Source organism: Brienomyrus brachyistius, chromosome 18, assembly GCF_023856365.1.
Source record: "Brienomyrus brachyistius isolate T26 chromosome 18, BBRACH_0.4, whole genome shotgun sequence".
NCBI classification, from domain to species: Eukaryota; Metazoa; Chordata; class Actinopteri; order Osteoglossiformes; family Mormyridae; genus Brienomyrus; species Brienomyrus brachyistius.
Genome location: NC_064550.1, coordinates 111,631 through 182,454, shown reverse-complemented (window position 1 = coordinate 182,454; position 70,824 = coordinate 111,631). Strand labels below are relative to the sequence as shown.

At 39.3% G+C, this 70,824-nt stretch overlaps 1 protein-coding gene and 1 long non-coding RNA gene across 51 annotated transcripts; one reads left to right on the top strand and one right to left on the bottom strand.

Moving 5' to 3' along the window:
- Positions 1–10,534: 10,534 nt before the first annotated feature.
- Positions 10,535–13,632, bottom strand: LOC125713014 (zona pellucida sperm-binding protein 3-like). 46 transcript variants are annotated; one of them, XM_048983718.1, is made up of 12 exons: positions 13,412–13,632; positions 13,244–13,327; positions 13,049–13,174; positions 12,917–12,979; positions 12,248–12,664; positions 12,059–12,177; positions 11,633–11,736; positions 11,379–11,556; positions 11,195–11,312; positions 11,016–11,107; positions 10,874–10,947; positions 10,535–10,793 (listed from the first exon to the last, which is right to left on the bottom strand). In XM_048983718.1, exons 1-12 carry the CDS (start codon positions 13,607–13,609, stop codon positions 10,699–10,701), a joined length of 1,668 nt encoding a protein of 555 aa, XP_048839675.1. In that variant the 5' UTR covers positions 13,610–13,632; the 3' UTR covers positions 10,535–10,698. The 46 variants fall into 46 exon arrangements, with proteins under 46 accessions (XP_048839675.1, XP_048839679.1, XP_048839682.1 ...); XM_048983722.1 differs by having other exon boundaries at positions 13,286–13,327; XM_048983725.1 differs by having other exon boundaries at positions 13,049–13,153; positions 13,223–13,327; positions 13,454–13,632.
- A 15,997-nt stretch (positions 13,633–29,629) lies between these two features.
- LOC125713458 (uncharacterized) lies at positions 29,630–65,414 on the top strand. 5 transcript variants are annotated; one of them, XR_007383597.1, is made up of 5 exons: positions 29,630–30,636; positions 40,550–43,741; positions 46,744–46,823; positions 59,563–60,183; positions 64,122–65,414. It is a non-coding gene; the product is annotated as an uncharacterized LOC125713458 (long non-coding RNA). The 5 variants fall into 5 exon arrangements; XR_007383600.1 differs by lacking the exon at positions 29,630–30,636 and having other exon boundaries at positions 39,196–42,369; positions 43,501–43,741; XR_007383596.1 differs by lacking the exon at positions 29,630–30,636 and having other exon boundaries at positions 39,196–43,741.
- The last annotated feature ends 5,410 nt before the right edge of the window (positions 65,415–70,824 follow it).

Here is a 70,824-nt window from a genome sequence, read left to right as displayed (position 1 = left end):
AGGACCTCGGTGACGGAACAGAGACCACAATATACAGGTGAGAGATACGGCACCTAAGTGAGTAGGTGGCCAAGGCATGCGTATGGTTAAGTTTAGCCGAAATTAAACGGGAGAGAAAGTAGTCGTATGGTTAAGTTTAGCTGAAATTAAACGGGAGAGAAAGTAGTTGTATGGTTAAGTTTAGCCGAAATTAAACGGGAGAGAAAGTAGGCGTTGTGGGACAGAGCGTACGGCGTTCTATGTGGATGTGTTTTTATAGGTTTTAGATTAACCTACACGATCCACCCTAAAAGCAACAATGTTAGGTTGAAGAAACTGTTAGTAATCATTTGTTATCATTTCTGTATAATCAGCAATGAGTGTAAATATGTATATACATTATTTTGTTTTCCTTTACCTTCATAATTTAGATTATATTAGTTTACACGTATCCTGAGCACGTGTTTAAATACACTGAACAAAAATATAAACGCAACACTCTTGTTTCTGCTCCCATTTTTCATGAGATGGACTTAAAGATCTACAATTCATTCCAGATACACAATATTACCATTTCTCTCAAACATTTCTCACAAATCAGTCTAAATGTGTGATAGTGAGCACTTCTGCTTTGCTGAGATAATCCATCCCACCTCACAGGTGTGCCACATCAAGATGCTGATCTGACATCATGGGTAGTGCACAGGTGTACCTTATACTATATATAGTGTTGCGTTTATATTTTTGTTCAGTGTAGTTGTCCACCTGAGTAAAACCAGAACTTCTTCTTACTCTCACAGTCCTTTCTTTGTTCTCACTCCAAGATCCCTGCCCCCCATTGACTATAAATAAAGGTGCCAAGGGGAACCACCCTTTGTAACACATTCCTTTGTAGCCTAGCATGCAGAGAGTGTGGTTACCCTTGCGCAAGTAAAACTTTAAGTGTGTTGTCTCGTAATTAATGGTGTGTACAGAGTTGGAGTGGAAAGCCTGTCGCTTTCTCCAACATATACTGTACCGTAGTTTGGTCCTGTGTGCAGAGTTGGAGTGGAAAGCCTGTCGCTTTCTCCAACATATACTGTACCGTAGTTTGGTCCTGTGTGCAGAGTTGAAGTGGAAAGCCTGTCGCTTTCTCCAACATATACTGTACTGTAGTTTGGTCCTGTGTGCAGAGTTGAAGTGGAAAGCCTGTCGCTTTCTCCAACATATACTGTACTGTAGTTTGGTCCTGTGTGCAGAGTTGGAGTGGAAAGCCTGACGCTTTCTCCAACATATACTGTACCGTAGTTTGGTCCTGTGTGCAGAGTTGGAGTGGAAAGCCTGACGCTTTCTCCAACATATAATTTGGACCTTCGAGCCGGATCCGAGGACACCTGACGACATCGCCAGCACGCCGAGAGGAGCAACACTGAAGCCTGCCGGCAGCCACTCGGAGACGGGTGCAAGAAAGACCTGAGACGTGAATTCGTCATCAGGCCGGTGGTTAGAACTGCGCTCGACGTCTGGTGATGTCTGACGGACCTCGGTGATGGAAAACAGGCACACGGGACAGGTGAGACAACAAGGTTATTCAGCGAAATAACCGGGTCAATTGACGTGGGTTAGGCTTAGCCGTAATTAAGCAGAAAAGGGGTTAGGCTTAGCCGTAATTAAGCAGAAAAGGGGTTAGGCTTAGCCGTAATTAAGCGAAGTATGAACATGCATGTATTGTGTGAATGACTGGTCCTCTCATATATCTCGTACCAGTGAAATTCCACCCAGGACCTGTGTAATGCGCAGAAGGTAATAAAAAAAAAATGGGAAAGAATCAGAGTAAGAGGATTGAACTTGAGGGAGATGAGAAGTTTTTGGAAGGATATAAACCAGGTTCAGGACAAATAAGTAATTGGAGGTGGAGAAAAAAAACATGGATTTGAAGGGAAACTCCACACTCCAGATATCTTAAAATTACAAGGAAATTTAAAACTAGAAATGTTACAAACCTTGAAGAAAGGAAAATTGGAGAAAAGGAAGAAAGAATATAAGTATTCAGATAATTGGTTGGAACAAAGTAAGTTAAGAGATGTATGTAGAAAGCATAAAAAGGATGATAGAAAGGATAAATTAACTGCAGCCGCTCTAGTCACTTTAGATGATGAGACGGTAGCCAAAACAAAAAGTAGAGAAAATAGACCACCAACACCACCACTATTGCCTGCCCCTGTGCAACCCGTAGATAGAAGGGAAATTAAACAACCATCAGCTATGGGCACAATACCAAAGAAGCCATCAGCTCCTCCTTCTTCCCCCATTATAACTAGGAGTAGAGATCCTACGTTATACCCGGTGCGCGATCTAGCTACTTCTAAGATTCGATGGCATCCGCGAAATGAAGGCATTGATATTGATAGTGAAGAGGAAGAAATAGAATTACAATGCCCCCTAGTGGAGGTGGCAAACTCTAATAGAGAGCCAGATGGAGGACCTGAAACAATGTTAGTCTATAGACCATGGACAGCTGAAGATAGAACGGCAGCATTAAAGGGAATACCTCCTGTTGATGAAGGGGTACCAGAATTTTGGACAGCAATATTGGAACTACAGAGCAGTTTCCACCTGAATGGTAGAGAAATGTTCCAATGTTTAAGACAGCTGTTCAACCATAAGTGGGGAAGAGTAGCAGGAGACTTTACTGGTCATGGACCAGACAATCAACCACTTGCACATAATTCACAAGCTCTACAACAGAGTATGCAGCAATTACATGGAAGGATAGAAACAGTGTTTGCGAGACGAGCAGATTATGGCAGAATTGCACAATGCAAGCAAAAAGATGGAGAAGAGCCAGAGGATTTTATGGATAGGATGCGAGTGGTGTTTAGAGGGAATTCAGGAATTCCTCATAATGAGGAAAATGGAGGAGTTTATCAGCAACAGTTAAAACGTGCGTTCATCACAGGGCGAAAACCTGAACTGAAGAGATACATAGATAAACATTGGGTACATCAGAATACTGGTTCAGTACAGCAAGCCCTAGAATATGCCCAACACGCCCATACAGCAAAAAAACAGAAATCAGACGCAGTGTTTGCTGCTAATGATACTGTTGCAATAATACATATGAATCCTCCGGGGAGGGGAGGGTTCAGAGGAAGGTCACGAGGTCGAGGAAGGGGGAGAGGTGCTTTTAGGAGCAATCAGCAAAATATATTACAGCAAGATAACACTTGCTGGACATGCGGAAAACTTGGGCACTTAGCTAGGCAATGTAGAACCAAGTTTATAAACAACCCAAATTCCACAGAGAATCAATGACAATTAGCCTGTGAACTATCAAAGGAGCCAGATAAGCTGCAAAAACAGGATGAGACAGAAGAGATAGATTTGCAAGCAGTTTGCCAACTGCTAGCACTAAAACAACTTGAAGAACTACCAAAACGAAGGCTTATTATAAATGGGAAAATATATGAGTGCCTATTTGATACTGGAGCCTGTAGAACAGTGTTAACCACTAGCCCTCCAAGGGTCACCTTTTCCTCGTCCTCCATAAATATCCGAACTGCAGGAGGCCAAGCTGAGAGTCATCAATTGACAAATCCAGTTAGCATAAAAGATGAGGAAACAGAGTTAGAATGTCACGCCCAAGTGTTAATAAGCCCTTCATGTCCAGTCAATCTGTTAGGAAGGGATCTTATGATACAAATGGGTATTAGTGTGACTGCAACACCCACTGGCATGAAGGCCATAGTAGAAAAACAAACTTTCGTGATACATGGCATGTCAGCTCCACAGTATTATTGGTCCCTAGATCTGGGGGGGGACAGCACAGACACGTGAAATATTGAGAAAAACTAGAGAAAAGCAGTCCCCTAAACAAACCCAGTTCATGCCTGGCGATGCCTTACACGTCACTATGTGGTACAAAGGCACCCCAGGACCAGATTATGCCTATGACAAAACGTTTCATGCCCTCCAAGACACTTGTATCACCTTACAACATATATATGTTAACTCCACTACTGGCTTTTCTGCTGCCTCAGTCATCTTATCTAATAAACAACAGGCTGTGTTCAGAGGGGGAACACCACACGTATCTCTATCAAAACCACCTTAGATGCAGTGGAGGGATGCAGAGATGTTCTTACGAGATTCCATGCACAGTCACAATGACTACCAACCCGTACCTGGCTCCTGTTGGAGCTATGACAAAAAACACAATGTGTGGCGGTTTCCTTTGGGATGGAGAGTTCAAACCACTCTCACCACACACTTGCAGGACCCAACCTGACAAATTTTTCCAACCCTGGAGGAGGGATCATGTCCAGATCTAGATCGCCTCCCGGAAGGGTTGTGGTCGTCCTCCCCCACTGATGTAGGACTGGTAAAGGGGTTCCCACCTTACAAAGTAATTGTGAAATCAGAACACCGCCCGGTAGTTAGACAATACCCGTTAAAACCTGAGGCAGAGAAAGGTATAGCCCCTGTAGTGCAGGATATGTTGGCATCAGGAATATTGCGAGAGGCTCCTGAGGCCACTTGCAATACTCCTATCTTCCCCGTCCAGAAGGGACATACAGGGAAATGGCGCATGGTGCAGGATTTAAGACCAGTAAATGAAATAGTACAACATGCTGCACCAGATGTGCCTAATCCACACCTTTTGTTAAATTCCTTGTCCCCGGACAAGAAGTATTTTTCAGTAGTGGATCTGAGTAATGCTTTTTTCTCAGTACCACTACATCCTGATTCACAACACTTATTTGGTTTCACTTATAAAGGACATAAATACAAATACACTAGACTCTCTCAAGGGTTTTCAGAAAGTCCACATGTATATACAATGGCACTACGGTATTCAATGAGTTCCTGTAAAGTACCGTCCCATAGTCAAGTGCTATTATATGTAGATGATATATTAATTGCTTCAGATACAAAACAGCATTGCAAGGAAGCCACACTGTTAGTGTTACAGCATTTGTATGATACAGGACATAAAGCATCAAAACAAAAATTACAGTATTGCAGAGAGGAAGTTATATATCTTGGACATAAACTATCCCAACAAAGTTGATCGTTATTAGAAACTAGAAAACAGGCAATACAAGAGGCACCAAAGCCAAAGACTAAACAGCAAATGATGTCCTTCTTAGGACTTTGCAATTATTGCAGGGAATGGTTACCTGATTATGCTGCACAAAAACAACCTGCCTTAAATGTTACAGATGTCTTGTTGATAGATAGTGATGTACTATGTGATGCACAGACTCATGCACCTAAAACAGAAATACAGAGCTGGATTAAGAGAGGAGCAATACAACAAGGGAAAACTTATTATATGAATGACAAGCCCATCCTACCAAAAAATGTATACAAGACAGCTGCCTTAGTGAGCCATGGAAACACCCATGTCTCAACAGGAGGGATGGTACATATTATTCAACAATACTTTTATACTATATATTTTTCTGATTATGCAAAACAATTTTGTCGAGCGTGCTTAATTTGCTGTAAACACAATGCACAAGGCAACATAAGGCCAAAACGTGGCCAGTTTCCCGCAGCTGAGTATCCATTTCAAATTGTACATATGGATTTCATTGAATTATCTTGGTCACAAGGGAAGAAGTGTTGTCTAGTCATTATAGACACCTTTTCTAAGTGGGTAGAAATATACCCTGTAAAACACTGTGATGCAATGACCGTTGCAAAATGTTTGGTAGGCCATTATTTCCCTACCTATGGCATACCTCATATTATAAGATCGGACAATGGGACTCATTTTGTAAATCAGACCATGTCCCTCTGCTCACAAGCACTAGGGTTTACGATAAAAAATCATTGTGCTTATCACCCCCAGAGCGCAGGCTTGGTAGAAAGAACTAATGGCACCATTAAAACAAGGCTCAGAAAGACAGTGGAAGAGACAAAAAGGCCGTGGCCAGAATGTTTGTCTCTAGTAAAATTATGGATGAGAATAACTCCCACTCCTGCAGGATTGACACCATTTGAAATAGTGTATGGTAGACCGTTTCCCTTAGCAACCGAAATGAGTGATATAGGAAAAGCAGACAGAGAAAATACGTTAGCCGATTGGATGCGTAAACTACTAACATCACAACAAAAACATAGCCCCAGTAGTCTGCCGGTAAATTCTGTTTCTGTTCAACAGGATAATCTGCAGCCAGGAGATTGGATCCTGGTCAAGGTCCTGTTGTGAAAGGATTGGAGCACACCTCGGTGGGACGGACCTTATCAAGTCCTCCTCACAAGACCAACAGCGGTGAAAATAGCAGAGCGACCTTCCTGGATACATAAGAGTCACTGTAAGCCCATCGAGCCCGTATCAGAGACCTCTGTACCTTCGGAGTAGCAGTGGAAGTCCGCTACAAAGGCGCAGTAATCTATAGGATACTGACGTCTCAACCCGGTGAAGAAAACAGCTGATCTGCACTCCATTTAGAATGGCTCTGATTGGGTGGGGATGCGGTAAGGTGACTCTCGGTGTAATTCTCTTTATGGGAATTGTTGGTCTGCTTCTGCACTCACCAGAGCAGGTGTTTTATCCACCTAGATGGACACATGACGGCTCCCACCTGAGGCCTATCTCCACAAATGAGACCCATCCTTTCCTACAAAACTACTGGTATCGTTATGTTTATGATATAGCAAAGAAAGACAATTTAACTAACTGTTATGTCTGTACACATATGTCCCTGGATCCCCATGCCAGTCCCTCATGGTTGGACTGGTTTCTCACTGGGTCCTGGTGGCAGTTACTGCTAAAATTCTCACTCCCCATTCTTGTTACATTATCATTTGTATGTTGTTGTTTCATTTGTATTATACCCTGCCTCCATTCCATGATACAACAAACTTTTAGTTCTGTTTTTCTGCTATACGCTGCAGAAGAACGGTTGGACTTATTAAACTTGTCTAGCCCTCTTAATAATGATGATGATGTGATCTGAATGACGATTGTGCTGAAAGTGCTTTTGCAACTTGTATAATACTGATGCTTCTGATTATACTGTCATGATAAACAGGAGGGATTGTTAGGTTGAAGAAACTGTTATTAATTATTTGTTGTCATTTCTGTATAATCAGCAATGAGTGTAAATATGTATAAACGTTATTTTGTTTTCCTTTATCTTCATACTTTAGATTATATTAGTTTACACGTATCCTGAGCACGTGTTTAAATAGTTGTCCACCTGAGGAAAACCAGAACTTCTTCTTACTCTTACAGTCCTTTCTTTGTTCTCACTCCAAGACCCCTGCCCCCCATTGACTATAAAAAAAGGTGCCAAGGGGAACCACCTTTTGTAACACATTCCTTTGTAGCCTAGCATGCAGAGAGTGTGGTTACCCTTGCGCAAGTAAAACTTTAAGTGTGTTGTCTCGTAATTAATGGTGTGTGCAGAGTTGGAGTGGAAAGCCTGACGCTTTCTCCAACATATACTGTACTGTAGTTTGGTCCTGTGTGCAGAGTTGGAGTGGAAAGCCTGACGCTTTCTCCAACAACAGTGAAAGTCTGTACTCAACTCAAAAGCCTGGACTGCCACCTGACCGGACATTTCTCTGTGAGCTTTCATATGATGTTTCGTATTTTGTCACATAAACTGTGCTGTTTGTTTTTTGTATCCTGTGATATACCTTTCAGTAAAATACCTGAAATATTTACATAATGGTTACATTTGCCTTTTATTGTCTCATATACATATATGAAATGTCTCATTTCATATACATGAAAGTTAATTCATACTTGGATGAGCATCAAACATTTTTTATACAAAGAATGAGGTACAGCTGTCATAGACCTGAACACCCAAATAGCCAAAGGTGCCTTGTAGGTTTGTAATGACAACCATGCACATAAACATTAAACTATATGCAAACCAGTGCTGGGCAGTAATGCGTAACTTAGTAAGGCATTACTGTAATTTGAATCTTTTTTAGTAACGTAGTAACTTAATGCATTATAATTTTAAAATTAATAACTGCATTACAGTTACACTTTCAAGTAACTTTACGTTACCGCTACGTTACCAATAAAATCAAGTGCTTTAACATCTATATTGTAAAAACAGAAATAATAATTGACAGTAACCTGACAGTGGCAGGCAGATGTCTGTTTGACAGTCGCACATGCGACGTCATTTACAGGAGACCTACATGCATGCGAAACCAGCTCAAACAAAAACAAAGTGAACATGGCGAGTGAGAAGTACGTGTTCAGTAGCTGGAATTCATCTCGGCTAAAGGCAAGAACATTTTTGTGAGTTGTACGTTATGTGGGGGTAAGAAATCATTGTCAGCCTCAAAAAATTCAACATCTGAAAGGGCAGCACTGCGCAGTGAAATTAGTGGAGAAAATACCAGGTGAAGCGACTGATGAGCCCAATGCCAGTACATGTCCCACTCCTGCCAAGCAGCAGGCTGGATTTCTCCTGTCAAACACCAACTATAAGTGGAGAAGACCTAAACAAACTTGTGGCTGGGTATATTGTGGACAGAATGCTACTTATTTCCACTGTGGATTCTCCTTCCTTTTGTCACATAATTGAGAAATTACCTATTCTACACGTTTGCCTACCGCGTAGAAAAACATTTGCTGCCTACCTGGATAGAGAATATGCAACGATGGAAGCTAATTCAAAATCAAAATACTAGTTTGAGTAGATCACAACAATACTTATTATACTGTATATTGTTCATCCCATAAAAGGCAGATTATTGTACTATAGTAAATAGCCTGCACTGTAGCCTAAATAGTAAAATAACAAAATAAACATGTCTAATTGTACAGCTACAATACATTTTTTGTTCTCTTCAGGCTATCCAGACTCGTTTTGCATATGTGCACTTCTTGCTGCTGTCAGTTGTCCAGAATTCGAACTCCGATGGTTAAGGGATGAGTGTAGGAAACAGGAACTGAAGGAGCTTCTGATAGCAGAGTGTGACACAGTTGCTCCTGTAGCAGAAGAAACTGCCAATGGGCACACAAAGTCAGCCATACCTGGTGATGGGATGGACTTTTTTGGTTTTGAACTCGAGTGTGAGGAGAGCTACTCTGCAGAAAAAGAAGTTATGGTGATGAGTATGTGCTTCCTCACCATGGACTGGGTGTCTGCAGGAATCCAAAGCGCTGCTGGACATTAACTCAAAGGCAGGACAGAACATTCCACACCCCACCGCAACGCTAGTCTCAGTTCCAGTACAGAAGCCACTCTTGTTCATGTTTTAATCCAGCCCTGTAATCGTGTCCATATTTTTGTGTTCATCAAATTGTTTTCACAAAAATAAAGTGTGCCTTTTAATAAGGTTGTGCCCTTTTCTAAATGACCAGGCCAGATGGCAAAAGCTGAAAAAAGCATTTTACTATTTTCCAGTTTTCTTTAGTTTCAAAGAACAAAAACCGAAGTTAGTATAGGCTGGGAGAAGACGCCCAAGTGGCTGCCTAGCGCCCCCTGGCGTGCTGACCTCAAATCATTCAAAAAGGGGCAGAGAGTGAAGAGCAGGTTGAAGATTAAGATGCTGAGGGTACCGGGTAGTTTTGGGTTCAGATCTAATCTGTTTCTAAGGAAATAAGGCTAATTGTTTATGAATCTAATCATTTACGAATGACTATTACCTGCTCTGCTACAGTTTGATGAAGTCTGCGGCGTCGGATGGGGGGGGACTGAATTTTCCCCGGCTGGGGGTGAGGATTGCGTTGTATATCGTAACATTGCTCGGCACGAATGCAATAATCACATCATGAAAGGATGCGACATAGGAGAGATTTCAAATTAATATATTTTTCATCAGTTAAAATAAGAGCAACAGTGGTTATGGTACAGTCTCACAACTTAACTAGTTAAAAGAACTCCATAATCCACAGGATAAAATGATCCTCATACAATGCAACATTCAACATGGGGTAGTAAAGTGATATGTGGCAGAGTGAAGTATGATGTGGAGCAGTGGTGAGAATGCAGAGAACGCTGCAGCAGTATTAACAAATGAATAAGATGCTCATTTTTATCAGACCACATGTTGTTCTTTAACCAGCACTTGCAGAAATCAGTATTAAGGTTTAATACCATCATCTGTTAGTGTGAATCAGTTGCTGACACTGGATTGGAATTCTGCATTTCAGTAGCAATACATGAGCCCCCTAGTGCCTGCCATTGTTAAAAATCAATGGTACACCCTTGCAAGTGCCCCAGGATGACCAAGTACTTCCATGATATGAAGGTGATGGCAAACCAGGCTGCAATGCTTCCAACCACCACAGAGGCTGTCAGCCACTCCCCCAAAGAGAGGGAATGAGGGTAGGAATCACTCCCGACTACACTAGTCTGTTGGCACCAAGCCCTGATCCACATACAGGGAGTACCTTCCCTGAAACTGATTCCTTACTGAAAGGAACACCTTGTGTACAACCCCACCAACACATTCCATCTAAGGCAAGGTTTCCCCACAGGGTGCCATTCCAGTCATAAAATCCACAGGCAGCAAGCAGTGTGATGTGGCTGTATAATTTCTAGGCAATCCAGAAGTGTACCTGGGAGCCAAGGAATAAGCGACGACTGCACCATTTCAAATACTAGTGCTTTATTCAGTCACAAGACAGTGCCCTTGGTCTCCTGCACAACTGCAGTCACCTCATTAGGGGGAAGCAACAGCATGACAAGCAGTGCAGAATATGCCAGGCAAGTTAGGTGGCTCCTTCCATCCTGGGACCATGCAGCTTGGTCCCTATCCCTTCAGAATATACAGCTGTCCAGGCTGACTAGCCGTGGGAGGACCCTGTTGGATAGCAATGGGGCCCAGAACACCTGTGCCTTGAGCACCTGCAAGGGCAAGGAGGGAGGGTGCCTCAGTCACAGCAACACAATCCACCAGAGCATCTTTTGGTGGAGGCCAAACATACCTGCTACACCTGCAAGCCCACAGCTGGCGTCACAGCAGCCACACACCTGGTCATTCCCATCCACAGACACCCACCTGCAATAGGGAATAACAATTGCTTAGCAGCTCAACTGATCCAGCATCATAATGCTGCAGCTACTGACCTGTTAGCGGCAAGAGAGAAGGAACAAGCCTTGTGTTGGGAATCCACAGGCACAGAAGCCACTGTTGCCCTCAGGCTGCAAGTAATGTACAGCTAGGGGGACACCAAAAGCTGGTCAGCAGCCGCCATCACAGCCAGTTCATTTAAGCACAGAAATCCTGCACAAGTGCCTGTACTCACTGAGCTCCTGCCATCCTGAGAGAACCTGAAAGCATCCAGCTGAAGCTGCAGCTTGTCATCCTGCTTTCTGGGCAGGAACTGGGAGCGGGATCCTGTCACCTTGGCATCAGTCAGGCACCTGAAGGGCAGGCATGTCAAGCAGCATTGCCCAAGCGGCCTCACACAGCCATACAATGTTACTCACCCAGAGTTCTGCACAAAGGCATAGCTAGGGAGAGAGGTCACATCAGGGACCAAGGTGGCCACACAGCTGTCCACAAAGACACGCAGGGGCTGACTGTTGCCCACAAGGACAGAGGCTTCAATGTTCAGGACACTTCCCAGGAAGTACACATTGGAGGCCCTCTCATTCTGCCATGCATCTGCACAAAGGGCACATGCACTTGAGGACAAACCCACTGAGTAAAGCCAGATATGCTGCATGAACCCCTTGCCTACCATCCATCAGCCTCAGTGAGAAATTCAGTTGTGCCTCAGCCGCCATTGTAGCATAGTAGGGGATCCAGGTTGGCACCAGGGCATTGCTGCTCACATTCTGCTTCCTAAGGAGCAGGCATCATTTAGAATTAAGGTTTCGTGGTATGTCAATGACCACAACAGTGCACAATGAAATGTGTCCTCTGCATTTATATTATGTGACATCATGACACATCAGGGGGAGCTAATTCAGCACCAGGGGAGCAGTGCTTTGGGCGGTACCTTCAGTGTACCCCAGTGTTGCCTTGCTGGTCAGGGACTTGAACCAGCAATCTTTGGTACAAGTGTGCTTCCCTAACCATGAAGCCACCACTGCCCATTTGGGTCAGTCACTGGATGAACAGCTCCTAGGGCTAAGGAACAGCAAAGCTGATGGGGCATCCTCACCTCAAATAGTGACACTCAATGCCAACCACAGCACCATTGGTCCTCACAATGGGGCTGCCATTAATACCACTGGGGGTGTAGATCAATGCAAAGCTATAGACCAGGGCATCAGCAGTCATCTGGAGAAGAGCAACGTGATTAGGACTAGCATAGCCAACATAGCAACCAATCAGAAGGAAGCCCTCATACCATCAGTGTACTTCCACAGGCCTGCAGCACAGACTGAAACCTCACTGTGCCAGAAGCATCCTGCCCAGTGGGTGCACAACCACCAAGGGTGATGTCTGAAGCATTGATCAGCTGGCCAATAGCTAGAAGGTCCTGTAGCACATCCACCATAACCGAATCCTCCCCACATACAACCCTCACACTATCAGGGTTCACTTGCATTCCAGTCACAGATTTAACCAGAGCAGGAGCAACTTGCTTGCTCAGATAGCCGGCCGCCCCCACCTTGGTAGCCCCTACGCCAACCTGATAGCCGGTCCCCCCCACGCCAACCTGGAAGCCAGTCGAAGCCACCTGGGGAGCCCCTACACCAACCTGATAGCCAGTCGAAGACACCTGGGGAGCCCCTACGCCAACCTGATAGCCGGTCGAAGCCACCTGGGGAGCCCCTACACCAACCTGATAGCCAGTCGAAGACACCTGGGGAGCCCCTACACCAACCTGATAGCCAGTCGAAGACACCTGGGGAGCCCCTACACCAACCTGATAGCCAGTCGAAGACACCTGGGGAGCCCCTACGCCAACCTGATAGCCAGTCGAAGACACCTGGGGAGCCCCTACACCAACCTGATAGCCAGTCGAAGACACCTGGGGAGCCCCTACACCAACCTGATAGCCAGTCGAAGACACCTGGGGAGCCCCTACGCCAACCTGATAGCCGGTCGAAGCCACCTGGGGAGCCCCTACGCCAACCTGATAGCCGGTCGAAGACACCTGGGGAGCCCCTGCGCCAACCTGATAGCCGGTCCCCCCCACGCCAACCTGGAAGCCGGTCGAAGCCAACTGGGGAGCCCCTACGCCAACCTGATAGCCGGTCGAAGCCACCTGGGGAGCCCCTACGCCAACCTGATAGCCGGTCGAAGCCACCTGGGGAGCCCCTGCGCCAACCTGATAGCCGGTCCCCCCCACGCCAACCTGGAAGCCGGTCGCCCCCACCTGGGGAGCCCCTACGCCAACCTGGAAGCCGGTCGCCCCCACCTTGGTAGCCCCTACGCCAACCTGATAGCCGGTCGAAGCCACCTGGGGAGCCCCTACGCCAACCTGATAGCCGGTCGAAGACACCTGGGGAGCCCCTACGCCAACCTGATAGCCGGTCGAAGACACCTGGGGAGCCCCTACGCCAACCTGATAGCCAGCTGCCACCACCTGGGGAGCCCCTACGCCAACCTGATAGCCAGCTGCCACCACCTGGGGAGCACCTAATCCATTTTGATAAACTGCAGCCACTTGAGGGGTCTTCACAAGAAACCCAGACTTCAGTTGAGCTTCACAGCTGCAACCTAAAAGAAGAAGCAGCACTATAACCCCCTCATGCACTGCCATTGTCCCAGAGCTGCTAGTAAAGCACACTGTTAGGTCTGGTTTGCTTGCAGACTATTTTATAGTTGCTGAAATCATCTGCACCCGCCAGGCCTGTTCTGATTTGTCAGTATGGAATCCTCACCATTCAGCGTTAATCAGTCACTGCTTGGGCTCTAACGGCTGAAATACATTTTTCTACCAACAGTTACTTTTTTATCAACAGTTACCAGTTTGGTGCGCTCATGCTATAATTGCCCACAGCAGACATACACTGAGATTTTAGTGGTGTTTTTTGGGGGGGGTTTTAACAATTTTGACTTTTTGACATGACTGCAAATGGTCAACAGTTATATCTAACATATATTGTATTGCGGGTATATCTACAGCCTACCCGCCGCTTTTATTATTATTTTCCTTAATTTTATTTCTTTCTGACTGCTCAGCAGGGTCGTTGTTAATTGTTAATTCGAGCTCAAGGAGTCTCTCGTCACTTTAGAGGGAGCGCTGAGGTATGAGTCCGCCTGCTTAGTCACGAGGATCCTCTAGGGGCGCTACTGATTACACGTAACTACCAGACCTCACAAGGGAAATGTTCCCTGTGTAGTCAGTGCGTCGACAATGAAGGAGGCGGTGATTCGGTGAGGGTTATAGCGCCGAGTGTTGGATAAATGGCAGCGCCTGTTAGTCGTCTTGCGAACAAATCATAACTGCTACGAACAGGTGCTGTGATTAAACTTAGATGTAATACAATTTCGCGTAGATGATTTAGTGACTACGTACATTTCCGAATGTTGCGCTATGGCGAAGCACCATGGGAGCGGGTGAAACACTTGTGTTGGAGCAGCTGTTACGGTTGCTAAGCTAACGGCAGTTATTGGTGTTTTATGTGTATAAATATGAAATATGAAATATTTACGTTCATATTTCAGTGCTTTATATCATGGTCATGGTACTATACAAACGTTTATTGGCGCCCACAATTTGGTAAGCATGTAAGTTGTAGGTATAAGGTATCGATGAGCGGCATGTTGTGACGCCAAAAAGTTGCAATGTGTATAAATCCGGAGTACCCTTAATGTCACTAAACGTGTCGAACTTTAAACTTCAGAAAGTACCGCACACCGCTAGTGTCTTTTTTTCTTTTATCCACAATATCTCCTCTTTCGAAAGATGTTGCGGCTGTTGAGCTGTCCATTCCTTCACCGCCACTTCGGTGCTTATAAAACTCTTCCCTGATTTACAGAAACAGCCGCATGTGGTGTGCTCCACTAAGCACATTTACTCAACGTAATGATATATTTATAGAAAATTTGAACAGTCATCATTATAATGCTGCTAGTAAAATCAATCTTTAAATTTGTTTATTGTGTTATGAGGTTACCTTCCAATAAACCCATAATAATGCGGAAATATCGTAAGGAGAAAATTCATTTTGATTCAGTACACCTACCCTAACAAGCATTATGGACTAGCCTAGCCTACCTTAACATGCTTTGAACACTTACATTAGCAAAATAATTAGCACAAATCCTATTTTATAGTAAAATGTAGAATATCTCATTTACCAGAGTTGGGAACAAGTCCAGACATGCAAGTCCCGAGTCGAGTCCGAAGTCCTAAACTTTGATCCCTTGACCAAATATGGTATTTTATTACTGGGTAATAAGTATTTTTCCGAAATTATAAATGCTTCTTAAGAGGTGTATTTATTTGTCAGCAGCAAGTGCAACTAAACTTAATCAGAGGGAAAAAAGGAGTGCTGATGTTGAATTTCATAGTAAATATTAACCCAGTACAGCAGCATTATTTTTGTTGCTGTCCTTTTTTGTTATACTCAAGCTCATCTCATACTGAACCATCCATCCATTTTCCAAACCGTGCATCCTACTGGGTCGCGGAGTGTCCGGAGACAATCCCGGAAGCAATGGGCACGAGGCAGGGACCAACCCAGGATGGGGGGCCAGCCCATCGCAGGGCACACTCACACACCATTCACTGACGCATGCACTCCTATGGGCAACTTAGCAACTCCAATTAGCCTCAGCATGTTTTTCGACTGGGGGGGGAAACCGGAGTACCCGCAGGAAACCCCACGACGACATGGGGAGAACATGCAAACTCCGCACACATGTGACCCAGGCAGAGACAACAGTGCTAACCATTGCACCACCATGCCGCCATTGCGCCACCATTTAATACTTATTAAATAAAACATTAAAATACTGTTAATTTAAAGTGACACTATATGTAGCTGCACGTTTTATGTGTAAGTTAAATAAAAATGTTAAAAAAATTGATGCTTTCTAGAATATAGTTATCGTAAGGAGAAAATCCATTTTAACACAGTACACCTACCCTAACAAGCATTATGGACTAGCCTAGCCTACCTTAAAAACATGCTTTGAAAGGTTACATTAGCCTACAATTGTGCAAAATTAATGCCAATCCTATTTTATAACAAAATGTCAAATGTCCCATTTAAGTTATTGAACAACATGCTGAAAATCAAAAACATTCCCCATCGCAAGGTCAAAACAGACCATCGTAACCTGGGAAGCATATGTAGTGCTGATCCAAATGCTAGAAATGGACGACCAGATTGAAAATGTAAAATTGCACAGATTCTTTTGATCAGAGGAATCATTAGCACCATTTCTTGCTGTGACCACTGTAGTTTGTTGTAAATGTACACAGTATTTTTTACTGTAAGACAGGATATTGCACGTTTCCCTGATTGATTTGAAAGGGAAACATTGCATGACAAGCACAAAGTTCTTAGCCACTAAAATCAAGGTGGACTGTCACACATCTAGGATGTGCCTTTGCTTGATGCAGCAAGTGTTGACAGAAAATACTGCAGGTATGTTTGATTCATAGCGAATTGTGTGCACGAGTCGTTGTGCTCCACCTCCTCATACTCAGTTGGTCTCTGCTTCAAGCGCCAGCAACAGTTTAATGTTTTGTCCAAAATGTTCCTACAGTTGCACTGCACCATTTCAAAATGTGTAAACTATTTCACGGTATCTTTTCTTTATATTCTACATTTATGCATCCGAAAATTTTTCTATAAATTTTTGTGCAAATGTTTCATGGTTCTTTTGCTCACATACAGTCTTTATAAATGAGGCCCCTAGTTCCTGGTTCCAGGTTCCAGGGCGGTCTCAATGTAACATTACCTGTTCAACGCAAAATCACACCTGCTAAAATGGGTATTTATGATTTCTCCACAGGACACAAAACATATCCATTTGTCATACAAAACTGCAACAAATGAAGTTCTGTTAGTACTAGGCCCGTAAGTCCCAGTTCTTTGGGTGCTACAACAGCTAACTACCCTTCACAACCAGCTTGCTCTGACCTACAGAGTGGTAGAGGTGTAAAGCAATTCACCCACAGGGATCAATAACACATCATTTATTAATATTTACTTAGTGTTCATTATTATTGAATGGTACTTAATTTCTTATAAAGTTCAATTATGAAATAAAACTGCAAAAGTGTAAAAAACTCAATTTTACTATATATATATACACACCAGAGTACCTGGAGAAAACCCCACGACGACATGGGGAGAACATGCAAACTCCGCACACATGTGACCCAGGCAGAGACTCGAACCTGGGTCCTAGAGGTGCGAGGCAACAGTGCTAACCACTGCACCACCATGCCGCCCCACACACTTTTGCAGTTTTATTTCATAATTGAACTTTATAAGAAATTAAGTACCATTCAATAATAATGAACACTAAGTAAATATTAATAAATGATGTGTATTTACACTTGCTCTGGATATTGTTCATTGTATCCTTACACACTGCTGTTTTGTTTTTTGTTTTCTTTTTACACTACTTGAGAGACAACATCTACCGGAATCAAATTCCTTGTATGTGCTTGCACATACTTGGCCAATAAACACGATTCTGATTCTGATTCTGATTCTGATATATGTCATGACCCGGCTCGTCGGCTCCTCGTGTGCCACACCCCCTGATTACCCACGTGTGCTTCCCTGATCGTCTCCATCTGGGTCTGCTTATTTTGATTAGTCACATCCTATTTAAGTCCTGGTCTTACCTGTTCCTCTTGTCCGTCATTGTGGATCTCTTGTGGTTATGGTGTGGTTTCGTGTTGTTCTATGGTCCCAGTTCCCTAATTAAACCCGTAGTTTGCCCGATTTTGTCCGTCTCACCTAGTCTTTGCACGCCTGCCCGCACGATCACCGCTGCTCTGCTCGCCCCAGATCGTGACTTTATATATATATATATATACACACACACACACAGTGAATTCAGTCAGGTCAGTGAATTCAAGCATGGTACTGCGATAGGATGCCACCTGTGCAATAAGTCCATCTGTGAGATTTCCTAGCTACTAAATATTCCACACTGAACTGTTAGTTGTATTTTACCAAAGTGGAAAAATTGGGAACAACAGCAAATCAGCCATGAAGTGGTAGGCCACATAAAATCACATCACAGTTCGGGCTTGTTTGAGGAGCTGTCTGTATGCTGGGTAAAGGAATGGAGACCGTCCAAAGTGGGGACCAGGTACAACCTTGTACGCCTCCTTCACATTGCTATACATGTATGTTTTTTTCCCATGTAGGAAATGTAAGGTGTTGTTGGTATGCTGGTATCACAGTCCCTAAGTTACAATGATTAAAATCACCAGTTACTGTAAACACTGTATCATTATGTTTGTTTTCTTGTGCGCTTATAGCCTCATTCAATGTGCCCAATGCTGCCGTGCAGTTTGCATGTGGAGGAATGTAAACAGGCAGAATGAAAGCAGCGTTAAACTTCCTAGGCCAATAAAATTGTCCGCATTTCAGCATTCAGTGCTCCACATCAATTGAACAGTGTTTACATCACTTGAAAAGTGACAGTCTGAGTACCACTGGTTGTTGATGTAAATGCAGATTCCCCCCCCCTACTGAGTTTGCCAGATACTACTGTGCAGTCCCTGTGATGAATGGAGTGAGTCTGTAGCCGGACAGCTGCTTCTACAATATTGTCCTACAGCTATGTTTCAGTGAAAATCAGTTTTTAATTCTTAATCCTAGTCCCAAGTTCATCCATATTATTTTCGAGAGATCGAATATTAGCAAGCAGAAGGCTAGGGAGAGCTGGTCTGATACATACCTCTAGTCTTAGTTTAACATGTAGCCCTACCTCTCAGCTCTGCTGCAAGTGGGCTCTGCCTGCAAGATTTCTGACAGAGGGGATAATCCAAATCTGGCAGATTAAGAATAATATTGTGAAGTTGTATACCAATCTCTACCTCAGTGTCCTCTCTAAGATGCCAAATAGTCTACCTGCTGGGGAAACCTCTGAATGCTTAGGTTCACCCATTCCTACTGCAGGCACAAGCAGACTGATGGGATGTGCCAGAGATGTGGTCAGAGCATGGCTGCATAGTAATGATACTGTCACTGCCACTGGGGATGTGGATGCAGTCCTTAGTATCCTGAAGCAGTATTCTTATTTGACTGTGCATTCTGGGATGCCTCCAGCAGATTTTTGTTCAACCAAGTCAGATGCTAGGGAGGATCCTCTGGACTATTGGATTAGGCTGAATGAGGCAGCAGATGATGCCAAGGGGTTTATTACATGAGAGGTTAGGGCACTGCCATGTCTATTAGAAATTGCTCTGTAGGAATATCTTATTAATGCTTTTACATTTATCTGATGCTTTGATCCAAAGCAGCTTACATCCATCCATCCATCCATTTTCCAAACCGCTTATCCTACTGGGTCGCGGGGATCCGGAGCCTATCCCGGAAGCAATGGGCACGAGGCAGGGAACAACCCAGGATGGGGGGCCAGCCCATCGCAGGGCACACTCACACACCATTCACTCACACAGGCACACCTACGGGCAATTTAGTAACTCCAATTAACCTCAGCATGTTTTTGGATTGTGGGGGGAAACCGGAGTACACGGAGGAAACCCCACGACGACATGGGGAGGACATGCAAACTCCACACACATGTGACCCAGGCTTGAACCCGGGTCCCAGAGGTGTGAGGCAACAGTGCTAACCACTGCACCACCATGCCGCCCCTAAGCAGCTTACAGTAGATGAGTATTTATGTCTGCTCCCTGGGACTCAAAGCCCTTTAGTGCCCCGGTGTCTCAGCATATGGTCGCTGCTGATCCTGGTGGGAGGGGACTTGTCATTGGTGATGTAACCACTACTGTCCAGCTCCTCTACCATTTGCTTCCCATTGTAATTTCTCATGTCAAGGTGCACCCTGGGGCGGCATGGTGGTGCAGTGGTTAGCACTGTTGCCTCACACCTCTGGGACCCGGGTTCGAGTCTCCGCCTGGGTCACAGGTGTGTGGAGTTTGCATGTTCTCCCCATGTCGTCGTGGGGTTTCCTCCGGGTACTCCGGTTTCCTGCCACAGTCCAAAAACATGCTGAGGCTAATTGGACTTGCTAAATTGCCCGTAGGTGTGCGTATATGAGTGACTGGTGTGTGAGTATGCCCTGCGATGGGCTGGCCCCCCATCCTGGGTTGTTCCCTGCCTCGTGCCCATTGCTTCCGGGATAGGCTCCGGACCCCCGTGACCCAGTAGGATAAGCGGTTTGGAAAATGGATGGATGGAAGGATGTGTGGGTGTGAGTATCTGTATATAATTAATAAATCATTCATATTAATCAGATATTAATCATGATTAGATAAAAGGTAGAACACTAACCTGAAGACAGGTTATGTTCAGGGAGAAATGTACACACACTGAAATAAATTTGCAACATCAACCTGTCCAATGCTAGGATATTACCTTCATCAACTCAGCCAAGTCTGTGGCTAAGAATGGCATCACTGGTTCATCAGTTTGATATCTTGTCAAGAAAGGAGTGAAGGTCCTGGTGATAGCTATGTAGAAATGTAGCTTTGCGAAGATGAGGGGGTCTGTCTGAGCAGCTTCAAGGGTGTCACACAATGCAGTTCCTGGATTTGGTAGCTTCCTCATTCTGACTGCATCCAGGTACATGGCCAGAGACGGCCACACCTCCAGGGCTCTCTCTGCTACTGGTAAGTTTTCAAGCCATTGGTGGCTACAGGATGCAAGTGGAAATTTTGCAGATTTAGTAAAAGCAGGAGTGGAGTTTTAAAAAAAGTGGAGGAGTTTAAGTATCTCGGGATCTTGTTCAAGAGTGGGGGAACGATGGAACGGGAGATCGACAGGCGGATCGGTGCGGCGTCAGCAGTCATGCGGGCGCTGCATCGGTCTGTCATGGTGAAGAGAGAGCTGAGCCAAAAGGCAAAGCTCTCGATTTACCAGTCGATCTACGTTCCTACCCTCACCTATGGTCATGAGCTATCGGTAGTGACCGAAAGAACGAGATCGCGGGTGCAAGAGGCCGAAATGAGTTTCCTCCGCAGGGTGGCTGGGCTCTCCCTTAGAGATAGGGTGAGGAGCTCAGTCAATCGGGAGGGACCCCGGATTAAGCGGAAGATGATGGATGGATGGATGGATAGTAAAAGCAGTGAAGTCCTCTCTCCTTGCTGGCACACTATGGAAGAGAATACAAATGGCTTTCAAACTTCCTCTATCTGCCATATGGAGAGACCACATTTGCTGGCATTATATAGGGTTTGAAGGCCACAGCTCCCAACCACAATCAGCTGAGTACCCTCATACTGCTCACGCTGTTCTTCATGAAGCAGTTCTAAAAACTTCCATTTTACATTTGGTCTATCCATGGAGACTGAAAGCAGCTGATGAAAAACTGAGTGTCATTTATCAAGCATATATAGACTAGGTGATCATCTATCACACATCTATCAGTCCTATGTATTTAATTCCGTATCAAAGTATGTTTCCCCAGTCCAGTCATTGAAGTCGCTACCTGTATTGCCCCGTGTTCCTAGCTGGTTTCCCAATAAATCCCTTGTTTCCCGATTCTCCGGCTTCCTACTTCCTCGATCTGTGACAACAATCAACATGAACACACCACAGTCCACAGAACCAATCTGTTGAGGAACATCCCGCAAAATACAATGCAATACTAACGAAGACATTTGTTACAATTCTAATACAAATGTAACAATAGAAAATGCTGAAACCCACTTTACCATGTTGTTCAAGTATTTTCCAATGTCCTGGGCTTATTCGGTTTATCAGTTTGCTGCAAATAGAAATTTGGAATTCTGGGGGCAATATAACTACAGCTTTTCATGTAAACGGGATTAAAACTCAATGTAGGAATTAATGGACACACAGAAAACCTTTTCTCACATGTATAAATGTTTCACTGTTGCGCAGCGTCTGGCTGTGAATGTTACATTAGTAACATTAGTACATGAGTGTATGACAGTCTCTGCCCCAACTGTCGGCAGGAAAGAACGAAGAAAATTATGATTAAAAGATTTAAAAACGCCAAACAATACGACTTAAATATATAATTTATTGTAGAAGATATGCCTACTATACATATGGTCAGGACCGCACATAACTGTATGGTACGCAAGTATGCATTCTCCGTGAACGCGCGGCAATTCCTTGCTGTAGCAGCGCAAATTCGCATGTATTTTATGCGCATTTACGCTGTTATGGCAAAAAATTACCGTGCATTTTAACATTAATGGGGCTAATTTGTACTTCTTTCGCGGCATGAAGGCTAGAATGCACAGTGATTTCTTGTCATAACAGCGCGAATGCACATAAAATAAATACGCATTTGCGCTGCTACAAAACATTGCAGCGCGTATAGCTTTAGACAGCGAATGAGTACTTGCATACCAGTTATGTGCGCCCTGCATGTGATAATTCTTGCATACATAATATAGCACCGAATTTGGTCAGCTGGTTTGTGTCACGGGACGCTCCGGAAGTGGGCGAACGCGCTGGAAAGGCGAGCGAGCAAAGAGCAGGCAAGCAGGTGTAAGCAGGGTAAACGGGAGTTTAATTAGGAAGATCCGGGACAGGAAACATAGGACGGCTACTGACATCAATGACGGACGAAGGACTCAGGTAAGACACGGACTGAAATACACAGGACTGATTGAAAATAATCAGACACAGCTGGGTACAAATCGGGAAAGAACACGTGGGTAATCCGGGGGCGTGGCACACACGAGGAGCCGACGAGCAGGGCATGACAGTTGGCATGAGATTTTCATTTCAAGACAAGTCTACTACACACGTACTTACATGTATATAATAGTTTTATTACCTTGTAAATAATATGTAGGGTTTGCAAACTGCCCCAACGCTTTTGGTGTAGCCAATTTTAGGTCCATAAGAATTATTGCTGTGAGCGTTTCAGTCTGAAAGCGCGAGTCTCGCGCCAGATGCGTCAGAGTTGGCAACCTGCTTATGGCCGAATCGAACCTACGACCGGTCAGTCGAAGCCGAACGCGGGCGAAAGTCGCCGATGAGCTGCATAGAATCGCATTGTCTGTTATGGTTGGAATGGGCGTCCATGACAACAGCTTGATTACTTTTGAATCACATGTACTTATCTTCTCAAACGTCTTTCGAGCATCTTGGCGAGTGGCTGTAGTTTGAAGAGATTTAATATCTTAAAAATGGAGAGCAAAGAAATGAGAGTACTTAAGATTAAAATTAAAATAACAGCTAAGAAATCTGACACCCATTTAGAAAAAAATGAGGCCGTAGAAAAGAACAGCAGCGAGAAGGTGGAGAACGTCAGCACTGGCGAACGATGTGATCAAGAAGACGGATGAGACGGACAAGCCGTGTTCTACTCTTTCGGTGAGTGTTACGGGACTGAGTTAAGGGAAAATGTACTTTGTGCTATGGCGGGATATAAAAAGAAAGGGAAAAAAAGCAATGCTTTAGTTTGCCGATTGAGATTATGTAAACCTTGGATGTTATAATGTGTCATCGATATGTACATGTTGCTGCAATGTGATTTCGTTATGTGTAAATGGGGAAAAGGGATATGTTTTATTTTTCTACTGCGCCATATTCCCTTCCCATATTTTCCTTTTATATGTTCGTAGCCCAGGTTAATACTGTGTGATAGTGTGTGAAGCCCTGAAACCAAATTATATCGAGGATATTGTGGTTATGACATACTTGATAAAACTATATGTATGGTTTAATGATTATGCAATCTGCGACGTGCCGGTTGGTTTTTTTTATGATTGCTGAAATCCTGTTCGACATCAGTGGACGTTTACTCAGAGAGGAGTACGGTCACACGCACCCTGCCAGGATCTGCACCGGAGGCGAGCGCCCTCTGTTAAATTTCAGATAAGAAAAGAAAAAGAACAGTCGGAGGAAAGCTTTGCTGACTGATCGCGGTAAAGGTGGTTTTATGTTCGATTTTCGCTACAATTACTGTCATCTAAACTGCAATATCTTCGGGATCATGACGGTAATTCTTTTCAGATTAGGCTCCACATGTGAAGTTAAACTAGAAGAATATTTCACACTTTTAGCTCCACATTCTCCAGCAATATGAATTAAAAATATAAAGCGAGACGGGATCGAATATCCTTCTGCTCACCGAGAACTGCCCGAAAACTTAGAGACTGTCTTGAAAGTGCAATGCCAATCACCACAACACCACTAGTGCAGTCAATTGGAGCGTAATCTGAAAATTATTACCGTTATGATCCCGAAGATATTGCAGTTTAGATGTCAGTAAATGTAGCGAATATCGAACATAAAACCAACTTCCCCGCGGTGCGGACTGACTGGATTGAAATGACTGACAATATAGCAATGTTGTTCTTTTAAATATTTCTTTGACTAAGTTTTGCCTGCTCATGAGCAAGGTTATCTTTTGTGGGGTGAAAGTATTTGTTTGATATTATTTGTTATAACTATTTGGTTTGCCCTGGTATTGTTTTATTTGAGAGGTCTGTAATAATACGTTTATATTTAATTCTTTCTTTTTGGTGGATACGGAAACCCAGACTAGAATGGAAAGCGGTTTAGAAATGATTATACAGAGATGGAACCAGTCTGATCCTTTGAGAGGAGATAGTTTATTGTTATACTATTAATTACATAAAAGGTTACAGGTCAAAATAAATAAGATAAGGAAATAGCAATCATCCTCCTCCCGAGCCTAGAAAGAATGGTTACATATTGCAAAGCTCTTGTTTTATCTTATCTCAACCTGTGTTATCCTATTTTATTTTAGGATAGGTTTGGTGAAGACAGAATAGGATGAGATAGGATAGGAATGGCTAACATAAGAGTGTAACCGGTGAGTGACGTGGACTATGTCACTCACAGGTCACGTGTTGGGCTTTCCGTAAGTCCAAGCACTCTGTATTGTGCAGGGTTAGGTAGGTAGGTTGTTTACGCGGTTACCATGGTAGCCTCCGTAATAAAGTTTCTGACATTGCGCAGCTGTTTCTGCTCTTGAAATTATACTGGCTGGCATCAGTGAGGATAAAAGCCGTGGGAAGCCGGTGGTAGGGGGCGTGGTCTGGTCTTCCTTTGGCATTTCTTTAACACGTGGCGGCAGTGGCGACGTGTGTTTTGTTTGTAATAACAACCGATTTCTTTTAGACTTGTTGCCAGGTGGAAGGGGTGTGTGTCTGGGTTTATACTGAAATCCAGGTAGGATTCATGTATATACATTGTGTATATAATTATTCTAAATTCATGTGTATCATGGCTATGGTATTAATTGTGTGCATATGTCTTTAAGAGTTGCCATTACTGTTTTGCCTGTGTATTTCTGTTACTTTTTTATTTCCTTAAAGGTTTTGTGTCAATAAACATTGCCAAGCCTGGGATACGACTCTCTGTTATTTATGTGTTTTGTAGCTGTGCCTGTGGTCATCCTGAAGGTAACAGTAATCATACATCTTAACCCTCTGGAGTTGCTGATCCCAGCAGCGGGATCTGACAGAAATTTTGCCAAACCATTTAAATAAGTCTGTGACTTTATGTCATATAAAAATTTAAAAAACACCCTCAGGAACGGCTAACATAAGACAGAATACAATAAGTTAGGATAGGAACGGCTAAGGTAAGACAGAGTAGGATGTGGTGGGATAAGAATGGCTAAGATATGACAGAATAGGATAAGGTAAGATAGGAACGGCTAAGATAGGATGGAATAGGATAAGGTAGGAAAGATACGGCTAAAACAGGATAGAATAGGATACGGTAGGATAGTAATGGCTAAGATATGATTGAATAGGATAAGGTAGGATTGGAATGACTAGGTCAAGATAGAATAGGATGTGGTAGGATAAGAATGTGTAAGATAGGATAAGGTAGGTTAGGAACGGCTAAGGTATGATAGAATCGTATAAGATAGGAACGGCTAAGATAGCATTAGGTAGGATAGCAACGGGTAAGCTAAGATAGAATAGGATGTGGTAGGATGAAAATGGCAAGGACATGATAGGATAAGGTTGTATAGGAACGGCTAATATGAGATAGAATAAGATAAGGTAGGATAATAATGGCTAATATAAGACAGAATAAGATAAGGTAGGATAGGAATGGCTAAGGTAAGATAGAATAGGATGTGGTAGGATTAGAATGGGTAAGGTAGGATGGAATAGAATAAGGTAGCATATGAATAGCTAAGATATGATAGAATAGAATAAGGTAGGATAGCAATGGGTAAGCTAAGATAGAATAGGATGTGGTAGGATGAAAATGGCAAAGATATGATAGGATAAGGTAGTATAGGAACGGCTAATATGAGATAGAATAAGATAAGGTAGGATAAAAATGGCTAAGGTATAATAGAATAGGCCAAGATAGGATAGGAATGGCTAAGGTAAGATAGAATAGTTTAAGGTAGGATAGGAATGGTTAGGGTAAGATACGATAGGATGTTGTAGGACAAGAATGTGTAGGATAGGAAAAGATAGGATAGGAACGGCTGAGATATAATAGAATAGGATAAGGTAGGATAGGAATGCCAATTGTAAGATAGAATAGGATGTGATAGGATTAGAATGGGTAAGATAGGATGGAATAGAATAAGGTAGCTTAGGAACGGCTAAGATATGATAGAATATGCTGATTAGGAAAGAGTAATTTAAGATAGAATAGTATAAGGTAGGATTGGAATGACTAGGGCAAGATAGAATAGGATGTGGTAGGATAAGAATGTGTAAGATAGGATAAGGTAGGTTAGGAACGGCTAAAGTATGATATAATCGGATAAGATAGCATTTGGTTGGATAGCAACGGGTAAGGTAAGATAGCCATTCTTATCCTACCACATCCTACTCTAAGATATGATCAAATAGGATAAGGTAGTTTAGGAACGGCTAAGATATGAGGGAACAAGCTGGTTTGCAACAGCTAATATAAGACAGAATAAGATAAGGTAGGATAGGAATGGCTAAGGTATGATAGAATAGGATGTGGTAGCATATGAACGGCTATGATATTATAGGATAGGATAAGGTAGGATAGGAATGGATAAAGGTAAGATAGAATAGGAGAAGGTAGCATAGGAATGCTAAGGTAAGATAGAATAGGATAAGGTAGCATAGGAACGGCTAAGATATGATAGAATAAGCTGGTTAGGAAAGAGTAATATAAGATAGAATAGGATAAGGTACGATAGGAACAGCTGAGGTATGATAGAATTGTATAAGATAGGAACGGCTAAGATAGCATAAGGTAGGATAGCAACGGGTAAGCTAAGATAGAATAGGATGTGGTAGGATGAAAATGGCAAAGATATGATAGGATAAGGTTGTATAGGAACGGCTAATATAAGATAGAATAAGATAAGGTAGGATAAAAATGGCTAAGGTATGATAGAATAGGCCAAGATAGAATAGGAATGGCTAAGGTAAGATAGAATAGGATAAGGTAGGATAGGAAAGGTTAAGGTAAGATAGGATAGGATGTGGTAGGATAAGAATGGGTAAGATAGGATGGAATAGGATAAGGTAGGAAAGAGTAATTTAAGATAGAATAGTTTAAGGTAGGATTGGAATGACTAGGGCAAGATAGAATAGGATGTGGTAGGATAAGAATGTGTAAGATAGGATAAGGTAGGTTAGGAACGGCTAAGGTATGATATAATCGGATAAGATAGGAACGGCTAAGATAGCATTTGGTAGGATAGCAACGGGTAAGGTAAGATAGAGTAGGATGTGGTAGGATAAGAATAGCCAAGATATGATAATATAGGATAAGGTAGTATAGGAACGGTTAAGATATGAGGGAATAAGCTGGTTTGGAACATCTAATATAAGATAGCATAAGATAAGGTAGGATAGGAATGGCTATGGTATGATAGAATAGGATGTGGTAGCATATGAACGGCTAAGATATTATTGGATAGGATAAGGTAGGATAGGAATGGATAAAGGTAAGATAGAATAGGAGAAGGTAGCATAGGGATGGCTAAGGTAAGATAGAACAGGATAAGGTAGCATAGGAACGGCTAAGATATGATAGAATAAGCTGGTTAGGAAAGAGTAATATAAGATAGAATAGGATAAGGTACGATAGGAACAGCTGAGGTATTATAGAATCGTATAAGATAGGAACGGCTAAGATAGAATTAGGTAGGATAGCAACGGGTAAGCTAAGATAGAATCGGATGTGGTAGGATGAAAATGGCAAAGATATGATAGGATAAGGTGGTATAGGAACGGCTAATATGAGATAGAATAAGATAAGGTAGGATAAAAATGGCTAAGGTATGATAGAATAGGCCAAGATAGGATAGGAATGGCTAAGGTAAGACAAAATAGGATAAGGTAGCATAGGAATGGTTAAGGTAAGATAGGATATGATGTGGTAGGATAAGAATGTGTAGGATAGGATAAGATAGGATAGGAACGGCTAAGATATAATAGAATAGGATAAGGTATGATAGGAATGCCAATTGTAAGATTGAATAGGATGTGGTAGGATTAGAATGGGTAAGATAGGATGGAATAGGATGAGGTAGGAAAGGAACGGGTAAGATATGATAGAATAGGATAAGGTAGCATAGGAACGGCTAAGATATGATAGAATAAGCTGGTTAGGAAAGAGTAATATGAGATAGAATAGTATAAGGTAGGATTGGAATGACTAGGGCAAGATAGAATAGAATGTGGTAGGATAAGAATGTGTAAGATAGGATAAGGTAGGTTAGGAACGGCTAAGGTATGATATAATCGGATTAGATAGGAACGGCTAAGATAGCATTAGGTACGATAGCAACGGGTAAGCTAAGATAGAATAGTATTTGCTAGGATGAAAATGGCAAAGACATGATAGGATAAGGTAGTATAGGAACGGCTAATATGAGATAGAATAAGATAAGGTAGGATAAAAATGGCTAAGGTATGATAGAATAGGCCAAGATAGGATAGGAACGGCTAAGGTAAGATAGAATAGGATAAGGTAGTATAGGAATGGGTAAGGTAAGATAGGATAGAATGTGGTAGGATAAGAATGTGTAGGATAGGATAAGATAGGATAGGAACGGCTAAGATATGAAAGAATAGGATAAGGTAGGATAGGAATGCCAATTGTAAGATAGAATAGGATGTGGTAGGATTAGAATGGGTAAGGTAGGATGGAATAGAATAAGGTAGCATATGAATAGCTAAGATATGATAGAATAGAATAAGGTAGGATAGCAATGGGTAAGCTAAGATAGAATAGGATGTGGTAGGATGAAAATGGCAAAGATATGATAGGATAAGGTAGTATAGGAACGGCTAATATAAGATAGAATAAGATAAGGTAGGATAAAAATGGCTAAGGTATAATAGAATAGGCCAAGATAGGATAGGAATGGCTAAGGGATAATAGAATAGTTTAAGGTAGGATAGGAATGGTTAAGGTAAGATAGGATAGGATGTTGTAGGATAAGAATGTGTAGGATAGGAAAAGATAGGATAGGAACGGCTGAGATATAATAGAACAGGATAAGGTAGGATAGGAATGCCAATTGTAAGATAGAATAGGATGTGGTAGGATTAGAATCGGTAAGATAGGATGGAATAGAATAAGGTAGCTTAGGAACGGCTAAGATATGATAGAATATGCTGGTTAGGAAAGAGTAATTTAAGATAGAATAGTTTAAGGTAGGATTGGAATGACTTGGGCAAGATAGAATAGGATGTGGTAGGATAAGAATGTGTAAGATAGGATAAGGTAGGTTAGGAACGGCTAAGGTATGATATAATCGGATAAGATAGGAACGGCTAAGATAGCATTTGGTAGGATAGCAACGGGTAAGGTAAGATAGAGTAGGATGTGGTAGGATAAGAATAGCTAAGATATGATAATATAGGATAAGGTAGTATAGGAACGGTTAAGATATGAGGGAATAAGCTGGTTTGGAACGGCTAATATAAGATAGAATAAGATAAGGTAGGATACAAATGGCTAAGGTATGATAGAATAGGATGTGGTAGCATATGAACGGCTAAGATATTATAGGATAGGATAAGGTAGGATAGGAATGGATAAAGGTAAGATAGAATAGGACAAGGTAGCATAGGAATGGCTATGATATGATAGAATAAGCTGGTTAGGAAAGAGTAATATGAATAGAATAGGATAAGGTAGGATAGGAATGGTTAAGGTAAGATAGGATAGGATGTGGTAGGATAAGAATGTGTAGGATAGGATAAGATAGGATAGGAACGGCTAAGATATAATAGAAAAGGATAAGGTAGGATAGGAATGCCAATTGTAAGATAGAATAGGATGTGGTAGGATTAGAAAGGGTAAGATCGTATGGAATAGAATAAGGTAGCATATGAACGGCTAAGATATGATAGAATAAGCTGGTTAGGAAAGAGTAATATGAGATAGAATAGGATAAGGTAGGATTGGAATGGCTAATATAAGATAGAATAAGATAAGGTAGGATAGGAAAGGTTAAGGTAAGATTGGATAGGATGTGGTAGGATAAGAATGGGTAAGATAGGATGGAATAGGATAAGGTAGGAAAGGAACGGGTAAGATATGATAGTATAGGCTAAGGTCGGATAGGAATGGTTAAGGTAAGATAGAATAGGATGTGGTAGCATAGGAACGGCTAAGATATGATAGAATAAGCTGGTTAGGAAAGAGTAATATGAGATAGAATAGTATAACGTAGGATTGGAATGACTAGGTCAAGATAGAATAGGATGTGGTTGGATAAGAATGTGTAAGATAGGATAAGGTAGGTTAGGAATGGCTAAGGTATGATATAATGGGATTAGATAGGAACGGCTAAGATAGCATTTGGTAGGATAGCAGCGGGTAAGGTAAGATAGAGTAGGATGTGGTAGGATAAGAATGGCTAAGATATGATAATATAGGATAAGGTAGTATAGGAACGGCTAAGATATGTTAGAATAAGCTGGTTTGGAATGGCTAATATAAGACAGAATAAGATAAGGTAGGATAGGAATGGCTAAGGTATGATAGAATAGGCCAAGATAGGATAGGAATGGCTAAGGTAAGATAGAATAGGATAAGGTAGGATAGGAAAGGTTAAGGTAAGATAGGATAGGATGTGGTAGGATAAGAATGGGTAAGATAGGATGGAATAGGATAAGGTAGGAAAGGAACGGGTAAGATATGATAGTATAGGCTAAGGTAGGATAGGAATGGTTAAGGTAAGATAGAATAGGATGTGGTAGCATAGGAACGGCTAAGATATGATAGAATAGGATAAGGTAGGATAGGAATGGATAAAGGTAAGATAGAATAGGACAAGGTAGCATAGGAATGGCTAAGGTAAGATAGAATAGGATAAGGTAGCATAGGAACGGCTAAGATATGATAGAATTAGCTGGTTAGGAAAGAGTAATATGAGATAGAATAGTATAAGGTAGGATTGGAATGACTAGGTCAAGATAGAATAGGATGTGGTAGGATAAGAATGTGTAAGATAGGATAAGGTAGGTTAGGAACGGCTAAGGTATGATATAATCGGATAAGATAGGAACGGCTAAGATAGCATTAGGTACGATAGCAACGGGTAAGGTAAGATAGAGTAGGATGTGGTAGGATAAGAATGGCTAAGATATGATAATATAGGATAAGGTAGTATAGGAACGGCTAAGATATGATAGAATAAGCTAGTTTGGAACGGCTAATATAAGATAGAATAAGATAAGGTAGGATAAAAATGGCTAAGGTATGATAGAATAGGCCAAGATAGGATAGGAATGGTTAACGTAAGATAGAATAGGATGTGGTAGGATAAGAATGTGTAAGATAGGATAAAGTAGGTTTGGAACGGCTAAGGTATGATATTATTGAATAAGATAGGAATGGCTAAGATAGCATTTGGTAGGATAGCAATGGGTAAGCTAAGATAGAATAGGATGTGGTAGGATGAAAATGGCAAAGATATGATAGGATAAGGTAGTATAGGAACGGCTAATATGAGATAAAATAAGATAAGGTAGGATAAAAATGGCTAAGGTATAATAGAATAGTTTAAGGTAGGATAGGAATGGTTAGGGTAAGATACGATAGGATGTTGTAGGACAAGAATGTGTAGGATAGGAAAAGATAGGATAGGAACGGCTGAGATATAATAGAATAGGATAAGGTAGGATAGGAATGCCAATTGTAAGATAGAATAGGATGTGGTAGGATTAGAATGGGTAAGATAGGATGGAATAGAATAAGGTAGCTTAGGAACGGCTAAGATATGATAGAATATGCTGGTTAGGAAAGAGTAATATGAGATAGAATAGTATAAGGTAGGATTGGAATGACCAGGGCAAGATAGAATAGGATGTGGTAGGATAAGAATGTGTAAGATAGGATAAGGTAGGTTAGGAACGGCTAAAGTATGATATAATCGGATAAGATAGCATTTGGTTGGATAGCAACGGGTAAGGTAAGATAGCCATTCTTATCCTACCACATCCTACTCTAAGATATGATCAAATAGGATAAGGTAGTTTAGGAACGGCTAAGATATGAGGGAACAAGCTGGTTTGCAACAGCTAATATAAGACAGAATAAGATAAGGTAGGATAGGAATGGCTAAGGTATGATAGAATAGGATGTGGTAGCATATGAACGGCTATGATATTATAGGATAGGATAAGGTAGGATAGGAATGGATAAAGGTAAGATAGAATAGGAGAAGGTAGCATAGGAATGCTAAGGTAAGATAGAATAGGATAAGGTAGCATAGGAACGGCTAAGATATGATAGAATAAGCTGGTTAGGAAAGAGTAATATAAGATAGAATAGGATAAGGTACGATAGGAACAGCTGAGGTATGATAGAATCGTATAAGATAGGAACGGCTAAGATAGCATAAGGTAGGATAGCAACGGGTAAGCTAAGATAGAATAGGATGTGGTAGGATGAAAATGGCAAAGATATGATAGGATAAGGTTGTATAGGAACGGCTAATATAAGATAGAATAAGATAAGGTAGGATAAAAATGGCTAAGGTATGATAGAATAGGCCAAGATAGGATAGGAATGGCTAAGGTAAGATAGAATAGGATAAGGTAGGATAGGAAAGGTTAAGGTAAGATAGGATAGGATGTGGTAGGATAAGAATGGGTAAGATAGGATGGAATAGGATGAAGGTAGGAAAGAGTAATATGAGATAGAATAGTATAAGGTAGGATTGGAATGACTAGGGCAAGATAGAATAGGATGTGGTAGGATAAGAATGTGTAAGATAGGATAAGGTAGGTTAGGAACGGCTAAGGTATGATATAATCGTATAAGATAGGAACGGCTAAGATAGCATTTGTTAGGATAGCAACGGGTAAGGTAAGATAGAGTAGATTGTGGTAGGATAAGAATGGCTAAGATATGATAAAATAGGATAAGGCAGTATAGGAACGGCTAAGATATGAGGGAATAAGCTGGTTTGGAACGGCTAATATAAGACAGAATATGAAAAGGTAGGATAGGAATGGCTATGGTATGATAGAATAGGATGTGGTAGCATATGAACGGCTAAGATATTATTGGATAGGATAAGGTAGGATAGGAATGGATAAAGGTAAGATAGAATAGGAGAAGGTAGCATAGGGATGGCTAAGGTAAGATAGAACAGGATAAGGTAGCATAGGAACGGCTAAGATATGATAGAATAAGCTGGTTAGGAAAGAGTAATATAAGATAGAATAGGATAAGGTACGATAGGAACAGCTGAGGTATTATAGAATCGTATAAGATAGGAACGGCTAAGATAGAATTAGGTAGGATAGCAACGGGTAAGCTAAGATAGAATAGGATTTGGTAGGATGAAAATGGCAAAGATATGATAGGATAAGGTGGTATAGGAACGGCTAATATGAGATAGAATAAGATAAGGTAGGATAAAAATGGCTAAGGTATGATAGAATAGGCCAAGATAGGATAGGAATGGCTAAGGTATGATAGGATATGATGTGGTAGGATAAGAATGTGTAGGATAGGATAAGATAGCATAGGAACGGCTAAGATATAATAGAATAGGATAAGGTATGATAGGAATGCCAATTGTAAGTTTGAATAGGATGTGGTAGGATTAGAATGGGTAAGATAGGATGGAATAGGATGAGGTAGGAAAGGAATGGGTAAGATATTATTGGATAGGATAAGGTAGGATAGGAATGGATAAAGGTAAGATAGAATAGGAGAAGGTAGCATAGGGATGGCTAAGGTAAGATAGAACAGGATAAGGTAGCATAGGAACGGCTAAGATATGATAGAATAAGCTGGTTAGGAAAGAGTAATATAAGATAGAATAGGATAAGGTACGATAGGAACAGCTGAGGTATTATAGAATCGTATAAGATAGGAACGGCTAAGATAGAATTAGGTAGGATAGCAACGGGTAAGCTAAGATAGAATAGGATGTGGTAGGATGAAAATGGCAAAGATATGATAGGATAAGGTGGTATAGGAACGGCTAATATGAGATAGAATAAGATAAGGTAGGATAAAAATGGCTAAGGTATGATAGAATAGGCCAAGATAGGATAGGAATGGCTAAGGTAAGATAAAATAGGATAAGGTAGCATAGGAATGGTTAAGGTAAGATAGGATATGATGTGGTAGGATAAGAATGTGTAGGATAGGATAAGATAGGATAGGAACGGCTAAGATATAATAGAATAGGATAAGGTATGATAGGAATGCCAATTGTAAGATTGAATAGGATGTGGTAGGATTAGAATGGGTAAGATAGGATGGAATAGGATGAGGTAGGAAAGGAACGGGTAAGATATGATAGAATAGGATAAGGTAGCATAGGAACGGCTAAGATATGGTAGAATAAGCTGGTTAGGAAAGAGTAATATGAGATAGAATAGTATAAGGTAGGATTGGAATGACTAGGGCAAGATAGAATAGGATGTGGTAGGATAAGAATGTGTAAGATAGGATAAGGTAGGTTAGGAACGGCTAAGGTATGATATAATCGGATTAGATAGGAACGGCTAAGATAGCATTAGGTACGATAGCAACGGGTAAGCTAAGATAGAATAGTATTTGCTAGGATGAAAATGGCAAAGACATGATAGGATAAGGTAGTATAGGAACGGCTAATATGAGATAGAATAAGATAAGGTAGGATAAAAATGGCTAAGGTATGATAGAATAGGCCAAGATAGGATAGGAACGGCTAAGGTAAGATAGAATAGGATAAGGTAGGATAGGAATGGGTAAGGTAAGATAGGATAGAATGTGGTAGGATAAGAATGTGTAGGATAGGATAAGATAGGATAGGAACGGCTAAGATATAAAAGAATAGGATAAGGTAGGATAGGAATGCCAATTGTAAGATAGAATAGGATGTGGTAGGATTAGAATGGGTAAGGTAGGATGGAATAGAATAAGGTAGCATATGAATAGCTAAGATATGATAGAATAGAATAAGGTAGGATAGCAATGGGTAAGCTAAGATAGAATAGGATGTGGTAGGATGAAAATGGCAAAGATATGATAGGATAAGGTAGTATAGGAACGGCTAATATAAGATAGAATAAGATAAGGTAGGATAAAAATGGCTAAGGTATAATAGAATAGGCCAAGATAGGATAGGAATGGCTAAGGGATAATAGAATAGTTTAAGGTAGGATAGGAATGGTTAAGGTAAGATAGGATAGGATGTTGTAGGATAAGAATGTGTAGGATAGGAAAAGATAGGATAGGAACGGCTGAGATATAATAGAATAGGATAAGGTAGGATAGGAATGCCAATTGTAAGATAGAATAGGATGTGGTAGGATTAGAATGGGTAAGGTAGGATGGAATAGAATAAGGTAGCATATGAATAGCTAAGATATGATAGAATAGAATAAGGTAGGATAGCAATGGGTAAGCTAAGATAGAATAGGATGTGGTAGGATGAAAATGGCAAAGATATGATAGGATAAGGTAGTATAGGAACGGCTAATATAAGATAGAATAAGATAAGGTAGGATAAAAATGGCTAAGGTATAATAGAATAGGCCAAGATAGGATAGGAATGGCTAAGGGATAATAGAATAGTTTAAGGTAGGATAGGAATGGTTAAGGTAAGATAGGATAGGATGTTGTAGGATAAGAATGTGTAGGATAGGAAAAGATAGGATAGGAACGGCTGAGATATAATAGAATAGGATAAGGTAGGATAGGAATGCCAATTGTAAGATAGAATAGGATGTGGTAGGATTAGAATCGGTAAGATAGGATGGAATAGAATAAGGTAGCTTAGGAACGGCTAAGATATGATAGAATATGCTGGTTAGGAAAGAGTAATTTAAGATAGAATAGTTTAAGGTAGGATTAGAATGACTAGGGCAAGATAGAATAGGATGTGGTAGGATAAGAATGTGTAAGATAGGATAAGGTAGGTTAGGAACGGCTAAGGTATGATATAATCGGATAAGATAGGAACGGCTAAGATAGCATTTGGTAGGATAGCAACGGGTAAGGTAAGATAGAGTAGGATGTGGTAGGATAAGAATAGCTAAGATATGATAATATAGGATAAGGTAGTATAGGAACGGTTAAGATATGAGGGAATAAGCTGGTTTGGAACGGCTAATATAAGATAGAATAAGATAAGGTAGGATAAAAATGGCTAAGGTATGATAGAATAGGATGTGGTAGCATATGAACGGCTAAGATATTATAGGATAGGATAAGGTAGGATAGGAATGGATAAAGGTAAGATAGAATAGGACAAGGTAGCATAGGAATGGCTATGATATGATAGAATAAGCTGGTTAGGAAAGAGTAATATAAATAGAATAGGATAAGGTAGGATAGGAATGGTTAAGGTAAGATAGGATAGGATGTGGTAGGATAAGAATGTGTAGGATAGGATAAGATAGGATAGGAACGGCTAAGATATAATAGAATAGGATAAGGTAGGATAGGAATGCCAATTTTAAGATAGAATAGGATGTGGTAGGATTAGAAAGGGTAAGATCGGATGGAATAGAATAAGGTAGCATATGAACGGCTAAGATATGATAGAATAAGCTGGTTAGGAAAGAGTAATATGAGATAGAATAGGATAAGGTAGGATTGGAATGGCTAATATAAGATAGAATAAGATAAGGTAGGATAAAAATGGCTAAGGTATGATAGAATAGGCCAAGATAGGATAGGAAAGGTTAAGGTAAGATAGGATAGGATGTGGTAGGATAAGAATGGGTAAGATAGGATGGAATAGGATAAGGTAGGAAAGGAACGGGTAAGATATGATAGTATAGGCTAAGGTAGGATAGAAATGGTTAAGGTAAGATAGAATAGGATGTGGTAGCATAGGAACGGCTAAGATATGATAGAATAAGCTGGTTAGGAAAGAGTAATATGAGATAGAATAGTATAACGTGGGATTGGAATGACTAGGTCAAGATAGAATAGGATGTGGTAGGTTAAGAATGTGTAAGATAGGATAAGGTAGGTTAGGAATGGCTAAGGTATGATATAATGGGATTAGATAGGAACGGCTAAGATAGCATTTGGTAGGATAGCAACGGGTAAGGTAAGATAGAGTAGGTTGTGGTAGGATAAGAATGGCTAAGATATGATAATATAGGATAAGGTAGTATAGGAACGGCTAAGATATGAGGGAATAAGCTGGTTTGGAATGGCTAATATAAGACAGAATAAGATAAGGTAGGATAGGAATGGCTAAGGTATGATAGAATAGGATGTGGTAGCATATGAACGGCTAAGATATTACAGGATAGGACAAGGTAGGATAGGAATGGATAAAGGTAAGATAGAATAGGACAAGGTAGCATAGGAATGGCTATGATATGATAGAATAAGCTGGTTAGGAAAGAGTAATATAAATAGAATAGGATAAGGTAGGATAGGAATGGTTAAGGTAAGATAGGATAGGATGTGGTAGGATAAGAATGTGTAGGATAGGATAAGATAGGATAGGAACGGCTAAGATATAATAGAATAGGATAAGGTAGGATAGGAATGCCAATTGTAAGATAGAATAGGATGTGGTAGGATTAGAATGGGTAAGATAGGATGGAATAGGGTGAGGTAGGAAAGGAACGTGTAAGATATGGTAGAATATGCTAAGGTAGGATAGGAATGGTTAAGGTAAGATAGGATAGGATGAGGTAGTATAAGAATGTGTAGGATAGGATAAGATAGGATAGGAACGGCTAAGATATAAAAGAATAGGATAAGGTAGGATAGGAATGCCAGTTGTAAGATAGAATAGCATGTGGTAGGATTAGAAAGGGTAAGATCGGATGGAATAGAATAAGGTAGCATATGAACGGCTAAGATATGATAGAATAGAATAAGGTAGGATAGCAATGGCTAAAGGTAAGATAGAATTGGATAAGGTAGCATAGGAACGGCTAAGACATGATAGAATAAGCTGGTTTGGAATGGCTAATATAAGACAGAATAAGATAAGGTAGGATAGGAATGGCTTAAGGTATGATAGAATAGCATGTGGTAACATATGAACGGCTAAGATAGTACAGGATAGGACAAGGTAGGATAGGAATGGATAAACGTAAGATAGAATAGGAGAAGGTAGCATAGGAATGGCTAAGGTAAGATAGAATAGGATAAGGTAGCATAGGAACGGCTAAGATATGATAGAATAAGCTGGTTAGGAAAGAGTAATATGAGATAGAATAGTATAAGGTAGGATTGGAATGACTAGGGCAAGATAGAATAGGATGTGGTAGGATAAGAATGTGTAAGATAGGATAAGGTAGGTTAGGAACGGCTAAGGTATGATATAATCGGATTAGATAGGAACGGCTAAGATAGCATTAGGTACGATAGCAACGGGTAAGCTAACATAGAATAGTATTTGCTAGGATGAAAATGGCAAAGACATGATAGGATAAGGTAGTATAGGAATGGCTAATATGAGATAGAATAAGATAAGGTAGGATAAAAATGGCTAAGGTATGATAGAATAGGCCAAGATAGGATAGGAATGGCTAAGGTAAGATAGAATAGGATGTGGTAGGATTAGAATGGGTAAGGTAGGATGGAATAGAATAAGGTAGCATATGAATAGCTAAGATATGATAGAATAGAATAAGGTAGGATAGCAATGGGTAAGCTAAGATAGAATAGGATGTGGTAGGATGAAAATGGCAAAGATATGATAGGATAAGGTAGTATAGGAACGGCTAATATAAGATAGAATAAGATAAGGTAGGATAAAAATGGCTAAGGTATAATAGAATAGGCCAAGATAGGATAGGAATGGCTAAGGGATAATAGAATAGTTTAAGGTAGGATAGGAATGGTTAAGGTAAGATAGGATAGGATGTTGTAGGATAAGAATGTGTAGGATAGGAAAAGATAGGATAGGAACGGCTGAGATATAATAGAATAGGATAAGGTAGGATAGGAATGCCAATTGTAAGATAGAATAGGATGTGGTAGGATTAGAATCGGTAAGATAGGATGGAATAGAATAAGGTAGCTTAGGAACGGCTAAGATATGATAGAATATGCTGGTTAGGAAAGAGTAATTTAAGATAGAATAGTTTAAGGTAGGATTAGAATGACTAGGGCAAGATAGAATAGGATGTGGTAGGATAAGAATGTGTAAGATAGGATAAGGTAGGTTAGGAACGGCTAAGGTATGATATAATCGGATAAGATAGGAACGGCTAAGATAGCATTTGGTAGGATAGCAACGGGTAAGGTAAGATAGAGTAGGATGTGGTAGGATAAGAATAGCTAAGATATGATAATATAGGATAAGGTAGTATAGGAACGGTTAAGATATGAGGGAATAAGCTGGTTTGGAACGGCTAATATAAGATAGAATAAGATAAGGTAGGATAAAAATGGCTAAGGTATGATAGAATAGGATGTGGTAGCATATGAACGGCTAAGATATTATAGGATAGGATAAGGTAGGATAGGAATGGATAAAGGTAAGATAGAATAGGACAAGGTAGCATAGGAATGGCTATGATATGATAGAATAAGCTGGTTAGGAAAGAGTAATATAAATAGAATAGGATAAGGTAGGATAGGAATGGTTAAGGTAAGATAGGATAGGATGTGGTAGGATAAGAATGTGTAGGATAGGATAAGATAGGATAGGAACGGCTAAGATATAATAGAATAGGATAAGGTAGGATAGGAATGCCAATTTTAAGATAGAATAGGATGTGGTAGGATTAGAAAGGGTAAGATCGGATGGAATAGAATAAGGTAGCATATGAACGGCTAAGATATGATAGAATAAGCTGGTTAGGAAAGAGTAATATGAGATAGAATAGGATAAGGTAGGATTGGAATGGCTAATATAAGATAGAATAAGATAAGGTAGGATAAAAATGGCTAAGGTATGATAGAATAGGCCAAGATAGGATAGGAAAGGTTAAGGTAAGATAGGATAGGATGTGGTAGGATAAGAATGGGTAAGATAGGATGGAATAGGATAAGGTAGGAAAGGAACGGGTAAGATATGATAGTATAGGCTAAGGTAGGATAGAAATGGTTAAGGTAAGATAGAATAGGATGTGGTAGCATAGGAACGGCTAAGATATGATAGAATAAGCTGGTTAGGAAAGAGTAATATGAGATAGAATAGTATAACGTGGGATTGGAATGACTAGGTCAAGATAGAATAGGATGTGGTAGGTTAAGAATGTGTAAGATAGGATAAGGTAGGTTAGGAATGGCTAAGGTATGATATAATGGGATTAGATAGGAACGGCTAAGATAGCATTTGGTAGGATAGCAACGGGTAAGGTAAGATAGAGTAGGTTGTGGTAGGATAAGAATGGCTAAGATATGATAATATAGGATAAGGTAGTATAGGAACGGCTAAGATATGAGGGAATAAGCTGGTTTGGAATGGCTAATATAAGACAGAATAAGATAAGGTAGGATAGGAATGGCTAAGGTATGATAGAATAGGATGTGGTAGCATATGAACGGCTAAGATATTACAGGATAGGACAAGGTAGGATAGGAATGGATAAAGGTAAGATAGAATAGGACAAGGTAGCATAGGAATGGCTATGATATGATAGAATAAGCTGGTTAGGAAAGAGTAATATAAATAGAATAGGATAAGGTAGGATAGGAATGGTTAAGGTAAGATAGGATAGGATGTGGTAGGATAAGAATGTGTAGGATAGGATAAGATAGGATAGGAACGGCTAAGATATAATAGAATAGGATAAGGTAGGATAGGAATGCCAATTGTAAGATAGAATAGGATGTGGTAGGATTAGAATGGGTAAGATAGGATGGAATAGGGTGAGGTAGGAAAGGAACGTGTAAGATATGGTAGAATATGCTAAGGTAGGATAGGAATGGTTAAGGTAAGATAGGATAGGATGAGGTAGTATAAGAATGTGTAGGATAGGATAAGATAGGATAGGAACGGCTAAGATATAAAAGAATAGGATAAGGTAGGATAGGAATGCCAGTTGTAAGATAGAATAGCATGTGGTAGGATTAGAAAGGGTAAGATCGGATGGAATAGAATAAGGTAGCATATGAACGGCTAAGATATGATAGAATAGAATAAGGTAGGATAGCAATGGCTAAAGGTAAGATAGAATTGGATAAGGTAGCATAGGAACGGCTAAGATATGATAGAATAAGCTGGTTTGGAATGGCTAATATAAGACAGAATAAGATAAGGTAGGATAGGAATGGCTTAAGGTATGATAGAATAGCATGTGGTAACATATGAACGGCTAAGATAGTACAGGATAGGACAAGGTAGGATAGGAATGGATAAACGTAAGATAGAATAGGAGAAGGTAGCATAGGAATGGCTAAGGTAAGATAGAATAGGATAAGGTAGCATAGGAACGGCTAAGATATGATAGAATAAGCTGGTTAGGAAAGAGTAATATGAGATAGAATAGTATAAGGTAGGATTGGAATGACTAGGGCAAGATAGAATAGGATGTGGTAGGATAAGAATGTGTAAGATAGGATAAGGTAGGTTAGGAACGGCTAAGGTATGATATAATCGGATTAGATAGGAACGGCTAAGATAGCATTAGGTACGATAGCAACGGGTAAGCTAACATAGAATAGTATTTGCTAGGATGAAAATGGCAAAGACATGATAGGATAAGGTAGTATAGGAATGGCTAATATGAGATAGAATAAGATAAGGTAGGATAAAAATGGCTAAGGTATGATAGAATAGGCCAAGATAGGATAGGAATGGCTAAGGTAAGATAGAATAGGATGTGGTAGGATTAGAATGGGTAAGGTAGGATGGAATAGAATAAGGTAGCATATGAATAGCTAAGATATGATAGAATAGAATAAGGTAGGATAGCAATGGGTAAGCTAAGATAGAATAGGATGTGGTAGGATGAAAATGGCAAAGATATGATAGGATAAGGTAGTATAGGAACGGCTAATATAAGATAGAATAAGATAAGGTAGGATAAAAATGGCTAAGGTATTATAGAATAGGCCAAGATAGGATAGGAATGGCTAAGGGATAATAGAATAGTTTAAGGTAGGATAGGAATGGTTAAGGTAAGATAGGATAGGATGTTGTAGGATAAGAATGTGTAGGATAGGAAAAGATAGGATAGGAACGGCTGAGATATAATAGAATAGGATAAGGTAGGATAGGAATGCCAATTGTAAGATAGAATAGGATGTGGTAGGATTAGAATCGGTAAGATAGGATGGAATAGAATAAGGTAGCTTAGGAACGGCTAAGATATGATAGAATATGCTGGTTAGGAAAGAGTAATTTAAGATAGAATAGTTTAAGGTAGGATTGGAATGACTAGGGCAAGATAGAATAGGATGTGGTAGGATAAGAATGTGTAAGATAGGATAAGGTAGGTTAGGAACGGCTAAGGTATGATATAATCGGATAAGATAGGAACGGCTAAGATAGCATTTGGTAGGATAGCAACGGGTAAGGTAAGATAGAGTAGGATGTGGTAGGATAAGAATAGCTAAGATATGATAATATAGGATAAGGTAGTATAGGAACGGTTAAGATATGAGGGAATAAGCTGGTTTGGAACGGCTAATATAAGACAGAATAAGATAAGGTAGGATAAAAATGGCTAAGGTATGATAGAATAGGATGTGGTAGCATATGAACGGCTAAGATATTATAGGATAGGATAAGGTAGGATAGGAATGGATAAAGGTAAGATAGAATAGGACAAGGTAGCATAGGAATGGCTATGATATGATAGAATAAGCTGGTTAGGAAAGAGTAATATGAATAGAATAGGATAAGGTAGGATAGGAATGGTTAAGGTAAGATAGGATAGGATGTGGTAGGATAAGAATGTGTAGGATAGGATAAGATAGGATAGGAACGGCTAAGATATAATAGAAAAGGATAAGGTAGGATAGGAATGCCAATTGTAAGATAGAATAGGATGTGGTAGGATTAGAAAGGGTAAGATCGTATGGAATAGAATAAGGTAGCATATGAACGGCTAAGATATGATAGAATAAGCTGGTTAGGAAAGAGTAATATGAGATAGAATAGGATAAGGTAGGATTGGAATGGCTAATATAAGATAGAATAAGATAAGGTAGGATAAAAATGGTTAAGGTATGATAGAATAGGATAAGGTAGGATAGGAATGGTTAAGGTAAGATAGGATAGGATGTGTGTAAGATAAGAATGTGTAGGATAGGATAAGATAGGATAGGAACGGCTAAGATATAATAGAATAGGATAAGGTAGGATAGGAATGGTTAAGGTAAGATAGGATAGGATGTGGTAGGATAAGAATGTGTAGGATAGGATAAGATAGGATAGGAACGGCTAAGATATAATAGAATAGGATAAGGTAGGATAGGAATGCCAATTGTAAGATAGAATAGGATGTGGTAGGATTAGAATGGGTAAGATAGGATGGAATAGGATGAGGTAGGAAAGGAACGTGTAAGATATGGTAGAATATGCTAAGGTAGGATAGGAATGGTTAAGGTAAGATAGGATAGGATGAGGTAGTATAAGAATGTGTAGGATAGGATAAGATAGGATAGGAACGGCTAAGATATAAAAGAATAGGATAAGGTAGGATAGGAATGCCAGTTGTATGATAGAATAGCATGTGGTAGGATTAGAATGGGTAAGATCGGATGGAATAGAATAAGGTAGCATATGAACGGCTAAGATATGATAGAATAGAATAAGGTAGGATAGCAATGGCTAAAGGTAAGATAGAATTGGATAAGGTAGCATAGGAACGGCTAAGATATGATAGAATAAGCTGGTTTGGAATGGCTAATATAAGACAGAATAAGATAAGGTAGGATAGGAATGGCTTAAGGTATGATAGAATAGCATGTGGTAGCATATGAACGGCTAAGATATTACAGGATAGGACAAGGTAGGATAGGAATGGATAAACGTAAGATAGAATAGGAGAAGGTAGCATAGGAATGGCTAAGGTAAGATAGAATAGGATAAGGTAGCATAGGAACGGCTAAGATATGATAGAATAAGCTGGTTAGGAAGGAGTAATATAAGATAGAATAGGATAAGGTACGACAGGAACAGCTGAGGTATGATAGAAACGTATAAGACAGGCATGGCTAAGATATCATTAGGTAGGATAGCAATGGGTAAGCTAAGATAGAATAGGATGTGGTAGGATGAAAATGGCAAAGATATGATAGGATAAGGTAGTATAGGAACGGCTAATATGAGATAGAATAAGATAAGGTAGGATAAAAATGGCTAAGGTATAATAGAATAGGCCAAGATAGGATAGGAATGGCTAAGGTAAGATAGAATAGTTTAAGGTAGGATAGGAATGGTTAGGGTAAGATACGATAGGATGTTGTAGGACAAGAATGTGTAGGATAGGAAAAGATAGGATAGGAACGGCTGAGATATAATAGAATAGGATAAGGTAGGATAGGAATGCCAATTGTAAGATAGAATAGGATGTGATAGGATTAGAATGGGTAAGATAGGATGGAATAGAATAAGGTAGCTTAGGAACGGCTAAGATATGATAGAATATGCTGATTAGGAAAGAGTAATTTAAGATAGAATAGTATAAGGTAGGATTGGAATGACTAGGGCAAGATAGAATAGGATGTGGTAGGATAAGAATGTGTAAGATAGGATAAGGTAGGTTAGGAACGGCTAAAGTATGATATAATCGGATAAGATAGCATTTGGTTGGATAGCAACGGGTAAGGTAAGATAGCCATTCTTATCCTACCACATCCTACTCTAAGATATGATCAAATAGGATAAGGTAGTTTAGGAACGGCTAAGATATGAGGGAACAAGCTGGTTTGCAACAGCTAATATAAGACAGAATAAGATAAGGTAGGATAGGAATGGCTAAGGTATGATAGAATAGGATGTGGTAGCATATGAACGGCTATGATATTATAGGATAGGATAAGGTAGGATAGGAATGGATAAAGGTAAGATAGAATAGGAGAAGGTAGCATAGGAATGCTAAGGTAAGATAGAATAGGATAAGGTAGCATAGGAACGGCTAAGATATGATAGAATAAGCTGGTTAGGAAAGAGTAATATAAGATAGAATAGGATAAGGTACGATAGGAACAGCTGAGGTATGATAGAATTGTATAAGATAGGAACGGCTAAGATAGCATAAGGTAGGATAGCAACGGGTAAGCTAAGATAGAATAGGATGTGGTAGGATGAAAATGGCAAAGATATGATAGGATAAGGTTGTATAGGAACGGCTAATATAAGATAGAATAAGATAAGGTAGGATAAAAATGGCTAAGGTATGATAGAATAGGCCAAGATAGAATAGGAATGGCTAAGGTAAGATAGAATAGGATAAGGTAGGATAGGAAAGGTTAAGGTAAGATAGGATAGGATGTGGTAGGATAAGAATGGGTAAGATAGGATGGAATAGGATAAGGTAGGAAAGAGTAATTTAAGATAGAATAGTTTAAGGTAGGATTGGAATGACTAGGGCAAGATAGAATAGGATGTGGTAGGATAAGAATGTGTAAGATAGGATAAGGTAGGTTAGGAACGGCTAAGGTATGATATAATCGGATAAGATAGGAACGGCTAAGATAGCATTTGGTAGGATAGCAACGGGTAAGGTAAGATAGAGTAGGATGTGGTAGGATAAGAATAGCCAAGATATGATAATATAGGATAAGGTAGTATAGGAACGGTTAAGATATGAGGGAATAAGCTGGTTTGGAACATCTAATATAAGATAGCATAAGGTAAGGTAGGATAGGAATGGCTATGGTATGATAGAATAGGATGTGGTAGCATATGAACGGCTAAGATATTATTGGATAGGATAAGGTAGGATAGGAATGGATAAAGGTAAGATAGAATAGGAGAAGGTAGCATAGGGATGGCTAAGGTAAGATAGAACAGGATAAGGTAGCATAGGAACGGCTAAGATATGATAGAATAAGCTGGTTAGGAAAGAGTAATATAAGATAGAATAGGATAAGGTACGATAGGAACAGCTGAGGTATTATAGAATCGTATAAGATAGGAACGGCTAAGATAGAATTAGGTAGGATAGCAACGGGTAAGCTAAGATAGAATCGGATGTGGTAGGATGAAAATGGCAAAGATATGATAGGATAAGGTGGTATAGGAACGGCTAATATGAGATAGAATAAGATAAGGTAGGATAAAAATGGCTAAGGTATGATAGAATAGGCCAAGATAGGATAGGAATGGCTAAGGTAAGACAAAATAGGATAAGGTAGCATAGGAATGGTTAAGGTAAGATAGGATATGATGTGGTAGGATAAGAATGTGTAGGATAGGATAAGATAGGATAGGAACGGGTAAGATATAATAGAATAGGATAAGGTATGATAGGAATGCCAATTGTAAGATTGAATAGGATGTGGTAGGATTAGAATGGGTAAGATAGGATGGAATAGGATGAGGTAGGAAAGGAACGGGTAAGATATGATAGAATAGGATAAGGTAGCATAGGAACGGCTAAGATATGATAGAATAAGCTGGTTAGGAAAGAGTAATATGAGATAGAATAGTATAAGGTAGGATTGGAATGACTAGGGCAAGATAGAATAGAATGTGGTAGGATAAGAATGTGTAAGATAGGATAAGGTAGGTTAGGAACGGCTAAGGTATGATATAATCGGATTAGATAGGAACGGCTAAGATAGCATTAGGTACGATAGCAACGGGTAAGCTAAGATAGAATAGTATTTGCTAGGATGAAAATGGCAAAGACATGATAGGATAAGGTAGTATAGGAACGGCTAATATGAGATAGAATAAGATAAGGTAGGATAAAAATGGCTAAGGTATGATAGAATAGGCCAAGATAGGATAGGAACGGCTAAGGTAAGATAGAATAGGATAAGGTAGTATAGGAATGGGTAAGGTAAGATAGGATAGAATGTGGTAGGATAAGAATGTGTAGGATAGGATAAGATAGGATAGGAACGGCTAAGATATGAAAGAATAGGATAAGGTAGGATAGGAATGCCAATTGTAAGATAGAATAGGATGTGGTAGGATTAGAATGGGTAAGGTAGGATGGAATAGAATAAGGTAGCATATGAATAGCTAAGATATGATAGAATAGAATAAGGTAGGATAGCAATGGGTAAGCTAAGATAGAATAGGATGTGGTAGGATGAAAATGGCAAAGATATGATAGGATAAGGTAGTATAGGAACGGCTAATATAAGATAGAATAAGATAAGGTAGGATAAAAATGGCTAAGGTATAATAGAATAGGCCAAGATAGGATAGGAATGGCTAAGGGATAATAGAATAGTTTAAGGTAGGATAGGAATGGTTAAGGTAAGATAGGATAGGATGTTGTAGGATAAGAATGTGTAGGATAGGAAAAGATAGGATAGGAACGGCTGAGATATAATAGAACAGGATAAGGTAGGATAGGAATGCCAATTGTAAGATAGAATAGGATGTGGTAGGATTAGAATCGGTAAGATAGGATGGAATAGAATAAGGTAGCTTAGGAACGGCTAAGATATGATAGAATATGCTGGTTAGGAAAGAGTAATTTAAGATAGAATAGTTTAAGGTAGGATTGGAATGACTTGGGCAAGATAGAATAGGATGTGGTAGGATAAGAATGTGTAAGATAGGATAAGGTAGGTTAGGAACGGCTAAGGTATGATATAATCGGATAAGATAGGAACGGCTAAGATAGCATTTGGTAGGATAGCAACGGGTAAGGTAAGATAGAGTAGGATGTGGTAGGATAAGAATAGCTAAGATATGATAATATAGGATAAGGTAGTATAGGAACGGTTAAGATATGAGGGAATAAGCTGGTTTGGAACGGCTAATATAAGATAGAATAAGATAAGGTAGGATACAAATGGCTAAGGTATGATAGAATAGGATGTGGTAGCATATGAACGGCTAAGATATTATAGGATAGGATAAGGTAGGATAGGAATGGATAAAGGTAAGATAGAATAGGACAAGGTAGCATAGGAATGGCTATGATATGATAGAATAAGCTGGTTAGGAAAGAGTAATATGAATAGAATAGGATAAGGTAGGATAGGAATGGTTAAGGTAAGATAGGATAGGATGTGGTAGGATAAGAATGTGTAGGATAGGATAAGATAGGATAGGAACGGCTAAGATATAATAGAAAAGGATAAGGTAGGATAGGAATGCCAATTGTAAGATAGAATAGGATGTGGTAGGATTAGAAAGGGTAAGATCGTATGGAATAGAATAAGGTAGCATATGAACGGCTAAGATATGATAGAATAAGCTGGTTAGGAAAGAGTAATATGAGATAGAATAGGATAAGGTAGGATTGGAATGGCTAATATAAGATAGAATAAGATAAGGTAGGATAGGAAAGGTTAAGGTAAGATTGGATAGGATGTGGTAGGATAAGAATGGGTAAGATAGGATGGAATAGGATAAGGTAGGAAAGGAACGGGTAAGATATGATAGTATAGGCTAAGGTCGGATAGGAATGGTTAAGGTAAGATAGAATAGGATGTGGTAGCATAGGAACGGCTAAGATATGATAGAATAAGCTGGTTAGGAAAGAGTAATATGAGATAGAATAGTATAACGTAGGATTGGAATGACTAGGTCAAGATAGAATAGGATGTGGTTGGATAAGAATGTGTAAGATAGGATAAGGTAGGTTAGGAATGGCTAAGGTATGATATAATGGGATTAGATAGGAACGGCTAAGATAGCATTTGGTAGGATAGCAGCGGGTAAGGTAAGATAGAGTAGGATGTGGTAGGATAAGAATGGCTAAGATATGATAATATAGGATAAGGTAGTATAGGAACGGCTAAGATATGTTAGAATAAGCTGGTTTGGAATGGCTAATATAAGACAGAATAAGATAAGGTAGGATAGGAATGGCTAAGGTATGATAGAATAGGCCAAGATAGGATAGGAATGGCTAAGGTAAGATAGAATAGGATAAGGTAGGATAGGAAAGGTTAAGGTAAGATAGGATAGGATGTGGTAGGATAAGAATGGGTAAGATAGGATGGAATAGGATAAGGTAGGAAAGGAACGGGTAAGATATGATAGTATAGGCTAAGGTAGGATAGGAATGGTTAAGGTAAGATAGAATAGGATGTGGTAGCATAGGAACGGCTAAGATATGATAGAATAGGATAAGGTAGGATAGGAATGGATAAAGGTAAGATAGAATAGGACAAGGTAGCATAGGAATGGCTAAGGTAAGATAGAATAGGATAAGGTAGCATAGGAACGGCTAAGATATGATAGAATTAGCTGGTTAGGAAAGAGTAATATGAGATAGAATAGTATAAGGTAGGATTGGAATGACTAGGTCAAGATAGAATAGGATGTGGTAGGATAAGAATGTGTAAGATAGGATAAGGTAGGTTAGGAACGGCTAAGGTATGATATAATCGGATAAGATAGGAACGGCTAAGATAGCATTAGGTACGATAGCAACGGGTAAGGTAAGATAGAGTAGGATGTGGTAGGATAAGAATGGCTAAGATATGATAATATAGGATAAGGTAGTATAGGAACGGCTAAGATATGATAGAATAAGCTAGTTTGGAACGGCTAATATAAGATAGAATAAGATAAGGTAGGATAAAAATGGCTAAGGTATGATAGAATAGGCCAAGATAGGATAGGAATGGTTAACGTAAGATAGAATAGGATGTGGTAGGATAAGAATGTGTAAGATAGGATAAAGTAGGTTTGGAACGGCTAAGGTATGATATTATTGAATAAGATAGGAATGGCTAAGATAGCATTTGGTAGGATAGCAATGGGTAAGCTAAGATAGAATAGGATGTGGTAGGATGAAAATGGCAAAGATATGATAGGATAAGGTAGTATAGGAACGGCTAATATGAGATAAAATAAGATAAGGTAGGATAAAAATGGCTAAGGTATAATAGAATAGTTTAAGGTAGGATAGGAATGGTTAGGGTAAGATACGATAGGATGTTGTAGGACAAGAATGTGTAGGATAGGAAAAGATAGGATAGGAACGGCTGAGATATAATAGAATAGGATAAGGTAGGATAGGAATGCCAATTGTAAGATAGAATAGGATGTGGTAGGATTAGAATGGGTAAGATAGGATGGAATAGAATAAGGTAGCTTAGGAACGGCTAAGATATGATAGAATATGCTGGTTAGGAAAGAGTAATATGAGATAGAATAGTATAAGGTAGGATTGGAATGACCAGGGCAAGATAGAATAGGATGTGGTAGGATAAGAATGTGTAAGATAGGATAAGGTAGGTTAGGAACGGCTAAAGTATGATATAATCGGATAAGATAGCATTTGGTTGGATAGCAACGGGTAAGGTAAGATAGCCATTCTTATCCTACCACATCCTACTCTAAGATATGATCAAATAGGATAAGGTAGTTTAGGAACGGCTAAGATATGAGGGAACAAGCTGGTTTGCAACAGCTAATATAAGACAGAATAAGATAAGGTAGGATAGGAATGGCTAAGGTATGATAGAATAGGATGTGGTAGCATATGAACGGCTATGATATTATAGGATAGGATAAGGTAGGATAGGAATGGATAAAGGTAAGATAGAATAGGAGAAGGTAGCATAGGAATGCTAAGGTAAGATAGAATAGGATAAGGTAGCATAGGAACGGCTAAGATATGATAGAATAAGCTGGTTAGGAAAGAGTAATATAAGATAGAATAGGATAAGGTACGATAGGAACAGCTGAGGTATGATAGAATCGTATAAGATAGGAACGGCTAAGATAGCATAAGGTAGGATAGCAACGGGTAAGCTAAGATAGAATAGGATGTGGTAGGATGAAAATGGCAAAGATATGATAGGATAAGGTTGTATAGGAACGGCTAATATAAGATAGAATAAGATAAGGTAGGATAAAAATGGCTAAGGTATGATAGAATAGGCCAAGATAGGATAGGAATGGCTAAGGTAAGATAGAATAGGATAAGGTAGGATAGGAAAGGTTAAGGTAAGATAGGATAGGATGTGGTAGGATAAGAATGGGTAAGATAGGATGGAATAGGATAAGGTAGGAAAGAGTAATATGAGATAGAATAGTATAAGGTAGGATTGGAATGACTAGGGCAAGATAGAATAGGATGTGGTAGGATAAGAATGTGTAAGATAGGATAAGGTAGGTTAGGAACGGCTAAGGTATGATATAATCGTATAAGATAGGAACGGCTAAGATAGCATTTGTTAGGATAGCAACGGGTAAGGTAAGATAGAGTAGATTGTGGTAGGATAAGAATGGCTAAGATATGATAAAATAGGATAAGGCAGTATAGGAACGGCTAAGATATGAGGGAATAAGCTGGTTTGGAACGGCTAATATAAGACAGAATATGAAAAGGTAGGATAGGAATGGCTATGGTATGATAGAATAGGATGTGGTAGCATATGAACGGCTAAGATATTATTGGATAGGATAAGGTAGGATAGGAATGGATAAAGGTAAGATAGAATAGGAGAAGGTAGCATAGGGATGGCTAAGGTAAGATAGAACAGGATAAGGTAGCATAGGAACGGCTAAGATATGATAGAATAAGCTGGTTAGGAAAGAGTAATATAAGATAGAATAGGATAAGGTACGATAGGAACAGCTGAGGTATTATAGAATCGTATAAGATAGGAACGGCTAAGATAGAATTAGGTAGGATAGCAACGGGTAAGCTAAGATAGAATAGGATTTGGTAGGATGAAAATGGCAAAGATATGATAGGATAAGGTGGTATAGGAACGGCTAATATGAGATAGAATAAGATAAGGTAGGATAAAAATGGCTAAGGTATGATAGAATAGGCCAAGATAGGATAGGAATGGCTAAGGTATGATAGGATATGATGTGGTAGGATAAGAATGTGTAGGATAGGATAAGATAGCATAGGAACGGCTAAGATATAATAGAATAGGATAAGGTATGATAGGAATGCCAATTGTAAGTTTGAATAGGATGTGGTAGGATTAGAATGGGTAAGATAGGATGGAATAGGATGAGGTAGGAAAGGAACGGGTAAGATATTATTGGATAGGATAAGGTAGGATAGGAATGGATAAAGGTAAGATAGAATAGGAGAAGGTAGCATAGGGATGGCTAAGGTAAGATAGAACAGGATAAGGTAGCATAGGAACGGCTAAGATATGATAGAATAAGCTGGTTAGGAAAGAGTAATATAAGATAGAATAGGATAAGGTACGATAGGAACAGCTGAGGTATTATAGAATCGTATAAGATAGGAACGGCTAAGATAGAATTAGGTAGGATAGCAACGGGTAAGCTAAGATAGAATAGGATGTGGTAGGATGAAAATGGCAAAGATATGATAGGATAAGGTGGTATAGGAACGGCTAATATGAGATAGAATAAGATAAGGTAGGATAAAAATGGCTAAGGTATGATAGAATAGGCCAAGATAGGATAGGAATGGCTAAGGTAAGATAAAATAGGATAAGGTAGCATAGGAATGGTTAAGGTAAGATAGGATATGATGTGGTAGGATAAGAATGTGTAGGATAGGATAAGATAGGATAGGAACGGCTAAGATATAATAGAATAGGATAAGGTATGATAGGAATGCCAATTGTAAGATTGAATAGGATGTGGTAGGATTAGAATGGGTAAGATAGGATGGAATAGGATGAGGTAGGAAAGGAACGGGTAAGATATGATAGAATAGGATAAGGTAGCATAGGAACGGCTAAGATATGATAGAATAAGCTGGTTAGGAAAGAGTAATATGAGATAGAATAGTATAAGGTAGGATTGGAATGACTAGGGCAAGATAGAATAGGATGTGGTAGGATAAGAATGTGTAAGATAGGATAAGGTAGGTTAGGAACGGCTAAGGTATGATATAATCGGATTAGATAGGAACGGCTAAGATAGCATTAGGTACGATAGCAACGGGTAAGCTAAGATAGAATAGTATTTGCTAGGATGAAAATGGCAAAGACATGATAGGATAAGGTAGTATAGGAACGGCTAATATGAGATAGAATAAGATAAGGTAGGATAAAAATGGCTAAGGTATGATAGAATAGGCCAAGATAGGATAGGAACGGCTAAGGTAAGATAGAATAGGATAAGGTAGGATAGGAATGGGTAAGGTAAGATAGGATAGAATGTGGTAGGATAAGAATGTGTAGGATAGGATAAGATAGGATAGGAACGGCTAAGATATAAAAGAATAGGATAAGGTAGGATAGGAATGCCAATTGTAAGATAGAATAGGATGTGGTAGGATTAGAATGGGTAAGGTAGGATGGAATAGAATAAGGTAGCATATGAATAGCTAAGATATGATAGAATAGAATAAGGTAGGATAGCAATGGGTAAGCTAAGATAGAATAGGATGTGGTAGGATGAAAATGGCAAAGATATGATAGGATAAGGTAGTATAGGAACGGCTAATATAAGATAGAATAAGATAAGGTAGGATAAAAATGGCTAAGGTATAATAGAATAGGCCAAGATAGGATAGGAATGGCTAAGGGATAATAGAATAGTTTAAGGTAGGATAGGAATGGTTAAGGTAAGATAGGATAGGATGTTGTAGGATAAGAATGTGTAGGATAGGAAAAGATAGGATAGGAACGGCTGAGATATAATAGAATAGGATAAGGTAGGATAGGAATGCCAATTGTAAGATAGAATAGGATGTGGTAGGATTAGAATGGGTAAGGTAGGATGGAATAGAATAAGGTAGCATATGAATAGCTAAGATATGATAGAATAGAATAAGGTAGGATAGCAATGGGTAAGCTAAGATAGAATAGGATGTGGTAGGATGAAAATGGCAAAGATATGATAGGATAAGGTAGTATAGGAACGGCTAATATAAGATAGAATAAGATAAGGTAGGATAAAAATGGCTAAGGTATAATAGAATAGGCCAAGATAGGATAGGAATGGCTAAGGGATAATAGAATAGTTTAAGGTAGGATAGGAATGGTTAAGGTAAGATAGGATAGGATGTTGTAGGATAAGAATGTGTAGGATAGGAAAAGATAGGATAGGAACGGCTGAGATATAATAGAATAGGATAAGGTAGGATAGGAATGCCAATTGTAAGATAGAATAGGATGTGGTAGGATTAGAATCGGTAAGATAGGATGGAATAGAATAAGGTAGCTTAGGAACGGCTAAGATATGATAGAATATGCTGGTTAGGAAAGAGTAATTTAAGATAGAATAGTTTAAGGTAGGATTAGAATGACTAGGGCAAGATAGAATAGGATGTGGTAGGATAAGAATGTGTAAGATAGGATAAGGTAGGTTAGGAACGGCTAAGGTATGATATAATCGGATAAGATAGGAACGGCTAAGATAGCATTTGGTAGGATAGCAACGGGTAAGGTAAGATAGAGTAGGATGTGGTAGGATAAGAATAGCTAAGATATGATAATATAGGATAAGGTAGTATAGGAACGGTTAAGATATGAGGGAATAAGCTGGTTTGGAACGGCTAATATAAGATAGAATAAGATAAGGTAGGATAAAAATGGCTAAGGTATGATAGAATAGGATGTGGTAGCATATGAACGGCTAAGATATTATAGGATAGGATAAGGTAGGATAGGAATGGATAAAGGTAAGATAGAATAGGACAAGGTAGCATAGGAATGGCTATGATATGATAGAATAAGCTGGTTAGGAAAGAGTAATATAAATAGAATAGGATAAGGTAGGATAGGAATGGTTAAGGTAAGATAGGATAGGATGTGGTAGGATAAGAATGTGTAGGATAGGATAAGATAGGATAGGAACGGCTAAGATATAATAGAATAGGATAAGGTAGGATAGGAATGCCAATTTTAAGATAGAATAGGATGTGGTAGGATTAGAAAGGGTAAGATCGGATGGAATAGAATAAGGTAGCATATGAACGGCTAAGATATGATAGAATAAGCTGGTTAGGAAAGAGTAATATGAGATAGAATAGGATAAGGTAGGATTGGAATGGCTAATATAAGATAGAATAAGATAAGGTAGGATAAAAATGGCTAAGGTATGATAGAATAGGCCAAGATAGGATAGGAAAGGTTAAGGTAAGATAGGATAGGATGTGGTAGGATAAGAATGGGTAAGATAGGATGGAATAGGATAAGGTAGGAAAGGAACGGGTAAGATATGATAGTATAGGCTAAGGTAGGATAGAAATGGTTAAGGTAAGATAGAATAGGATGTGGTAGCATAGGAACGGCTAAGATATGATAGAATAAGCTGGTTAGGAAAGAGTAATATGAGATAGAATAGTATAACGTGGGATTGGAATGACTAGGTCAAGATAGAATAGGATGTGGTAGGTTAAGAATGTGTAAGATAGGATAAGGTAGGTTAGGAATGGCTAAGGTATGATATAATGGGATTAGATAGGAACGGCTAAGATAGCATTTGGTAGGATAGCAACGGGTAAGGTAAGATAGAGTAGGTTGTGGTAGGATAAGAATGGCTAAGATATGATAATATAGGATAAGGTAGTATAGGAACGGCTAAGATATGAGGGAATAAGCTGGTTTGGAATGGCTAATATAAGACAGAATAAGATAAGGTAGGATAGGAATGGCTAAGGTATGATAGAATAGGATGTGGTAGCATATGAACGGCTAAGATATTACAGGATAGGACAAGGTAGGATAGGAATGGATAAAGGTAAGATAGAATAGGACAAGGTAGCATAGGAATGGCTATGATATGATAGAATAAGCTGGTTAGGAAAGAGTAATATAAATAGAATAGGATAAGGTAGGATAGGAATGGTTAAGGTAAGATAGGATAGGATGTGGTAGGATAAGAATGTGTAGGATAGGATAAGATAGGATAGGAACGGCTAAGATATAATAGAATAGGATAAGGTAGGATAGGAATGCCAATTGTAAGATAGAATAGGATGTGGTAGGATTAGAATGGGTAAGATAGGATGGAATAGGGTGAGGTAGGAAAGGAACGTGTAAGATATGGTAGAATATGCTAAGGTAGGATAGGAATGGTTAAGGTAAGATAGGATAGGATGAGGTAGTATAAGAATGTGTAGGATAGGATAAGATAGGATAGGAACGGCTAAGATATAAAAGAATAGGATAAGGTAGGATAGGAATGCCAGTTGTAAGATAGAATAGCATGTGGTAGGATTAGAAAGGGTAAGATCGGATGGAATAGAATAAGGTAGCATATGAACGGCTAAGATATGATAGAATAGAATAAGGTAGGATAGCAATGGCTAAAGGTAAGATAGAATTGGATAAGGTAGCATAGGAACGGCTAAGACATGATAGAATAAGCTGGTTTGGAATGGCTAATATAAGACAGAATAAGATAAGGTAGGATAGGAATGGCTTAAGGTATGATAGAATAGCATGTGGTAACATATGAACGGCTAAGATAGTACAGGATAGGACAAGGTAGGATAGGAATGGATAAACGTAAGATAGAATAGGAGAAGGTAGCATAGGAATGGCTAAGGTAAGATAGAATAGGATAAGGTAGCATAGGAACGGCTAAGATATGATAGAATAAGCTGGTTAGGAAAGAGTAATATGAGATAGAATAGTATAAGGTAGGATTGGAATGACTAGGGCAAGATAGAATAGGATGTGGTAGGATAAGAATGTGTAAGATAGGATAAGGTAGGTTAGGAACGGCTAAGGTATGATATAATCGGATTAGATAGGAACGGCTAAGATAGCATTAGGTACGATAGCAACGGGTAAGCTAACATAGAATAGTATTTGCTAGGATGAAAATGGCAAAGACATGATAGGATAAGGTAGTATAGGAATGGCTAATATGAGATAGAATAAGATAAGGTAGGATAAAAATGGCTAAGGTATGATAGAATAGGCCAAGATAGGATAGGAATGGCTAAGGTAAGATAGAATAGGATGTGGTAGGATTAGAATGGGTAAGGTAGGATGGAATAGAATAAGGTAGCATATGAATAGCTAAGATATGATAGAATAGAATAAGGTAGGATAGCAATGGGTAAGCTAAGATAGAATAGGATGTGGTAGGATGAAAATGGCAAAGATATGATAGGATAAGGTAGTATAGGAACGGCTAATATAAGATAGAATAAGATAAGGTAGGATAAAAATGGCTAAGGTATAATAGAATAGGCCAAGATAGGATAGGAATGGCTAAGGGATAATAGAATAGTTTAAGGTAGGATAGGAATGGTTAAGGTAAGATAGGATAGGATGTTGTAGGATAAGAATGTGTAGGATAGGAAAAGATAGGATAGGAACGGCTGAGATATAATAGAATAGGATAAGGTAGGATAGGAATGCCAATTGTAAGATAGAATAGGATGTGGTAGGATTAGAATCGGTAAGATAGGATGGAATAGAATAAGGTAGCTTAGGAACGGCTAAGATATGATAGAATATGCTGGTTAGGAAAGAGTAATTTAAGATAGAATAGTTTAAGGTAGGATTAGAATGACTAGGGCAAGATAGAATAGGATGTGGTAGGATAAGAATGTGTAAGATAGGATAAGGTAGGTTAGGAACGGCTAAGGTATGATATAATCGGATAAGATAGGAACGGCTAAGATAGCATTTGGTAGGATAGCAACGGGTAAGGTAAGATAGAGTAGGATGTGGTAGGATAAGAATAGCTAAGATATGATAATATAGGATAAGGTAGTATAGGAACGGTTAAGATATGAGGGAATAAGCTGGTTTGGAACGGCTAATATAAGATAGAATAAGATAAGGTAGGATAAAAATGGCTAAGGTATGATAGAATAGGATGTGGTAGCATATGAACGGCTAAGATATTATAGGATAGGATAAGGTAGGATAGGAATGGATAAAGGTAAGATAGAATAGGACAAGGTAGCATAGGAATGGCTATGATATGATAGAATAAGCTGGTTAGGAAAGAGTAATATAAATAGAATAGGATAAGGTAGGATAGGAATGGTTAAGGTAAGATAGGATAGGATGTGGTAGGATAAGAATGTGTAGGATAGGATAAGATAGGATAGGAACGGCTAAGATATAATAGAATAGGATAAGGTAGGATAGGAATGCCAATTTTAAGATAGAATAGGATGTGGTAGGATTAGAAAGGGTAAGATCGGATGGAATAGAATAAGGTAGCATATGAACGGCTAAGATATGATAGAATAAGCTGGTTAGGAAAGAGTAATATGAGATAGAATAGGATAAGGTAGGATTGGAATGGCTAATATAAGATAGAATAAGATAAGGTAGGATAAAAATGGCTAAGGTATGATAGAATAGGCCAAGATAGGATAGGAAAGGTTAAGGTAAGATAGGATAGGATGTGGTAGGATAAGAATGGGTAAGATAGGATGGAATAGGATAAGGTAGGAAAGGAACGGGTAAGATATGATAGTATAGGCTAAGGTAGGATAGAAATGGTTAAGGTAAGATAGAATAGGATGTGGTAGCATAGGAACGGCTAAGATATGATAGAATAAGCTGGTTAGGAAAGAGTAATATGAGATAGAATAGTATAACGTGGGATTGGAATGACTAGGTCAAGATAGAATAGGATGTGGTAGGTTAAGAATGTGTAAGATAGGATAAGGTAGGTTAGGAATGGCTAAGGTATGATATAATGGGATTAGATAGGAACGGCTAAGATAGCATTTGGTAGGATAGCAACGGGTAAGGTAAGATAGAGTAGGTTGTGGTAGGATAAGAATGGCTAAGATATGATAATATAGGATAAGGTAGTATAGGAACGGCTAAGATATGAGGGAATAAGCTGGTTTGGAATGGCTAATATAAGACAGAATAAGATAAGGTAGGATAGGAATGGCTAAGGTATGATAGAATAGGATGTGGTAGCATATGAACGGCTAAGATATTACAGGATAGGACAAGGTAGGATAGGAATGGATAAAGGTAAGATAGAATAGGACAAGGTAGCATAGGAATGGCTATGATATGATAGAATAAGCTGGTTAGGAAAGAGTAATATAAATAGAATAGGATAAGGTAGGATAGGAATGGTTAAGGTAAGATAGGATAGGATGTGGTAGGATAAGAATGTGTAGGATAGGATAAGATAGGATAGGAACGGCTAAGATATAATAGAATAGGATAAGGTAGGATAGGAATGCCAATTGTAAGATAGAATAGGATGTGGTAGGATTAGAATGGGTAAGATAGGATGGAATAGGGTGAGGTAGGAAAGGAACGTGTAAGATATGGTAGAATATGCTAAGGTAGGATAGGAATGGTTAAGGTAAGATAGGATAGGATGAGGTAGTATAAGAATGTGTAGGATAGGATAAGATAGGATAGGAACGGCTAAGATATAAAAGAATAGGATAAGGTAGGATAGGAATGCCAGTTGTAAGATAGAATAGCATGTGGTAGGATTAGAAAGGGTAAGATCGGATGGAATAGAATAAGGTAGCATATGAACGGCTAAGATATGATAGAATAGAATAAGGTAGGATAGCAATGGCTAAAGGTAAGATAGAATTGGATAAGGTAGCATAGGAACGGCTAAGATATGATAGAATAAGCTGGTTTGGAATGGCTAATATAAGACAGAATAAGATAAGGTAGGATAGGAATGGCTTAAGGTATGATAGAATAGCATGTGGTAACATATGAACGGCTAAGATAGTACAGGATAGGACAAGGTAGGATAGGAATGGATAAACGTAAGATAGAATAGGAGAAGGTAGCATAGGAATGGCTAAGGTAAGATAGAATAGGATAAGGTAGCATAGGAACGGCTAAGATATGATAGAATAAGCTGGTTAGGAAAGAGTAATATGAGATAGAATAGTATAAGGTAGGATTGGAATGACTAGGGCAAGATAGAATAGGATGTGGTAGGATAAGAATGTGTAAGATAGGATAAGGTAGGTTAGGAACGGCTAAGGTATGATATAATCGGATTAGATAGGAACGGCTAAGATAGCATTAGGTACGATAGCAACGGGTAAGCTAACATAGAATAGTATTTGCTAGGATGAAAATGGCAAAGACATGATAGGATAAGGTAGTATAGGAATGGCTAATATGAGATAGAATAAGATAAGGTAGGATAAAAATGGCTAAGGTATGATAGAATAGGCCAAGATAGGATAGGAATGGCTAAGGTAAGATAGAATAGGATGTGGTAGGATTAGAATGGGTAAGGTAGGATGGAATAGAATAAGGTAGCATATGAATAGCTAAGATATGATAGAATAGAATAAGGTAGGATAGCAATGGGTAAGCTAAGATAGAATAGGATGTGGTAGGATGAAAATGGCAAAGATATGATAGGATAAGGTAGTATAGGAACGGCTAATATAAGATAGAATAAGATAAGGTAGGATAAAAATGGCTAAGGTATTATAGAATAGGCCAAGATAGGATAGGAATGGCTAAGGGATAATAGAATAGTTTAAGGTAGGATAGGAATGGTTAAGGTAAGATAGGATAGGATGTTGTAGGATAAGAATGTGTAGGATAGGAAAAGATAGGATAGGAACGGCTGAGATATAATAGAATAGGATAAGGTAGGATAGGAATGCCAATTGTAAGATAGAATAGGATGTGGTAGGATTAGAATCGGTAAGATAGGATGGAATAGAATAAGGTAGCTTAGGAACGGCTAAGATATGATAGAATATGCTGGTTAGGAAAGAGTAATTTAAGATAGAATAGTTTAAGGTAGGATTGGAATGACTAGGGCAAGATAGAATAGGATGTGGTAGGATAAGAATGTGTAAGATAGGATAAGGTAGGTTAGGAACGGCTAAGGTATGATATAATCGGATAAGATAGGAACGGCTAAGATAGCATTTGGTAGGATAGCAACGGGTAAGGTAAGATAGAGTAGGATGTGGTAGGATAAGAATAGCTAAGATATGATAATATAGGATAAGGTAGTATAGGAACGGTTAAGATATGAGGGAATAAGCTGGTTTGGAACGGCTAATATAAGACAGAATAAGATAAGGTAGGATAAAAATGGCTAAGGTATGATAGAATAGGATGTGGTAGCATATGAACGGCTAAGATATTATAGGATAGGATAAGGTAGGATAGGAATGGATAAAGGTAAGATAGAATAGGACAAGGTAGCATAGGAATGGCTATGATATGATAGAATAAGCTGGTTAGGAAAGAGTAATATGAATAGAATAGGATAAGGTAGGATAGGAATGGTTAAGGTAAGATAGGATAGGATGTGGTAGGATAAGAATGTGTAGGATAGGATAAGATAGGATAGGAACGGCTAAGATATAAAAGAAAAGGATAAGGTAGGATAGGAATGCCAATTGTAAGATAGAATAGGATGTGGTAGGATTAGAAAGGGTAAGATCGTATGGAATAGAATAAGGTAGCATATGAACGGCTAAGATATGATAGAATAAGCTGGTTAGGAAAGAGTAATATGAGATAGAATAGGATAAGGTAGGATTGGAATGGCTAATATAAGATAGAATAAGATAAGGTAGGATAAAAATGGTTAAGGTATGATAGAATAGGATAAGGTAGGATAGGAATGGTTAAGGTAAGATAGGATAGGATGTGTGTAAGATAAGAATGTGTAGGATAGGATAAGATAGGATAGGAACGGCTAAGATATAATAGAATAGGATAAGGTAGGATAGGAATGGTTAAGGTAAGATAGGATAGGATGTGGTAGGATAAGAATGTGTAGGATAGGATAAGATAGGATAGGAACGGCTAAGATATAATAGAATAGGATAAGGTAGGATAGGAATGCCAATTGTAAGATAGAATAGGATGTGGTAGGATTAGAATGGGTAAGATAGGATGGAATAGGATGAGGTAGGAAAGGAACGTGTAAGATATGGTAGAATATGCTAAGGTAGGATAGGAATGGTTAAGGTAAGATAGGATAGGATGAGGTAGTATAAGAATGTGTAGGATAGGATAAGATAGGATAGGAACGGCTAAGATATAAAAGAATAGGATAAGGTAGGATAGGAATGCCAGTTGTATGATAGAATAGCATGTGGTAGGATTAGAATGGGTAAGATCGGATGGAATAGAATAAGGTAGCATATGAACGGCTAAGATATGATAGAATAGAATAAGGTAGGATAGCAATGGCTAAAGGTAAGATAGAATTGGATAAGGTAGCATAGGAACGGCTAAGATATGATAGAATAAGCTGGTTTGGAATGGCTAATATAAGACAGAATAAGATAAGGTAGGATAGGAATGGCTTAAGGTATGATAGAATAGCATGTGGTAGCATATGAACGGCTAAGATATTACAGGATAGGACAAGGTAGGATAGGAATGGATAAACGTAAGATAGAATAGGAGAAGGTAACATAGGAATGGCTAAGGTAAGATAGAATAGGATAAGGTGGCATAGGAACGGCTGAGATATGATAGAATAAGCTGGTTAGGAAAGAGTAATATGAGATAGAATAGTATAACGTAGGATTGGAATGACTAGGTCAAGATAGAATAGGATGTGGTAGGTTAAGAATGTGTAAGATAGGATAAGGTAGGTTAGGAATGGCTAAGGTATGATATAATGGGATTAGATAGGAACGGCTAAGATAGCATTTGGTAGGATAGCAACGGGTAAGGTAAGATTGAGTAGGTTGTGGTAGGATAAGAATGGCTAAGATATGATAATATAGGATAAGGTAGTATGTGAACGGCTAAGGTATAGTAGAATTGGATAAGATAGTAACGGCTAAGATGGCATTAGGTAGGATAGCAACGGGTAGGGTAAAATAGAATAGGATGTGGTAGGATGAAAATGGCAAAGATATGATAGGATAAGGTAGTATAGGAATGGCTAATATGAGATAGAATAAGATAAGGTAGGATAAAAATGGCTAAGGTATAATACAATAGGCCAAGATAGGATAGGAATGGCTAAGGTAAGATAGAATAGTTTAAGGTAGGATAGGAATGGTTAGGGTAAGATAGGATAGGATGTTGTAGGATAAGAATGTGTAGGATAGGAAAAGATAGGATAGGAACGGCTGAGATATAATAGAATAGGATAAGGTAGCATATGAACGGCTAAGATATGATAGAATAGAATAAGGTAGGATAGCAATGGCTAAAGGTAAGATAGAATAGGATAAGGTAGCATAGGAACGGCTAAGATATGATAGAATAAGCTGGTTAGGAAAGAGTAATATGAGATAGAATAGTATAAGTTAGGATTGGAATGACTAGGGCAAGATAGAATAGGATGTGGTAGGATAAGAATGTATAAGATAGGATAAGGTAGGTTAGGAACGGCTAAGGTATGATATAATCGGATAATATAGGAACGGCTAAGATAGCATTAGGTACGATTGCAACGGGTAAGGTAAGATAGAGTAGGATGTGGTAGGATAAGAATGGCTAAGATAGGATAAGGTAGGTTAGGAAAAGCTAAGGTATGATATAATCGGATAAGATAGGAACGGCTGAGATAGCATTAGGTAGGATAGCAACGGGTAAGCTAAGATAGAATAGGATTTGCTAGGATGAAAATGGCTAAGACATGATAGGATAAGGTAGTATAGGAACGGCTAATATAAGATAGAATAAGATAAGGTAGGATGAAAATGGCTAAGGTATGATTGAATAGGCCAAGATAGGATAGGAACGGCTAAGATATGATAGAATAGAATAAGGTAGGATAGCAATGGCTAAAGGTAATATAGAATAGGATAAGGTAGCATAGGAACGGCTAAGATATGATAGAATATGCTGGTTAGTAAAGAGTAATTTAAGATAGAATAGTATAAGGTAGGATTGGAATGACTAGGGCAAGATAGAATAGGATGTGGTAGGATAAGAATGTGTAAGATAGGATGGAATAGAAAAAGTTAGCATATGAACTGAAGTTGATGATGTGCATTACTACTAATCCTGCTGACCTTTCTCTCCTGCAGACAGGGGCAACGCCGGAGGAAAAAGGACACTGGAAACGGAAAGCTGGAGTGTTGGGGAGTGATGGGGACTGGAGGGAACAAACAACTAACCTTCCTTTCCTCCCAAAGTCTGCCTTTCCAGGACTGGCAAAGGTGGCCCATGGATTGGACCATGCCTCACGCGATGCAATGGTTCAGTTGGTCCAGAGACACTGGGCCGCCCCTTCATTCACGGCTTATGCTCAAACTTTCGTTTCCAGGTGTTCCACATGAATGACTCACAACATGGGTCGTGCATTGAAGCCACCAACTGCCACAACTCCTCCAGCTGAGGGTCCTTTCCAACATTTGCAGATGGATTTCATAGAACTAACACCCTGTAGAGGTTATCGTTATTGTCTGGTGGTTGTTGATCTCTTTTCCAGATGGGTGGAAGCCTTCCCGGCCAAGCAAGCAACGGCCCAGATAGTTGCGAAAAATCTGTTAAAAGAGATAACCCCACGATGGGGTGTTCCAGCCCGCATTACCACTGACAATGCTACACATTTCTCTAATCAGGTGGTCCACAAGCTCTCTGAGTGGTTCCAAACCGACCTTCGACACTACTGCGCTTATCACCCGCAGAGTGGAGGGATTGTTGAAAGAGCAAACCAGACACTGATAGAAAATTCTTGATTATGCTAATCAGTGATCAATAATGAAATATAGATGTTATGCAAAATGCATTACCTAATCAGTAATTAACAATTAAGTTTATAATTGTGTTGTTGATTTACACATAGTGGTTGAAACAATGTAATTTACTTGTCATTAATTGTTTGAATGTATCAAACAATAATGCAAATCTGCAGAGATCAAAGGGGCTCCACTCCAACAACTGCTGCAAACGCCGCGGCTCCCTGAGTGCCATCACCCGTCAGCTCATCAGTCTCTGCAACCAACTGCCAAGACCCCCCCCCCACTCTGCAAACAAGTAAACCAACTTCCTTTTATTCTAACAACCTAAGCTGTTTTTAACCTGCTATATGACGTTAGGGTCGTGTTCACACAAACTGTGCTTGCTTTGCAGAACAGTATTTCCCTTTTAAGGTTACTCATTTAAATCTGGTCATTGCATTTCCATAATTACACTGTTTGTTTCTATTCCGTTATTTCGTGTTTGTTGTTAGTGTTAGCTAGGAATAAACGCATGTCTTTTACACAACTTCTGCCTCTGTTCATTGAATGCTCACAATAGTCCCTGCCTATGTGCGATCTGGCTACTAAGCTCTGAAACCTCAAACTCGCCTGAAATATCGCGAGACTCTCTCTCCACGACCATCAGGGGAGCTTCGCTACCGATTGTTTACATTGCCTGGTGATGCAGCTCTCTGGACAAGCCTTCTAACCCAGGTTACTAAGCGATACTGGTAATTAGTAAATCCCATTTAAGTGGCACACTAACAGACTCACGGGGATTCGCAAATTGAGTGTGGAGGAGCCGACCATTCGGCATAACAATGGGTTAATAATCAGCATTCAATAATAATTAAAGTTAATTAATTTCAAAACATATTGGTGGAGATATTAAAATTTACCTGAGCTAATAATTCCTACACGTTTCAGAACAATTTTACCCAGAGCAGCGACGGTCTGTTAGCGCGGTGCTATGCTAATTGACAGGAATTGTGGTCCTGCCATTTTTCATCAAGCTATATACAGCTAAATTACTTGAACAGAAGACACTCGTTCCAATTTGACAAGTATTATCTTCAGGGAAGCATGGCAAGACAGCATGAGACAAGGGGTTTTCTAGTTGGATTTTACAAATGCAATACTACTTAGATACTATATAGATATTGTATATAGTGTATAGTGCTGTATAACGTATTGTGCTGTACAATATAGATGTATTGAAATAGATTCGACTGTACTCATATTTAAACCCTGCTGATCATACATGTCATGCCCGGCCCGTCCGCTCCTCATGTGTGCCACGCCCCCTGATTACCCACGTGTGCTTCCCTGATCGTCTCCAGCTTTGTCTGTTACTTTGATTAGTCTCTGTGTGTTTTAAGTCCTGGTCTGACCTGTTCCCCTTGTCCGTCATTGATGTAAGTTAGTGTCCTATGTTACCTGATGTTAGTGAATGTCCGTGCCTTCGTTTCCATTAAATCCCTCATTTGCCCTGATTTGCGGCTTCTAGCCTGTTTCTTGTTTGCCTGCCTGCACGATCGCCGTTCCGTCCGGCTTAGATCGTGACAATACACACATATACAGCAAATTTGCCAGTGTTAAATTAACACTGCATGGTGTTTATATAATTTTCACCAAACCAGTGTTGTTGTATATTGTTAAATTGTATTAGCTGTTATAGTGTTCAGTTGACACCATAGACTGTTAGATCACTGCAACTCCACCTCTTCCTCAGATTCTAAGCCCATATAGGTGGCACACAGGTGCATAATAGGTGGCCCCTATCTGCCCCATTTTAATGTGCACACAAGAACTCATATGAGGATCATAAGAACTGTCCTTATTTACCAACCATCATGAGAAAGACTCTGACCAAAAAGGCCCCCTCAGCCTTTTCTTATTGTGCATCAAAGTCTTTATAGCTCAATGCTGATTGTTTTTGAAAACCAAAGACCCATGTGTTAATTAGTTAAGCGGCACCTTGCTTTTTATTGCGTATGGTTTTTACGTTAGTCTTTTGTCAGAAAAAAGTTTGTACTTGTATCTTTCAATTGTAGGTGTGGTGTATTTGTTGATCTAAGCCGATTTTGGTCACCCATTCTGACCTTGGTTGATTGGCTTTATATGTGGAAACATGTTACAAGAGTTGCGAAACCTTTGCTATGCAGCTCCTGGTACCACCCACTTCCCTGTAATGATGCTGGATGTTTATTTGCATGCCATGGTATGGTACAGCCTTTCAACAGATTTGTATTTTTTTTATCCACCATGATGGTGTTCAATAAAGCAAGTATAAGAAATATTAGTAAAGCTTGTAGGGCAGTTATTAGAATTATTTTTCCTGGGGTCTGCTTTGGTAGGTTAGTGAGCGATTGATGCTCTCTGAAGAAGTGTTCTTGAGCTAGATAGAAATGCCATGATAAGGCAAATACTAATGGATGATAAATCTGAGTAAAACCATCTCCCAGGAAAAATGTCAGTATTGTATGTACTTGCCACATTGAACAGAATCCACATAAATTCCTCTGGGATCACACACCTATCATAAGTACTATACTATTCAGACCACCTGGCACACATCAATTCAAGCATAGGAAAAGGTCTAGATTTGTAACATTAAAATGTGGTAGAGACTAATATCCATGACATACCATCCTAAAACATGGTGTGTTCTAAAATTTAAGCCCAATAAACAATCTGAATATTAAATGAGCAAAATAATTTGATTTGTTCTTCTATCCAAAGTTGTGGTCTAAAAGCAGCAAGGCCACCACCCATTATATCTGCTTTAGGGAAAATGCACTCCTGTAGCCACTAGGGGAGCCCTCACCTTCTCTGAGCCCTGCTAATAATTATGTCATGCATTCTAACAAGCTTTATAATCTGTGTTAATAAGCATTACTTTTACACTAACACTCCTGCTGAGAGACTAATTTGATTACCAGTCTTGGCCTTATCATTAGGAACACATTTAGAGAATTTGCAGAGTGCTGTTTCACAGTGGATTCTCCCTGGTTTTCCCCAAGAATGGTACCATACATTTTATTCACTTGCATACTGCAGATGATTGCAAGAAAGCTTAATTAGTTTACTCTTATACCAGTGCAAGGAAATTGTTTAATACATGCTTAAAAAGGAAATTAATAATTACATTTTTAAAACATTCATTCTCTAACCCAATCCCAACTTCATAGCACATGTAAGGCAAGAATCAAGAAGAAGCATGTATTCAGCTTACCAAAACACAGTGTGCTGATCTTCAGAAAAATCAAAGTTAACATTATTTAAAGTTTACATACCAAGAGACCTTATTGCTTTTTTGCTCTTTTTCATGACGGTGGGTTAATCAAACACAGTACTTAGCTGCCCCAGACATAAGCCACCCATTATGCACCTGTGTGTCACTTATATGGGCTTGGATTCTGGGAAGAGGTGGAGTTTCAGTGATCTAACACTCTATAGTGTCAAATGAACACTATAAGAGCTAATAAAATGTAACACTATACAACAACACGCATTGCACTCTACAAAGTATTAAATGTAACGCTGATTAGGTGAGAATTATAAAAACAGTATGCAGTGTTAATTTAACACTGGCAAATTTGCTGTGAAGTTCACACAGAGCTTTCGCACTAGCCACAAGTGGCTACCGCACACTCTCACACGCCCCATCCACCCCCAGCAGTCACTGCGACAGAGTGAGAGAGGGAAAGAGTGTTAATTGGAAGAGTGAAAACAGTGAAAAAGAGAAGGACAGAATGTTCCGCTTGTCATGTTAGATTTAGCAAAGCCTAACACACACTCGGCAGAAACTGCCCCTGTGTCAGTAACCCAGTAACCCTACCTTATCAATTACACAGCTGTGTCAATGACGCTTTTTAAGACTTATGTTTGATTAGAAGTGTAATCCACCAATCAGAGATGTACATGCATGCACCAATCAGAAAGCTGCACTTCTGCTTGCCTTCAGTTACACATACATCACATACGCAATCTAACAAACCATTGCCACTTCTATACATTAAACACAAGGGTTTATCCTTCTTCACTCTGATGTACCAAATTAAATACAGGAGAGACTTCATACTAATCTGTAGAAAATAATCTGAATAACCTATCAAGTCAAGAGCTTTAGGATGAATGATCTAAATAAAAAGGTAAAAGTGAAAGATTTTGCCTGACTTTCTCCAGCCTTGTCTGAAACTTTGTCTTTATCTTACAGAGGTGTTAAATGCCGTTATATCATTAAGGAAGGTTTACTGTTGATCACTTGAGATTACAGTCTTCATGTATGTCTTTTTATTCATACCTCTTATAATGTATAATCAGTTACGCACTTGTATGTGGGAAGCTGAAGTACAGCCTTGCAACATTCATTACAAGTTCATTACACCTATATGACCAGAACATTTTTCCCCCCATCATATTAATGTGGATTTGGATAAAAATGTCTTCCTTTTAAATTTATATTAATGTATATTTCAGTTAACCAAATGTCAGCCTCACTGTAGGTAACAAAGGAGAGACATTTTATACCCTCACAGACCAAAAACAAGGGGTTCAACATGTGACGACTACACAGTAATGACTGGCTAAGATGTTTCTGTGACTAATATAAACTCACCTTGTGTAGGGCAAGTACAGCAGTACGCATAGGACGTCAGGACTCACACTGAAATTCCCTACATTTGGATATATTATGTAACTCATGGTTTTGTAGGAATGTTGATACACACATATACAAAGATATCATATATGAATTTGGATTTGGGACTGGAGAGGCTTGTAGTACAAATTCTGCAAAATTTTTATAATGGTTGTTGCAAATATTATGTACAAACTGTGACAGAAACTTGAATGCAAACATGGGTTTTGTTGGGAAAATATCATGAAATACATTACTGAGGAAACTGCGGTTTCTTTTACTCCTATTTAATACTATTAAGCAGAGACATCACAAGGAAAAGAAACTTATTTATAATGATTTATACAGCAGACAATAACTACACATACAAATATAGCACAGAAAAATCCAATAATACTATCGGACAAAATGGCCATGGAAATGTAACAGAGAGCTGTGAGCTGGAGACCAGAGTCTTGACCTTAATCAAATAAAATATTTAATTTCTCTGTTGTGCCACAAACCTTACAGATACACTACTTTTCAAAAAGAAAAGAACTTACTTCCTCACACATTTCTAAAAGGATGTATTTGTCAAATCCCTCCAGCTCACTGAGAAATAACACATCAAGAGCACATATGGCCTAAATAAAGATATAACATAGACATATAATACACTGGGCGACATTTTAAAATATTTTGTTAGGTGATTTAACAAAAAACAAGTGCATGTTCTACAGTTTTTTCTGTAGTTTCAGAATATGGCTTCCAATTTGCCACCACATGTCTGGTTTTGTCACAATTTACAATTAAAGTTCAACATAAATTACACTAACGACATCAAATTTGGTGAATAATATCAAATGACATTTTTCAAACACCCTTCATAAACAAACATTTTTAGTATATTTAGTTTTGCTCCAGTATGTCTGCTTTTTTGACGTAACTTTATTTCATATACAATGCATTGTATTCCTAGTAATGTCATATTAAATCACCAGTAACCTGTCATAGACTCTTGTACAAACAAGTCAGCAGGGTTTACAGGCAGCTTGCAGTTATGTAAACTTACAGGTATGCTGCTGCAGGTCCACTGACGCCGACCTTTGCATACAGAACTGTGTTCCGCCTTCCGGTACTGAGTGACAGACCACCTTGAATTGTTGGACTATCTTACAATTATCATGCCCCGCTTGTCCGCTCCTCCGGTGTGCCACGCTCCCTCGTTAACCTCGTGTGAAATCCCGATGTTATTAGCAGTTTCCACTTGTTTTCATTA

Coding starts and splice junctions, on each gene's coding strand:
- LOC125713014 (XM_048983711.1), bottom strand. CDS start 13,609: ATGGCAGTGCATGAGGGGGTTATAGTGCTGCTTCTTCTTTTAGGTTGC. Junction 12,178..12,247: donor CCTGTGGAAGTACACTGATG/GTATGAGGGCTT, acceptor GCTCTTCTCCAG/ATGACTGCTGATGCCCTGGT. Junction 11,737..12,058: donor ATTGAGTGTCACTATTTGAG/GTGAGGATGCCC, acceptor CCTGCTCCTTAG/GAAGCAGAATGTGAGCAGCA.